At 41.7% G+C, this 60,948-nt stretch overlaps 2 protein-coding genes across 11 annotated transcripts; one reads left to right on the top strand and one right to left on the bottom strand.

The window, feature by feature from the left end:
- Positions 1 to 3,468: 3,468 nt before the first annotated feature.
- CILK1 (ciliogenesis associated kinase 1) lies at positions 3,469 to 29,216 on the bottom strand. 6 transcript variants are annotated; one of them, XM_030489317.1, is made up of 14 exons: positions 29,075 to 29,216; positions 24,998 to 25,247; positions 23,476 to 23,530; positions 21,833 to 21,954; positions 20,171 to 20,250; positions 18,274 to 18,406; positions 17,644 to 17,815; positions 16,920 to 17,087; positions 14,307 to 14,603; positions 13,021 to 13,211; positions 12,224 to 12,375; positions 10,809 to 10,937; positions 7,850 to 7,951; positions 3,469 to 7,232 (listed from the first exon to the last, which is right to left on the bottom strand). In XM_030489317.1, exons 2-14 carry the CDS (start codon positions 25,096 to 25,098, stop codon positions 7,078 to 7,080), a joined length of 1,857 nt encoding a protein of 618 aa, XP_030345177.1. In that variant the 5' UTR covers positions 25,099 to 25,247; positions 29,075 to 29,216; the 3' UTR covers positions 3,469 to 7,077. The 6 variants fall into 6 exon arrangements, with proteins under 6 accessions (XP_030345177.1, XP_030345176.1, XP_030345180.1 ...); XM_030489316.1 differs by lacking the exon at positions 29,075 to 29,216 and adding an exon at positions 28,560 to 29,013; XM_030489320.1 differs by lacking the exon at positions 29,075 to 29,216 and adding an exon at positions 28,560 to 29,013 and having other exon boundaries at positions 17,644 to 17,817; positions 18,279 to 18,406.
- A 2,065-nt stretch (positions 29,217 to 31,281) lies between these two features.
- On the top strand, positions 31,282 to 51,289 carry FBXO9 (F-box protein 9). Of its 5 annotated transcripts, none has more exons than XM_030489326.1 (13): positions 31,282 to 31,643; positions 35,609 to 35,686; positions 36,665 to 36,823; positions 37,179 to 37,236; positions 40,648 to 40,747; positions 42,432 to 42,562; positions 45,363 to 45,477; positions 46,151 to 46,269; positions 46,564 to 46,654; positions 47,671 to 47,766; positions 48,522 to 48,615; positions 49,387 to 49,515; positions 50,702 to 51,289. In XM_030489326.1, the coding sequence occupies exons 1-13, from the start codon at positions 31,641 to 31,643 to the stop codon at positions 50,711 to 50,713; spliced, it is 1,185 nt and encodes a 394-aa protein (XP_030345186.1). In that variant the 5' UTR covers positions 31,282 to 31,640; the 3' UTR covers positions 50,714 to 51,289. The 5 variants fall into 5 exon arrangements, 4 of the variants coding, with proteins under 4 accessions (XP_030345186.1, XP_030345183.1, XP_030345184.1 ...); XM_030489323.1 differs by having other exon boundaries at positions 49,361 to 49,515; XM_030489324.1 differs by having other exon boundaries at positions 31,319 to 31,643; positions 35,613 to 35,686; positions 49,361 to 49,515.
- Positions 51,290 to 60,948: the final 9,659 nt, after the last annotated feature.

Genomic DNA, 60,948 nt, shown 5'->3' with positions numbered 1-60,948 from the left:
CATGAGACCTGGCCAGATTTAGCTGCCAAGCCATTATCTATCACATTTGTGAAGTTGTGGCAGTCTGGTGAAGTTCCTGCTGACTGGAAAAGGGGAAACATAATCCCCTTTTAAAAAAGGGAAACGAGGAAGGGCTGGTCAGTGTCATCTTGGTGCCTGGCAAGATCACGGAGCACATCCACCTGGGAACTGTGCTAAGGCACATAGACAATAAAAGGGGTGATTGGTGACAGCCAGCATGGCAAATCATGGTGGTGTGAAGAGGTTTTGGAAATCTGAGAGCCGTATGAGAAGCTCCTGCAAGGTGAGTCCACGTGAAACCTCAAGAAATCGACTTGGTCTCAGAGAAGATGTGTGAAGACTGAGGACTGTGTGAGACACAGCAGAGAGGAGAGTCACTAAAATAAAACAAAAAATAAAGTTAAAACTAAAATGCGAACTGAGCCATTGCTTGTGAGTCACACACCACAGCGTGAATGAGGAACAGTCATAGAGGGTGCTCGTGAGAGCTGAGCATGAGCAACCTTCAGCCGCTGCGTGTCCAAAAGAATGGCAGACTGCCCCGTGCAGCGCCTCACTTGGATGTGTCTGCAGTCTTGGAAGCTTGACTACCCTACGTTCTCCTACAACTGGACCTTGAGCTTGTTTGGAGGTTCTAGCAGGGGAGCGCAGCTACCGTATACCCGTGACCGATGAACGGTACCGCCTGTATCGGGGAAGGTCGTCCTCTTCGACCGAGCGCGCAGCTTCGGGAGGGACGCACGTGGAGCGGTGAGGGAGGAAGGGGACACCCGCCTAGCCAGCCAGATCAGCCGAATCAACCCTGGCGATCAATGGGGTGACAGATGTCGCAGCCAGATCGCCCTCACATCCGACACAACCTCCACACCCACTCCCTATTTATCTCCTCTGTTTCTCGTGCTCTCTACCGCACGGCGATGTTGCACAGACGAGAAATACACGGACAAACCCCACGACAACACCTCTGCGCAACCACCAAACCTGCCGGGATACGAGGCTTCAAAACCGAAAACGGCAGTTTTGGGGCGCTGCTTTCCTCACAGAAGCCTTTGAGGAATATGCAGATTATAGAATTCCTATTGGCGGGTGGCCCGATGGGCACCGCCTCTTGCCGGGGAGACTCAGCGAGCGCCGGCCCGCCCCGCCCCGCCCCCTTCGTTCCTTTCCTCCCTTCCCCTCTGGAGGATATTGTTTGCATGCCAACAGCCTCTTTTCCAGGACGGTGGAATCACTGTTCCTGGAGGTGTTCAAAAACCATGCAGATGAGGCCCTCAGTGATATGGCTTAGTCCTGGGGTAATGGTTGGACTTTATGATTTTCAAGGTTCTTTCCAGCCTGGTTGATTCTATGAAAGACTAGACGAGATAAAGCTCTCTCATAAGGAATAAGGAATACTGGAGTACACACTTCTCGTACAAGCGCTCACTAAGTCCAGGCCAAGCATCCCACGGTCAGGGGGTATCTCCTGCTCAGTACCCGACCTGACCCCAGCACAGCCTGTACCGCGGGAGCCGCGCGAGCCAGCGGACGCCAGCGCGGATATGGGAAACGCGGAGCCACAGAACCCCGCGTTATTCACACACACGCGCGCGAAAATACAAAGGAGCGAACCTCCAGGGCTGCTAAAGAGCCGGGCCGGCGCTCGCTGAGTCTCCCCGGCAAGAGGCGGTGCCCATCGGGCCACCCGCCAATAGGAATTCTATAATCTGCATATTCCTCAAAGGCTTCTGTGAGGAAAGCAGCGCCCCAAAACTGCCGTTTTCGGTTTTGAAGCCTCGTATCCCGGCAGGTTTGGTGGTTGCGCAGAGGTGTTGTCGTGGGGTTTGTCCGTGTATTTCTCGTCTGTGCAACATCGCCGTGCGGTAGAGAGCACGAGAAACAGAGGAGATAAATAGGGAGTGGGTGTGCAGGTTGTGTCGGATGTGAGGGCGATCTGGCTGCGACATCTGTCACCCCATTGATCGCCAGGGTTGATTCGGCTGATCTGGCTGGCTAGGCGGGTGTCCCCTTCCTCCCTCACCGCTCCACGTGCGTCCCTCCCGAAGCTGCGCGCTCGGTCGAAGAGGACGACCTTCCCCGATACAGGCGGTACCGTTCATCGGTCACGGGTATACGGTAGCTGCGCTCCCCTGCTAGAACCTCCAAACAAGCTCAAGGTCCAGTTGTAGGAGAACGTAGGGTAGTCAAGCTTCCAAGACTGCAGACACATCCAAGTGAGGCGCTGCACGGGGCAGTCTGCCATTCTTTTGGACACGCAGCGGCTGAAGGTTGCTCATGCTCAGCTCTCACGAGCACCCTCTTGACCGTTCCTCATTCACGCTGTGATGTGTGACTCACAAGCAATGGCTCAGATTCATTTCCATCTCCGGAGGCCGTACTCAGTTCATCCCATCCATCCCTGTCACCTAGCAATCCTCACTTCACACACAGCACCACTTACAGTCCAGCATCAGTGCACTTGGAAATGGAGTTTCCACTTACTTCATCACCTGCACAATTCATTTTAAGCCCACTGGACAGTCAGCAAAAGGGCTGGGTTTCAAAGTGGTGTGGTTTAACCCCAGCCAGCACCTAAGTACCACAAAGCCACTCACCCACTTCCCCAGTGGGATGGGGAGAATTGCAAGAAGGTAAAACCTGTGGATTGAGATAAGCACAGTTTCATAATTTAAATAAGGTACAATATAATGCTAATACTAGTACTAATAATGGTAACATAAAGGGAAATTAATTAATAATAATAAAAAAAGAGATAAAACAAAAAAAAACCCCAACCCAAAACCAAACCCAAGTGATGCACAGTACAATTGTTCACCATCCGCTGACTGATAGCCAGCCCAAACCAAGCAGCAGGGTCCCTTCCAGGTAACTCCCCCCAGTTTATATACTGGGCATGATGCGCTGCAGTATGGAATATCCCATTGGCTAGTTTGGTCAGGTGTCTCTGGTTCCTCCCAGTTTCTTGTGCCCCTCCTCACCGGCAGAGCAAGAGACTGAAAAGTCCTTGATCGGGATAAGCATTACTTAGCAGCAACTAAAACATCGGTGTGTTATCAGCATTGTTCTCAGACTAAACCAGAACACAGCACTGCACCAGCTACTGGGAAGAAAAATAACTCTTTCCCAGCTGAAACCAGGACAGCAACTTATCAACTGCCTTCAGCTTCTTACCACCTTGAAGGCAGGGGGAGAAGGCTCAGGTGACAAATCTTGTTTTAATTCATCACAGTTAGTTTCAGAGAAGCTGACATCCAAGGACTACACTATTAGCTTCACATGAAGCTCACAGCATGCTGCAGAAATTACATGCTTAGACTCAAATCATGTGGCAAATGAACCTGCAGGAAGAGTGCAGCTGCCAGGAGGCTGAACCCTGCTGAGAAGGCACCAAATGTGAGGCTTATTTAAAAAAAGAAACCAAACACACAACTAAACAAACAAACAAAAGCCAAACTACAGAGTTTTTATTAAAAACTGAATAAAAGATCAAGACCCTTGTCAGTCAGTTGATATTTCTTCAAGAGTAACTTTATTCCGCGCAGGAGACTTGACACAGAAGGAACAAAACAAGCATGTGTAATATTTTGAACAAAACCACAGAATAAACAAGAACTGTTATTTCTTTACTCACTCTTGACAATTCCACCTTCTCCTTCCACATAAGTTCAAACATGTTCTCTCAATTGGTATCTTCCTCCTCACATTACGCAACAGCCTACTCACACCAACAGCCTTATTAGACACAGAGATACTGTGGAAGTGGGTTTTCCAGCTTTGTTTCTTTCTTTCTTTTTTTGCTAACATCATGGCACTGACACAATACTTTTAGGAAAAAAATGTGGATTACAGAGGTGAATGAGCCCACTGCCAGGCTCCTTGACTTCCAGCGGTCATTATTACATGTTATGCAGAAGTCTGACAAAATGTAAACAGCAGAATTCTAAAAACGTTTTACATAAAGGTGCTGCTAAATACGAAAGCACAAAGTAGTAAGTTACATGTCATAAATCCTCAGATACGCTGCTGCTCCAGACTGCAATATAATGAAGCCCTACATCTTTTCCATACGTGCTCTGCACACTGAGACAGCACACTAACACACTCACCCCACTCAGTCCTGGTGCAAAACTTTCCAGCTTCACTTGGAATTTGCTGGAGTCTCGAGTAAAGACTACTGGTGCTGCCATTATACTCAGCTCATTTTCTGTCCGCTAAGTTAAAACTAGCAGAAGGGATTCTGAATATCAAGATTATTAGGGTTTTTTTCCTACATAAAGGCTTTAAATTGCAAAAGGAGGAGATACGCAAAAAAGAGTACTACTACCTTTCTACTTTTGCTGATCTTTTCACTCGACTGACCAAAACCTGAATGCTATAGTCAAAGAAAATCACCAAATCACCACAGGGCTGATACAGGCTCAGACATCACAGGGCATGTTCGAATTCATCCTGTGTTACTTTCAACACGTGGAGTAGCCCCCCTCCTCAGTGGGGAGACCCAGGTGTCTCCAGAGGGCTATTAAGTTCTCAAGTGAGCCAAATTTCTCTTAGATGATTCTCACTCACCATTAGTTCAGAGTCACCTCACAATAAAGGAGCTCATGTTTAGATAGGATGAACCCAAGCCCAAGCAGCCCATTCTTGTGACTTTTTCATCTCCCACTTCCTGTAGTAGGAATTAAGTGCATGGAACAGACTAATTACATTGTCTACTCGGGTCTAGGGATACTTAGAATAGTATTCCCTTTTGAGAGAGTGATAAAATAAATTGAATATCTAGATATAAATACAGATATTTATTTCTGCCACAAGAAACAACTCTTTCCAGTTCTAACACAAATATACATATTTCCTTTTCCACTTACCAAAAAACACCATCAGTGTGTGTTTTAGAAATCGAAAGGCTGCTTTGTTTTACTGCCATGCATTGGCACCACTGCTTTCGAAGCAGCTAGGTATGGTCTAGAGATAGCACTTGCAATGAGCAAATAATGGAGTAGCTGGACACATAACACGTCCTTGGCATGTATAAGTCTTACACACACACTTTATTTAATTCATAGACCCCTTCTGTCTAGTGCTGTCTCACTGTGGACCAAGTCCACAAAAGCAAGTGGTGACCAGTGTTCCTCACAGTTCCTCCCCCCTGCAGCACTGAGCCAGCAGCCTACTCTAAGGTACAGTTTCCTCGGAGTCCCACACGTTCTCCACGGAAAGTACTGAAAAAGCCAGTATGGGTTTCCAGTCTCCAGTCCACAGTGAAGAGAGTTTAGACTGTTAGTTACACATTCCTTTGATGCCAGTACAAAGCAAATGAGTATAGGACAACAGGAGCATGGCATCAAGCGTGGCACATAGGATCTCATTAACACAGTAGCCACTCAGCTCCTTCAGAATGGTTGGATGCTGAGAAGCATACCTGCTCTGATCCCTTCAGACTGGATTTAAGTCTTGTAAATATACAATTTGCCTGATCTGTTCATAAAATGAGCTCAGAAAGGTGAGCATTCCTGTACACTTCTGCAGGAAGATCCATTTTTAGAGCACACATCAGCTTTGGTGCTGCTGTTCCAAAACGCAGCTATGGAAGATGTTCTTCCACAGCACTGTACTGTTTTATCTTCCTTCTGTGAAGGAAGTGCTGGAACTGCCAAATGCTGACTATGATCTAAATGAATCTTTTGCTCATGGCTGGACTCTGGCACTCCTTCCCATTACAGAATTAAACCAGACTATGGGGCTATTCTCTTTTCTCTATAACCTGATAACTTATTTGCTCTTACAAACTAACTTAAACTGCTCTTCAAAGGGCTGTATCAGTTTCTGTGAAATCAACCACGAATTTAGAACAGTTTTTGGCAGGACCAGGTAAGGTCTCATTTTTTTCAGTAGAGCCTTGGGTCTGATTTATCGAAGCTGACATATTCTTGACATTGTAAGTGAAGATGTATTGAAGTGAGGAAAAACTGAAGTAAGCTTAAACTCACTCATTTCCTCTGGATTATTTTTTCCCCAAAGTGATTTAAAACAGTTGTGAAAAGTAAGTCAGCTGCATAGATACTGTTTGCTTAAACTCTGCTACTGCTGTATCACTAATACTTCATTATTCTGAAACCAGCATTATAATTGTTAATACTGTCCTAAGTAAGTCTTCAAATCTTATATTAACAACAACAACAAAAAAGAAGAAATAAAATCTGATTTTTCTGCTTAGAAATCATTAGAACATTTAAATGAATCTAAGAGAGGTAGGTCCACCTTCTATTTCCTAGTGAACGATGCCAAGAAGCAACTTTGAAAGCAGGACAAAAGCGTGCCGTGTCAGAAAACAGATCTACGGAAGGGCAGCCACCCTTCATCAAACGACGAGATTCCCCAAATTTGGTAAAAGCAAAAGAATGGAGCTGGACAGCAGTCCAACAAAACCTTTTAAAGGCAAAAATAAATTAAAAAAGAAGCCTCCCACTGGCTTTTGGCAGTCTCTGAGTGACTGCAAAGGAGTTTAGACTGTTAGTTACTCATTCCTTCGATGTCAGCACAAACCAAATGAGTATAGGACCACAGAAGAGTGGCATCAAGACATGACATCACTGAAATTATACAGCCTCATTTAGCACAAAAACTTCAGAAAATGTCTAATTAATGCCCCTTCCTCAGTACTTCTCTTCCACTGCAATATTGCACCACTTTGCTTTTTTTAATCCACTTTTATAAAAAAGTTGAATCTAATAAAGGAAAAGTGAAATTTTAAAAAAGTTTGTTATAAAAATTTATCGTATAAAAATGCCACAACCCCTAAGCGATATATACAAAATGTACCAGATTTATGAAAATAACTGGACCCAATTATATAACAAAACAATTTTATACAAAAAGTTACAAGATTGCATTCAAATGAATACAAATAAAAGTAAAAAAAAAAAACCCAACCCTTCAAAATGTCTTGTTCATAGAGGATCTGTCTCTTTTACAGGTACATAAAACAGTATCAAATTGTCTCATGTTAGCCACCATTTCATGGAAAACACCCACTAGTTCAGAGAGTATTTCCACGCGTCACTGGTGAGCACCGTACTTTGCAGACCAGTCAATGCGCCCATGGATTGGCTGAGCTGGTGGTGGGAAAGGCATTAACCTTGGTGTGCTTTTAGTAGGTGAACTGAATGATGGCTGTCCAAGATGGGGTCTTACTGACTTCACGGAAGCATAATCTAAGGGACAAGAGAAAATTCCATGAGATAAAGGTTCAATTAGTAGCTGCCCACATTGAACAGCAACTGGATGCAGGTCCAGGTCCTTATTTCAGGTTGGGCAGAGCCTTGGGCAACATGGTCTAGTGTGAGGCGTCCCTGCCCACGGCAGTGGGGTTGGAACTAGATGATCATAAGGTCCTTTCCAACTCAAACCATTCTATGATTCTATGACTCTATGAAAGAAGCCTCCTTTTAAAATACAGTTTGCTGATGTGAAACAATAGCGGATCCAATCCCTAAAGTCTTATCAGACAAGGAGCATTTATATCACTGATTTGACAAGTGTGAATTCTGTACCAGCTCTCACACCAACCTCCAGGTTCCACTATATGCTGTGGCTATGCTGTGACTATGCTGTGGATAAAACCACATATTTCACAAAGTAAATATAAACCAAATCCTTCTCCATATGAAGTTCTGAAAAGTTACAAACTGTAATTCCAGTCAATCAAATATTTACAAATGCAGTAAAGCAAAGATATGTAGTTCAGCACTACATACATACATCATACAGTACAAACAGCACTACGAGAGTAACGAGCAAGAGACCTAAGCAACTTTGGTATTATACTTACTAGAAGATGGATCCACAGCTGGCGCTAACTGTACCCTCTGCCCAGCAGAGCCTACTTCCTTCTTCAGAAGTGCAGGGATATAACCACTTGATCCTATGGACCCTGAAAGAAATGACAAGGAACACCTGAGCCCTACACAATAGATCTCCCATACTATCAACAGCTGACAAAGGTGTGCACTGATGGGTCATATTCAAGATCAAGCCTGATTATGGACTGATGAAAACAAGAACTTCCTTGAAGACACTGGGAATCCACAGAACTTAAATATACCTGCATTCAGGAGACTGTCAGCATCAGACTGCATTGAAGATGAATGGAAAATGGGTATAATTGTACTCTTAAAAGGGCAATTTCTGCTTCTCCCTCACAACTCAGCTTTTTTCAAGGTTTCTTAAAGCTTTCAAAACTTAGCATTTCAGTTGGAATTATTTTGTTTAATTTTCAGCAACTGGGTCCTATAAATATACTCACTCTTGATTTCTATACAGTTATTTTGGGGCTCTGGTGCTACACAAAGCTCTTACTGAAGCCAGTAAGAGTGCAACTTAATAAATTGGGTCAGATTTGCGTTCCAGATTTGTAAAGCCAGCTACAAAACTTGGTCCCTAAGATGAGCAGGAACAGATCTAACTGACCTGTAGGATAAGCCACAGAAAATGGAACAAAAATACTTACAAATAAAGCAGCCCAGAGACATAGCGCAGATGAACACTAAACAAAGTTAGCATGCACAGGACAGATCCATTGCACATATGCCTATAATGTACTAGAGCAGTAGAGCAGTGGCAAAGCATATTGTGGGAAATGATGGTAGTAAGTGAAAAAGGGGAAAATCCAATGATACCCTATGCAGCTACAAAAGAAGCAAAAACTTATAGAAGAGCCAGGAAGGAGACATGTGCTACGTATATGAAGGTTCTCATGTAGTTTAGACATTTACGACATCCTCCCATCTTAAATCTTTAAAGAACAATTTTCTGATTAAATTACATCTAAAATGTAAAGTTTTTTATTTTTTAAACCAGAGTTTCTGAAGGCCCAAAATGTTTATTTGGACCAAGATTCAACACAAATTTTCTCAATCAAACATGTTTATAACAACATATGCAAAATAAGTACTGTACTGCAGAACTGTAACATCACATGAAAACCTGAAGCCAAGAAAGATTTAGAGAGGAAATACATAGATACAATCTACGAACATCAAAATATTGGAGAGACATCAATTTGATAGATGGACCACTCGGTGGATAAAAAACTGGCTCGATGGCCGCACGCAAAGAGTTGTGGTAAATGGCTCGATGTCCAGTTGGAAACCTGTAACGAGTGGTGTCCCTCAGGGATCGGTGTTGGGACTGGTCCTGTTCAACATCTTTGTCGGTGACATGGACAGTGGGATTGAGTGCGCCCTCAGCAAGTTTGCCGATGACACCAAGCTGTGTGGTTCGGTTGATACGCTGGAGGGAAGGGATGCCATCCAGAGGGACCTTGACACGCTTGTGAGGTGGGCCGATGCCAACCTTATGAAGTTTAACCAAGGCAAGTGCAAGGTCCTACATCTGGGTCGGGGCAACTCCAGGCACTGCTACAGGCTGGGCAGAGAAGAGATTCAGAGCAGCCCTGCAGAAAAGGACTTGGGGGTGTTGGTTGACGAGAAGCTTAACATGAGCCGGCAGTGTGCGCTTGCAGCCCAGAAAGCCAACCGTATCCTGGGCTGCATCAAAAGAAGCGTGACCAGCAGGTCGAAGGAGGTGATCCTGCCCCTCTACTCTGCTCTTGTGAGACCTCACTTGGAGTACTGCGTACAGTTCTGGTGTCCTCAACATAAAAAGGACATGGAGCTGTTGGAGCAAGTCCAGAGGAGGGCCACGAGGATGGTAAGAGGGCTGGAGCACCTCCCATATGAAGACAGGCTGAGAAAGTTGGGGCTGTTCAGCCTGGAGAAGAGAAGGCTGCGTGGTGACCTCATAGCAGCCTTCCAGTATCTGAAGGGGGTCTACAAGGATGCTGGGGAGGGACTCTTCCTTAGGGACTGTAGTGGTAGGACAAGGGGTAATGGGTTCAAACTTAAACAGAGGAAGTTTAGATTAGATATAAGGAAGAAGTTCTTTACAGTGAGGGTGGTGAAGCACTGGAATGGGTTGCCCAGGGAGGTTGTGGATGCTCCATCCCTGGCGGTGTTCAAGGCCAGGTTGGACAGAGCCTTGAGCCACATGGTTTAGGGCAAGGTGTCCCTGCCCATGGCAGGGGGGTTGGAACTAGATGATCTTAAGGTCCTTTCCAACCCTTACGATTCTATGATTCTATGATTCTATGATATCTGGCAAAATCTACAAATTAATGACTTCAAATCAAACAATAGGGATTAAATACCTGAAATACCAAATGCCCCAAAAACCTGAAGAAGAAAAATCAGAGTTTTGCTTTTTGTCTGAATTTTTTTAAAGCTACAATTATTTCACTATTTAAAACAGCATCAATTAAAAGACATGATGATAGATTTTATTTGCTTTATTCACAGAGCAAGAGTGGTGTGCATGGCTAGCTCAGTTTAGACCACGTTCCTCCTCTATGACAGTCATTCAAGCACCAGATGGGCTAAAATAATTTGGAAACCTGAAAAATATGACTTACAAAACCTGACGATGGAAACTGAAGGCAAGAGGAAGTATTTCAGATTGAACAGACCTAAGCTGTCCAACCTTCTATGCATGTGGTACTTCAAACCAGACTTTTGGTGATTCATTAGAAGAAATTATTATGTTTCAGTTTAAGGTAGTCTCCAAATCCAAGGAACAGTGCTCATAACTGGTTTTGAACAGAAGAACAGACACAGCAGCAAGTATCTTTGGAGCTGACAATATATTAGACATGGGTGACCCTAAAATACAGCTGTCTGGAATTGCAGAGATGTCACCTATTATCTTCTCTCAGAGTGTTAAGCACAGCTTCTTACCTGAATTCATCCTGTTAATACTTCCTCCCAGACCAGAAGCTTTCCCAGGCAAACCAGAACTGGGCCAGGGATTAGGCGGAACGGACTCTTTGTTTGAAGTGGAGACTATGCTATTCCTTGTGCTTATTCCTATTGCAAAAACGCAAAAAATTACCACGCTGAAATCTCTGTTGCTACACAGGCTCACATTCATTCCATCTGATGCACAATCTTCAAGCATTGGTCCAGTTCAGTGAACTTAGCCAAAACCTTTTTACTCTTAACATGCCTCTGGGTTACTTCCCATCCTCTCATATGGGAATGCTATGACCAGCCATGGGCCTGTGAAGATAACAGTTAAGTAGTTCCACCAGCATCAATGTCTGCTTTATGTCAAGGGACAGGATCCTTACATCAAGGTCACAACTATTTTCAAGTCACATAAGGCAAACTTTCCTACATAAATGAAATCTATGCTTCATATCAAACACAACATTTTACAGCTTTTAGCCTAACAGTGACAACATAACCTGAGTGCAAATAATGGTAGACTGCATTTCTCATAGTACTGTACTCCTGTGGTGTACCTACTGAAACCACAGATTGTTTGCAGTAGAGTTCATGTCACATATTATTTGTATTTACTATACATCCCTGTCCTGGGTTCAGCTGTAGCAGTCATTTTTTCTCCTTCTTAGTAGCTGGTGCAGTGCTGTGTTTCTGACTTTCAGCCTGGGAACAACGCTGATAACACCGATGTTTTTAGTTGTTGCTAAGTAATGTTTACTCCGACCAAGGACTTTCTCAGTCTCATGCTTTGCCAGGGAGGAGGGGAGGCCGGGAGGAAGTAGAGACAGGACACCTGACCCAAACTAGCCAAAGGGGTATTCCATATCATGGCACGTCATGCCCAGTATATAAACTGAGGGAGTTACCCAGAAGGCACAGACTGCTGCTTGGGTCGGCGGGTGGTGAGCAATTGTATTCTCTCCCCTTGTTATTTCCCTTATCATTATTAATGGTAGCAGTAGTGGTTTTGTATTATATCTTAGTTACTGGACTGTTCTTATTTCAACCCGTGGGAGTTACATTCTTTCCATTCTCTTCCCCGTCCCTCCGGGAGCGGGGGGAGGAAGAAGTGGGGGAGTGAGCGAGCAGTTGCGTGGTTCCAAGTTACCAGCTGGCCTTAAACCACAACAATCCCATATTTAAGGAGGATACCTAACATGCAAGGATGTGCTCACAATTTATGGTAAAGCAAAAGCAGGCTTGTATTTTGTATCATGGCCATACACATTAGCAAAGCTCCTGCTCTCAGGTTCTTTAAGCAGTAGCTCACCTCCACATGTCAAAGGATAAAGCCTGATGTAACAATGACTACTTCATACTGCTGTTGGAATTAGAGGAAGAAAAGAAAATAAGTATCTTTTACTAACCAGGTAGATACCTAGAATGTCTCAAGTAGTGTTGCTTTGCTGCAGAAACTCGCAATGTAGGAGTGTCCTGCCGTGAAAAGGTCACATGGGAAGGTGCACTGCTGCCAGAGCCTACAGCATCCGAAGGCTTCAAGTCCAAAATGCTTTCAAATCTATAAACCAAAATTTGTTATACTTAGTCCAATCCTTACAGCTTATGTTTATCCACAGAAGGCCATAAGTCGGCCTTCTCATCTCCATCCCATCTTCATTAATCACTTCTGCATACTGTGTTTGCTACAGCATAAACACACAGACAACAGGGAATATATTCAGGCTGAAGCCATACAAGCACCCCTGAAAACCTTACTTGTGCTTCTAGTTCCCTTTTATATTGCTTTTGAAGTTTTTATCAATTATTCAGTAAGTTTCTCTCTACTGTGTATGATCCATGGAAACTGCAGCTTAGAGTCACCTAACAGTTTATACGTGTGGAATATGTCAGAATGGTTCATATGTGAAATAGAAAGTATACATTCAGAGAATAACTTGGGAAGATTTAAGCTAAGCATCATTTTCAGTGGGGAAAAATGAACAAGGAATTGTATAGAAGAGTGCACTATCCATAAAAAATGTCCTGCAATTCAAAGGTCAGTATTCAACAAGCAGCCAAGGCAACACAAGAGAGAGACAAGCTGCATGTCTTTTACCTGCTTGGATATGTTTCTACATCCATAGAAAGCAACATTATGAAAAAAGAGGCGAAGCCTAAGGAAGTAAGACCAAATAGCACACAGACGTAAAAAAATCCAATTTACCTACAAATAGTATCATCACTCTGCCTCTTCTTGTTTTTCAAGTCAATTCTTGTGACAGAAGAACTGAAATCAAGGTCTTCCAAGTCATCCCAGTCTTCAGAATTCTTCACTGTTGTGGCAAGATGTCCCCATCGCCGCCTAGGTTTTGGTTTAAGTTCACCATTTATATTCTCAGTCCCAGCACATGTTTTCTGTTACAAAGATCAAAAAGAAACAAACCCACACACTTACAGCATAAACCAGGTGACAAGAACAAAGAGGATTTTTTTTTTCCTGTCTCAAAGAGTAACAGTGGCAGTAGAGCTGTAACAACAGAATGCCAGTATTCAACTAAACATGCAAAGAAAACAATCTGTAGCCTGTAGACATGATTGCGTATCTCCTGCATTTCATCATGTAATAAAGTATCTTGCACTGACAGAAGGAAAAATTTCTTAGGTCTCAATTCCAATTCTACTTATATTTCACTATACACCCCCCAAACAATTAGCTCACGCTCAGTTTTCACTTTTTGACCCATCCTGGGAGGACTAAACTCCCTGCACATTCATGTTTCCACAAGCCTGTTCCTAGGCATTTATAAAATGTCTTTTTCTTGCAGAGCAGCATAGGTACAAATTTGTGTCTCTTCAGCCATTTAAGATCATCAGCACATTTCAACCTTGTGCAACTCTGTACATGGTTAGTACAGACCTTAGCTAACACTGATCTCTTAGCAGCAGTATTCACATTGTCTGCTGTTGTCATCTATCTTATGAACCCAGTCTCCTTGTATAACCGACATAAATGGTAGTTCCTTATGCTGGAAGAAGACACTGTTGTTTTCCATGGCAAGGATAGAAGCCCAAAGAGATTATTCTTCCCAGTCACATACACTGGATGTCTTAAATGGATAAAGGCAGTAGATCCCACTCATTTCAATATGTTTTATTCATCTTAATACATTTCTCTGTGGCATCAATCCCATTAATACTCTGGCCACTGTACTTCCTTTTTACTCATATGCAATCACAGTGTCATCCTTTAAGCAGTGCTTTTACAACAAAGGGAAGCATAAAATGGCTTTGAAATGAGAAATCAACGTTCTTGTTTTATAGGAACTAGATTTAGATTGCAACAGAGTAACTTCTAGTTTCTAGCAGAAAGTTATAACTATTCCTTATTCCCATCTCCTGTCCTTTTAGTAACGTATAAGAACCTTGAGACTGAACAAGAGAAAGAAATACAATTAGGGAAAAATCAAGCAGTATATCAGGAAGTGTATCTTTTGCTAGATAAACCTTTACCTGCTGAGGCACCTTATTGTGAATGGCTGGCAGAAGAACCTGGTTAGGCTTGTCCTCCTTTAAGTAGTTACTGTGCTCAGCCCCACTGTTGTCTTTCTTATGCAGGTACGCCAAGTGCTGAGAAGACTGGTTCTGTTGAAAAGGCCTTGATGAAATGCGGGCATGAGGTTTTGGAGGAGGTTGTGCTGGAGGGACAGGCTTAATATGCAGAGACAATTTATTATGCAGTTCCTTTTGTTTCCCCAGTGCCTGAATGCCCAGGGCATGCCCAACCTGGAAGTATGGATATCGAAGTGCCTAAAACATAATGAACATGTTAGGATGCAACTTAGGAAACCAAAGTTTTTAACTTACCCTAGCTCTATGTGATGGTACAAATGTAATCTGCTTTTTTCTGGGGTAGGAAACAGCAGAAGACTCATCTGTCAACACCAGATTCTAGTGAGCACAATCCACTTCAGAATAATGCTGTAATAGTAGAAAAGTTTCAACAGATAACAAGTTATCTGATCCTCTGTGGACTTGCACAAAAGGAAAAGGTTTTGCAGAAGTAAGATACTTAACCAGGTATACAGCCTCTAGAGGCATGTTTCATTATGTGCTGTCTCTTGCATGTGTATGCACATGCATGTGCAAGCACACGTGCACCCGTCATCACAGATTCAGCTGTCAAAACTTGAATGACCCCAGAGACATCCCATCTCTTCCATTCTCCAGTTCCAAGACTGAATCAAGAAATGTAACCCTTATGAGAATTAGCCTCTCTCTTTTCTTCGGAGACAGGTTGGTATAAATATCTTTATCCTGCCTTACAAGTAATTAAGGAATTGTCAGTAAAGACAATCTATCTCTGTCCATCTTGCTGTTTTAGGTATATTCATCTTCCCTTCCCAACGATCTCTCACTCAAAAAGCTTCTCAGATTCCTCACCACATTTGTACCTTACTGTAAAACATTCGTTAATGGCTCTTAATACCAAGTTACAGTCAGTATTTTTTCAATATCTTTGAGAGTTCTTAATCTATTTTAAACTGCTTTAATTAGCTTTAGCTTTTTTTATTACAATTTGTACTGAAGGTCTGATATAAGGACAAATGTTCGGCTATGGTCCTATTGAAGTCAAGTCAGATTTGAACCCAGAATCAGAACTGTTTTTCAAAAGGTGCCCTGCTCATTTCACTAGCTGGGCACTACCACTACAGTACTGACACGTGAAATCAGTGGCTACCGGAGTAACTGTATTACGGACTATGTGCAATATTGATGACCTGGGCTATGTTTATGTGCAGGATGTTGGGACATACCTACAGTGCAGCTGAGCTGAGACTGCCCTGCAAGCTGCCTTGCATAAGCTAACTTTATCTAAGCATCACTGGGCTGGATGAACAAACACTGAGGAGGACTGAAAGATGGCTGAATGGCCAGGGCCAGAGGGTGGTGATCCGTGGAACAAAGCCTGGGTGGAAGCTAGCAGGTATCAGTGCACCCCAGAGGTCAATATTGGGGCAAATACTGTTCAACATCTCCATTAATGATGTCGATGGTGGTGCAGAGTGCACCTTCAGCAAGTTTGCTGGTGACACAAAACTGGAAAGAGTGTTGATAGACCAGAGGGTTGTGCTGCCATCCAGAGGAACCATGACAGGCTGGAGAAATGGGCTGACAGGAACCTCATCAAGTTCAACAAAGGTAAATACCAAGTCCTGCATCTGGGGAGGAACAATTCCATGCACCAGTACATGCTAGGGTCAACCACCTAGAAAGCAGCTTTCCAGAAAAGGACCCGGTAGACACCGAGTTGAACATGAGCTACCAATATACCTTTGATGCAAAGGCGGCTAATGTTATCCTGGGCTGCATGACCATGAGTGTTGCCAGCAGGTCGAGGGCAGTGACCTTTCTCTGCTCAGCGCTGGTGAGGCCACACCTGGAGAGCTGTGTCCAGTTCTGGGCTCCCCAGTGGAGGAGAAGGATGGACATAATGGAGAGAGTCCATCAAAGGGACACAAAGTTGAATAAGGGACTGGAATCTCTCACATACAAGGAAACACTAAAACAGCTGCAAAGGAGATTGAGAGAGGCTCTTTTCAGTGGTGTCTGTTGGCAGGACCAGAGGCAATGGGCACGAACTGAAACACAGAAAGTTCCCTGTGAACATCAGGAAAAACTTTTTCACTGTGAGGGCGACTGAGCACTGGTGCATATTGCCTAGGGCAGGGGTGTTGGACCAGACAAACTCCAGAAGCCCCTTCCAACCTCAACCATTCAGTGAGTCTGTGGCTGGCATCAGTAGCAATGAAAGACAGCTTTCAGCCATACATCCCACCTTTACTCTGCTGCTACTCACAGTGACTAGATTATACTTAATTCAGGTGTACTTATACACACTGCAGTAACACATTTGATCATTGAGCACACACCCTAGGCAGTTTATGTTGCATGCAAAAGACTGATTACTCTCCTTTAATTACTCCCTTTTGTGTTGCAAATTGTTCTTGGCGTCTGCTCTTCTAAGAATCCCTGAGCGACTGTTAAATGAAGGCCTATAAAAGGTGCCTTGAGGTGAAAGGAAGCATCATATGCAGATGTGAGAAAAAGAAAACACCACCAAACCTGACTAGCTGTTGGCCGCTTTTTGGGGTCCCACTGCAGCATGTCTCTCATGAGCTGCACCGCTTCACTGCTAGCATTAGGTATGAGGGTTTTCAGGTTGTTAGGTACACACTGAGGCCAGCGAAAATTCATGGAGGCTGAGAGTTGGTAGCCTTCAAGCCAGTCATTCTGGAAGAATGAGATTTCCAATCACAAAGAAAGTTCCACTGTAAAATACTACAGTGCCTAAGTACACTAGCATATGATCATTCTCTTATCAGTAACAGATTGTGCCAATCTTGCTCCAGACTTTATTAAAGATTTCACTAGGTTTCAAACCTCTGGTGAGAAATAAGTCTTGTTTCACATCTGACAAAGTCAAAGGCACAAATGGAATGAGGAGATAGGTGTCTTGCCGTGGTTCCAGTATCTAGCCTCTTAAACCATACATTTATACACAACAATATGCAAGAGAAAAATCAAATTTTCACCTAACGAAAACACAGGCTAAGGACTCTGTTTGCTGTTCAGGGGTCTACTTCTTCTTTAAATGTCAGGTTTTATAGCATAATTGCATCATTCTTATTTCACAGAAAGTAAGTTTTAATTTAGTTTACTATGTCTGAGATCAATACCATACAATGGCAGCGAACGTGAAAATAGATTATTTTTATGCTTACTATGCCATTCTGTACTGCAGAACACCTATACTACTATTGCAGTGTGGAATGTCACTTTAGCTAACCTTCTTTGGTGTTCCCAAGACTTGGCAAATTTTGAATATAGTATCAATTTCACTGGCGCCTGGGAAGAGAGGCCTCAGTGTGTAAACTTCTGCCATTATACAACCAACAGCCCAAATATCTATTGGAGAACTATAGCTGGTGGATCTGAGAAGGACTTCAGGAGCCCTGTACCTGTAAGAGAGAAAAAATAAAAAAAAGAAACAAATCTGAACAAGCAACACAATTCAAACAGAGATATATCATACATGAAATCATTCAGCTCTTCATTCTTTGCTGTTAAGAGCAAACAGCCCTTAAAAAGCTCCTATCCTCTCCTACCCCATACATCAGACTTCATTTTTTCCCTTAAAATGAAGAATTAAAACCCACATAAGATCTTGTAAGCTCTCTCATGCCTTCTTGACATGCAGCAATCCCAGCATGCCTATCAGGCTCTCTCTTTGTTCCTGTGCTGCTCCCATGTGTAAACTGTCTTGTGCTACCTGCAGCTTTTCAAATCATGCCAAGCTTAAATAAAAGTTTCATAAAGAGGAGGCATCAAAAGTGGTATTATATTCAGCACAAATGTAATACTTCTTTAAACGCTTGATTGTAAGTTTCACAGGATGTAGGTGAATCCTAGCACTTACCATCGTGTGGACACATAATCAGTGTAAGGAGGTCTGGATCGGATTTCTCGGGCTAAGCCAAAGTCTGCTATTTTCACAAGTTCTGGTCCCATGCAAAGGAGGTTTTCAGGCTTCAAGTCTCTGTGAAAGAACCCTAAAATTCAAATGAAATATTGATGTCCACACCAATGCCACCCCCAGCTGTATACGACCTCTTTTTCGGAGACCTTCCAGCATGCTTAGTTTTCTCCATAGCCCTGAATATGCTCCCACACAGAAGAGAATAAACATTCACATAGGATTTATCTATATTTTCCAGTATAACTGTATTAACTTTTGTTTGCTAGATTAATGTATGACAGCATTGAAGACGTAGTGCTAAACAACCAGCAGACTACATCCTTCCTAGGGATATTAAGTAGATGCTCTGATGCCAGCTTGAACTGCTGCCTCTTTATGGAAAGTACCAGACAGAGCAATCAAGGTTGTTTTTAGCATTTAGTACAATAACTTCTGTATTTTGCTGTGCAGACATGCAATGCACTGGCAGAATGCTTCGGAGGCAATCTATTTCATGGCAAATTTGTAAAAAGAACAATCAATTGTGTATTTAAATATGAAAAGATGTTTGGAGTTTGTTAGAGTTCGGATGGACAATGAACATAGAAAGTTTACTTGACAAGCGTTTTTATGCCATACAGATGCAGAACAGAGAAACAGAGAGAGGGAAAAAAGTTCATGTGATTTTTCCAAAACTGTTGCAGAGAGAATCTCAGGACACAGAGTCTTACACTGTGAGCCACAAGACCATCAAGATCACCCTGTCAGGCTTTCCATGAATTTCCAGATCCTTGTAACTACAGATGCACAATATCTTGGCAGAAATGTCAGTCTACTGTGTAGTAGGTCAGTGAACAAGACAGTTCATTTTGACACAAAACTGTTCTTTCTTTAAAGCTGTGGTAAGTTAAATGGCAGTAAAAGGTATCCTAAAAGATTGAGATCTGTTTGAAAATTTATTAGAAAACGTGACTTAAGGTTTTTACAAATAAATCGTGTGACCTTTGTGTTTTAAAATATTTTGCATCTCACTGGAACAGACTGGAATTTGTAGTTTGGTTTCAGAATAGTCCCCAGTCCAAGCCCCATTAGAACAGGGAACAAAATCATTAGCTTGAAAATGTTTTCCGAAGTACAGCTAAATATCTTCTTCAAGTGAACTGAAATGCTGGTCCTACAAGCCTTTCACTTTCAGGATTTTGGCCACTGATGTTAGCTGTCTTTTGATGACTCTGAGAGCTGACAAGCAGTGTACACTACAGTATATTTAGCAGGCAGAATTTTAAATAAAAGAGTGCAGGAAAACAAGATGAGGAAGTTATCATTAAAATCAGTAAGTTTTTTAATTAGTTAAGTGGGTCTTGCTACTACTGGCTGGTATATACCAGCTTTAGCTTTTAGCATTATTGTAAAAACAAGTTGGAAGACCATGCAATGAAAGCTCTTTGTCACTCAGACTTCATTACTTTAAGTGTACCTTATGGAGAATGTGCATTTTATTCAGGTATCTGTGTGTACCTTGAGAAAAGAGTAATTTTTCCTCTGTTCGCAGTTTCAAGGGACCTCTAAATTTATCAGGAAATGTGCCCATTAAATCACAGTTTTAGAAAATGGAGAGTTGCCAGTTTGAGAAAGTAGAAACCTACAGAAAAGGAACTGAGCAAACCTCCAGACTAAAATACAAGGCAATTATAAAATATGGATATTTTCAGTAATCTGAATCTCTCGTATAGCATCATTCCTTTGATCACTCCCTTCACTAAAGTTAGTAATGTAATTGTTAGTGTTCACATTAAAAAACTTACACAGACACTATCTTGCTTTAATTCAAAATTTTTACAGCTAAAACATAACTTACCATGCTTATGGATAAACGCAAGCCCTTGCAGGATCTGATACATAATATTCCTAACTGTAGACTCAGGAAACAGTTTGTTTCTGTGAAGTAAAAGGGAAGACAAAGATATTAATTACTAATTATTATTACAATGAACCATAATATCATGCTATCTAATGAACTAAAGAGAAAAGGTAACAGAGTAAAACTGACAGATGTATTTTAAGCACTCTTATGTAGTTTGTTTCTCCAATAAAATTTACACAGTATTTGCAGAACTGCCATATTACATTATATCAAAACTATATGACATCATGTCAAGACTATGCAGGACAATGACTTAAAAAGGGAAAAAAATGAAATGAAAAAAGGGGGGGGGGGGGGGGGGGGGGGAATTCGACCAAACTGAACAAACCTTAACATAGTATCATAGAACAATATGGTTTGGTTTGGAAGGGACCTTAAAGATCGTCTACTTCCAACCCCCCTGCCATGGGGGGTTTAACAGAAATGGTTTAACTTTCCATTAGACCAGGTTGCTCAAATCTCTGTCCAACCTGGCCTTGAACACTGCCAGGGTTGGGGCAGTCACAGCTTCTCTGGGCAACCTGTGCTAGTGTCTCACCACTCTCACAGTGAAGAGTTTCTGCCTAATATCTAATCTAAATCTCCCCTCTGTCAGCTCAAAGCCTAGTTAAACCATAGAGAACATGATGTATAGCACACTTTTACAGACAGCAGCTCTATTTGTTTTCATAAGGAGGTAGGACATATCAAGCATTTCTAAGAAATCTAATAATAATTGGTTTGTATGTTATGCACTTGAACCATTTTCATGACTTCATATAATTAAAAATCAGCATCCATATATGTGCTATACCTGTGCATGCATAGTATTTTTATGCTTAAAAATGTATTTTATGTAGTATTCACAAAGATATGTTATAGCAATAACCTTACTTTGTTCAATCAAGTAAAATTACTGTCATCTCCCAAGCTGCTTCTATGGTCCATAGAGAGAAAACGGTGTCCTCAGAGAATAATTCAAAGCAGGGAGCTATTTTGTCCCTAAATATCCTCTGGAGGATGCTATCATGGCCCAAAGGCTAAAATTAAGACTTTATCAAAAGGATAGATTTTATTGAGAATGCTAACAAATAAAATAGGCAGTCTTTGGACGTGTCAGTTCAAACTGCAAGGAAACAAAAATTCCTAAAAGCAATCCAGAATTTGATTGCTCATGATTGCTGTTCCAACCACTTCTTATTTATTCATTTATTCAAGGAAGCAATAACAGAAGAGGTGGTGATACCATCCTCCAATACAAAAAGTATTGCTGATTAGAGCACTTACCTATCAGAACTTCTATGTTCAATGCCTCCTCAGGGTGAGGGCTGTTAGAAGACCACAGTTCCCAACTCTCAAAAGAGTGTCTACTCTAGACACTTTTAACACTACTTATCTGCCAGGCTAATCTGGGAAGAGACACTGGAAACTGTCATTGAACTGTTTGAGAGATGCTCAAAGGCGACAGCCACAGCTCCTACTGCAGCACACAGCTTTAAGTTATAGTGATCTAAGCCTACACAAATGATCCAAGTCCTTTGGAAAGTAACAGTGGTGTTAAACACACATTCTGCAAGTAATTAATTTTTATGAGGAATGGGTGATGCTGTTACATACCTTTCTTTCATTAACTGATAAAGATTTTCCTTCATGTATTCAAACACAAAATACAGATGATCATTTTCCCTAATAACTTCTTTCAGCTTTACTACATTGGCATGGTTTAATTTCTTCAGAGACTAGAAACAGAAAATATAAACAGGATTTTAGAACGGCCTTACTCTAATGAAAAAGAAGAAACATATTTCATTGATGCAGAGGATGACTTCAGAAACTCTACAATATTTTAAATAATCATACAGCTCTGAGAAGAAATCTCCAAGTATTAGCAGATACATATAAAGTATATATACCAATTTAACGTGTTGGTCATTCAAAAGCCAGCAATATGGCATCATAGTAGGCACCAGAACAATTGCATTTTCTCTGCAAGTAACTTCCTACTGGCAGAATTCACACTCTTCTTGTACTTGCGCTGGCAACAGTCAGGTTAGATTCCAGACTAAATACAACCCTGGAAATTCTGCCCTGGTATTGTGGATTGATCCTAGTGATCAGCTGAGCTCACTCATCCCCTGCCATAGGATGGGAGAATCAGAAGGGCAGAAAGTGAGAAAGCTTGTGGGTGGAAATGAAGACAGTTTAACAGGTCAAGCAAAAGCCTTGCACACAAGCAAAGCAAAACAAGGAATTCACTCACTGCTTCCCACCAGCAGGCAGGTGTTCAGCCATCTCCAGGAAAGCAGGCTCCATCATGCATAACGGTTACTTGGGAATACAAATGCCATTATTCCAAATGTTCCTCCCTCTTTCACCCTTTTCCCCAGCTTTTATTGCTGAGCACAATGGTGTATGGGATTTCCCTTCGGTCAGTTGGGGTCAGCTGTCCTGGCTGTGTCCCCTCGCAGCTTCTTGCTCACCCCAGCCTGCTTGCTGGCGCGGAAGCATGAAAAACAGAGGCAGCTTGAGATTATTTGTTCAGCAATAACTAAAACATCCCTATGTTATCAACACTGTTTTGGTCACAAATCCAAAACACAGACCCATACAAACTGCTGTGAAGAAAATTAACTCTATCCCAGCCAAAACCAACACACCTGGGTCTGTCTGCATTCTCCTTTCTGTTTAGATTTTCAGTGTATTCTACATTCATTCTTGCTGTAGCAGCACAGTACCAATGTGTGGTACTGCAGGAAAAGTCACCTAGGTTTTCTGCACGATTGCAACAGTGTTAGCAAGGACTAGAAATCAAAGGCGGTCTTTAGAACATACCCCTGAAGCTTTGCTGGTGTCAGAATGTCATGCTAAATGCCTGCCCCTGAACCAACTATCCAGAAACAACTGCATGTTCAAAGGTTATTGCTGCACAAAAGGCATGTGTTCTCAAGCTCTGAAAATCAAACACCAATCAACTCCAGGTTTTGTGACAGGAGACCTTGCTCACTCACACACCACTCACTGCACGTAGGAAGCAGCTCTCTACAACCAAATGATTTTTTTGTAAGAATTTTAATAAGAATTTTCATAAGACTACAGACACCCTGTTCAAATGCAGGGCCAGGAAACAGAACCGTACTGCCATATGCCACAGCTCATGTTGGGGGGAGTTTTTGATAAAAGGGGTGGAAAGAATTTGATGTCACCCCAAAATGTGACAGAGATCATCTAAGCTAAAGTCAACCATTGAATGAAACAAGTACCTTAACTTCTCGAAGGTTCATGCATTCCTCCCAGGAATAAAACTTCCTCTTCATTCTACAACAGTAGAGAGAAAAAGCCCCAATTAATAGATGGTAACGTCAGCTGGCCTTGGACCCACAAGTCTCTTTTGTCAAAATAACTTTACATCTCTGGACAACGTACACTTTAATAGAATTCAAAAGCATTACTATTACACAGGATTGCCTTTTTTTCATACATATATCTTGCTACAAAAATTTCAGAGCCTTCAACAAGTCAAGGCATGCTATTTTTCTTTCCAGTACACAACGTGGTGGAGTAGAGTCTAACTGTAAAAAGAACAAGGGTTATGACAGTTATGAACAGCTCAGACTGTTTTGAAACAAATCTAATGAAAAGAAAATTAGATTATTTCACTGGGTCTCCAATTTTACCATATTCTTCTTGCTCTTCTCCGTATTTTGATTTCTTGGTAATTTCAATACCTTGTTTCTTATGTGTTTTCTCCTAACCTAGAATATAACTCTGAACACAATATCTGTGTGTAACATACAGTCCTATTTGTTCATATGCATTTTGATTATGACTCAGTGTTGTGGTTTAACCCCCGACAGTAAAATCTGTGGGTTAAGAACAGTTTAATAATTGAAATAAACTAAAATATAATAACAATAAACTGTTTTTGCAGTTACTGTCTTGTGCATTCAGCTACCACACCATTTCTGTTCCTAATGGATTGGCAGTAATATGCAAGCTAAGAGGGTACCATCTTCTGTTTTGTTCTGAAACATTTGAGTTTCTACCATGTTCCAAAACAAAAATCAAAGTTGCCTCTGGCAAGGTTTGATACAGGAAAAATACCCTCAGCACAGAAGATTTCGAAAGTTGCTGAAGCCAGCTATTGACTGTTCATACAAAACAGCATTGTACTGAAAGCTTTTTTGATGAGTATGTCCCTGGGTCATGGCTGGTATTTCAGGAAGGTGCCTGCAATGTTTTACAGCTGCCTCTTACCACAACTAGGACAAATAAGCCATTTACAAACTGAGGTCACTGCTGAAGCAGCACAGAAAATCAAGTGAACTTCTCAAGGAATTTTAAGAAAATCTTGAGCTGAAAAGAGCAATACGTCTTATTATGCATATAAAGATACACACAATGGACAATGAGATCCATTGTGTTAATTATCACTGCAGTATTAACCCTACACTGGAAACTGGACCGTGAAATGTACATCCCATATAAGCAGCGGGGATATAAGATTCCAAAGCAGCATTGCAGACTACTCTAAGTCATACACATAGTACATGTCTGACATAGTAGCAGAGCACTGTTACAATAAGCCTGTATATCACCCTCTTTATCTCCTGCTGGGACTGCAGGATGAAAGGAATTTAGGTTTTGCATGCTACCCCAATACAACTCCAAATATAAATGTTGCATGGAACGTGAAGTGCTCAAACCAGCACAACCAAGTGATGTGGACCACAGAATGGAAAAACCTGGATCATCCACTATTAAGTAACAAACAAAATTACTTACTTTTTAATGGCTATTAGCTCTCCAGATTCAATGCTTCTCCCTAGGAGGACAGAGCCGTAGGTCCCATCACCAAGCTGTCTGATAGTAGTGTACCTATTCATGATGAGGATACTTTAGCTGCAAGCGCATTTCAGTCCTTAGTGTTTCTCCTCCGAGTGTAACCAGTTCTTTCTGTGGCAGCATAAATATAGAGCACTCAGGACAGTGTGAACAGTTGCAGGAATCATGTTTTCAAGACTTAGCCTTTGGTCTGAAAGCACAGAACATAATCCGTTTGATTTCTGTACCCTTCGAGATTGCTCGTTTGCAGACTCCATTCTCCAAGAGATACTCCTCATAAGCTAGACACAAACACTTGTCTTGGTCTCTCACCAGAAAGGGCCAGCCTGTATCTGGCTGTAACTAGGTATATTCCCCAAATGTACTCTCTTACACTAAAGTTAGAGGTACTTTACAGCCAGCTTGCAGGCAGCCCTAATGAGAGAAACTATTACTAAAAGCAGAGGATAAATTCTCACAGCTTGGAGAAAACAGTTTGCTATCAGAAAAATGAAGCATTACAGTAAGATAGGAGGGAACCTGTTCTAGCCAAATTATCAGACAGGTAAGCTACCATCTCACAAGTCGTACTGCCATCAGTTAAACCAATTTCCCGACTTTCCGTAAGGTCCTAGGCTATAGATACAACCATATGTATTTCCTTAAACAAAGTCTTCAGAGGAAGAATATTAATGTCAAATAAAACCACATGTGATTCACTACAGTAGCCCTAAGTGTGAATCAATCTCTAGCAGTGGCTACATCACATTACCTAACCGACCTTCTGCCCTGACACTGTGTGAACAACAGAATGCCAGATAATAAAGCAAAAAAGTTCTTATTCCCTCATTTAATCTACTTGTTGCTAGTACTTCCTACATTTTACTTTAGAACCAATGTGATCTAGTCTATGCAAACTAACATAATATTCCAAACCAAACATTCTTAGTATTCCAAACATGTTTAATATTCCAAACTAAACACTTAGAATAAAACAGAAATCCCCTGCAGTAAGGGTTTGGTCCCTGCAGTCTCTTTTTCTCCAACTCTAAGAGGACAGCAATATTCATGGCTGGTGACTTTTCCCTCTTGTAACCTGCACTTAAACTACATTTCCACAATTTCTTTTTGTGTTGGTATCAGCCTTAAATCTTTCCTCCATCTGACCTTATTTCACAAAGCCAATTTATGATTTTAAAAGTAATGGGATTATATTGCTTGAACTCTGAACTGACATCAGTGAAGAGCCACAATCCTGTGGATGCAAGATCTTGTGAAGATCCTTTGTTTTCAGTCTTCTAAGCCTAGTAGCCCCTCTAATACTGATACAGAATTAATAAAAATTAGGAAATAACGATGTTAATATCCCTTTTGTCAATTTTACACGTTGTGTGTGAAAAAGAAACAGCATGTCTCTAACGCTATCCTAGACACCGAGCAGTGTCTCAGGCAGAACAAATTGCCCTCCAGCAGTACCCATTTCTCTCCACACACGACTACAGAGAACCACAACCGAGAACCTTAAATTAGAGACCTAATCCCACATTTTGTACTACCTGCCAAGGAACACCGCGCCTGTCCATCAGAACGGCACTCTGGAGTACCGGTTTCTTTCTGGCTGGTTTTCAGGCTATGCACCTGCTCAGCATAAAGCTACATTTAGGCATTGTGGTGCATCCAGGTTAAAAAGCTTTAGTTATTCCAGCTGGTCAACAACCTGATGGTAACTCAACGCTTTGGCTCCCAGGCCTTTATTCAGATCCCTGGCGAAAATTTCAGACAATGACAAAGCCTTGCGTGGTCTCCTAGTCTGAAAAGGTAATATTTACTTGTAGCCAAACAAACAATTTTATACAGCAACTTCAAATTGAAACAGATGGGACTTGTGGATTTTTCAGCACGTACTCTCCCCTAATGACAGAGTTCTGAAATTGTAACCATAACCAATGCGATGGCTCACAATTAAGCTGCCCCTGGCTTACCATTTACATATCCCTTTCTAGGGGACTGTGACTGCGGAGTGGATGAGTATCTATGCCTCATGTTCAATAACCACAGCAAACCAAAAGATGCATAACACTGCTAGCACATGACATCACTAGTAATAATCACCAATGGTTACCCTGGATAAACCATTTGCTGATGTGGCGATGAACTGGTGAACATAACTGCCTATTCCTTATGAGGGATACTAATTTAAGTCTCTCTCCTTTCTATACACACCTATTTTTACAAAACTTGTAAAAAATTATCTTTGTGATTCTAGCTCTGCTGTCAAACATGACCAAAGCAGACAAAATGAATTGAAATATTTTGGGGCATAAAAGGGAAGCAAAGAACCTAGAGAGGAAAGAACAGTCAGACAATATAGATTTCAGTGATGAATGCACATTAAAAAAAATGTGCACTCCAGGATGCACAGAAGTTAACACAGCTCCTATGGAAGCACGAATCCACCTGTATGAAAATCCATTAAGCAAAGCCTAAAGTCTTCTTTGGTTAATTAAATCAGTGCCATTTCTTGTTGAGCTTAATAGTGAAGTTGTTTTAAAATACCTACTTCACTTTCTAAGATTTATGTTCTGACCTTAGCACCTTTTGCTATCTCTCACCTTCAACTACGGCAACAAACTAAACCTTAGCCCACAGACTGTTTCACCTAAGTAGAGTTCCACTGAAAAGAGCCCATGAGTGTCTGACAAGCAGTTTGCAGAGCTACAACATAAATAATCTAGTCTAGATTCTAGTCTGGAACTACAGTTTAAGCAAATTCACATCATTAGAGGATGTGCACACAAACAGCAAGACTGTCTTGAAGTAGAAGTCTATTTTGATACTTAATGGAAAAAGTAAAAGCCTTATTTTCGCCATATTCTAACACTGTGTTCAGACTCTGCCTCACCTATCACCATTTTGTTCCACACGAATCCACGATCAAAGACCCTTTAAGAGCAAGCCTAATTTAATATATCAAGACTACTTTCTGACTCTAACTCAAACTATTTTGCTTATGTATGCTTTAAATAAGTATTTGCTCCTGGTTCAAGCGCTGCAACGCTGAGAACTGAAAGCGAAACCGTCTCACTGCCAAAACTGGGAAACGCAACAGTAAACAATCAGCAAGTGCCTTTTAAAGTCTGTTCTGTGCTTTAGCAACAACCTGAAGGTGTTACTAGCAGGGTGCACGGAGACAGGCGTAGTTTAACGTCCGGGTTCCAATCGATGTTGTCCCAGCAGCCGCTGTTTACGTTTGTCAGTGAAGGCTTTGGGGGTGCCTCAGGACCTGACACCCAAGGAGGGCCCCGGCCATTCGTGAGATGGCGGGAGGTGGACCACGGGGCCCTGCGCTCGTCCGACACAACGGGCCAGGTCGCGGCTCCCGCCCGGCCTTCGCGCTGAGGCGGCAACCATTTCCAGCCTCGGCCCCGATAACCCCGCTCCGTTACTAAGATACCGCTCTCCCCTCTCCCGGTCGCGTCCCCGGGCGGGCGCGGGTCCCCCCGCCGCGCTCAGCGCTACTCACGGCGGCCGCGCCTTCTTCCTTCCTGCCTTCCCTCGTCCGGCCAAGCCCCGGCCCGCGGAAGCCGCGCAAGAGGCCCCTACTGGCGCCGCTGCGGCCCCGGCGGCCGCCACCGCGGCCCTCCCGCCCAGCCCGCGCCTCCACGGCCCAGCTGCGGCCCACGGCGGCCGCGGGCCTCGCTCAGGGCGCCGCCGGCCGCCGAGCCCATGGTGCGACCCGCCGCTCCCCCCGCCCCGGCCCTCCCCGCCCGCCAGCAGCGGCGGGGCTCCCCGCGGGAGGATAACGCTCCACGACAGCGGCGACGGTCGGTCCCCCCGCAGGAGGGTGGGCAGCGGCGGGCAGCGGGCCCTGCTAGCGCGGCCTCAGCCGCGGGGACGGGTTTAGGGGTCCCCCGAAAGCAGGCGGCTGTAGGGGCATCAGGCGAGAGGCAGCGGTGCGGTGCGAAGCGGCACCACCGCGGCCGGGGAGGAGATTGCGGCTGAGCCGGGCTTTAGCGTAATTAGAAAATAAAACCGTACCGTGGCGACTGGCTTCTAGCACATCCCCGAACGGAGCTTAAGTCACAAAACAGGAACGCCGAAATACCGAATCGTGAGCACATGGCAAGAATACCGGCATGTTGGCCGCAGCTGCAGGGCCCTGGCCTGAGCAACAGCAGCTCTCCCTGGCTCTGGCAGGGTCAGGGTACGGCGCAGTGGGAGGGGGGCAGAAAGACAGAAACCAGGAAGAAAAAAATTGATCAGATCTGGCTGTGGTAATGATTCAGTAAGTCTTAGCTTCTTTTTACGGTTCTTCATTTAGGTTTTAAAAGTAAAGCATAGAGTTATTTCGTGGGGTTTGCAAGTCAGGGCGAGCTAGTGTTGTAATCCAGCTGCTCCCTGCGGGGAGGATTTTACATCAGCAAGTCCTACAGTGAAATACACTTACTTGAACAAGACATTGATTCGTTAATAAAAGGTGTGAAGGAACTCCAGAAAGCTCTGGATGCCCAGCCTTCCTCCTCCCCAACAGAGGCTAGGCATTACATTTATATTTCTTAGACTGAAAAAAAAATAATAAACATAAAAAGAGTTAAATTCCCCCCATGGACGTGCATGACTTTCAGGAAAGCCAGCAGGAGCAGTGCACACTTACTCAAAAGAGACTTCTGCTTTAAGCCACCCTTTGCATAAAGACGTGTTAGCACCCAGCCCTGTGACAGCCACAGTACTTTGGATTTCTGTTGTTAAGAGGCAGCGATTCAGCATCTGTGTATGTGTTGGAGCAAGTCCAGAGGAGGCCACAAAGATGCTCAGAGGGCTGGAGCACCTCTCCTTTGGAGACAGGCTGAGAGAGTTGTTCAGCCTGGAGAAGAGAAGGTTCAGGGGAGACCATACAGTAGCCTTCCAGTATCTAAAGGGGCTGCCAAGAAATCGGGAGAGGGACTTTTTACAAGGACGTGTAGGGATAGGACAAGGGGAAATGGCCTTAAAATGAAAAAGGTTTGATTTGGATTTCTATTAGGAAGAAATTCTTTACAATGAGGGTGGTGAGGCCCTGGGAGGCCCTGGCACAGGTTGCCCAGAGAAGCTGTAGCTGCCCTGTCCCTGGCAGTGCTCAAGGCCAGGTTGGACAGGGCTTTGAGCAACCTGGTCTAGTGGAAGGTGTCCCTACCTATGGCAGGGGCTGGAACTAGGTGATGTTTAAAGTCCATTCCAACCCAAACCATATGTTTCTATGATTCCCAAAAGACAAGACATGCCCAAGCAGGAGAAAAGCCCGGCAGTTTTGACTTTTAACACCCAATGAGAAGCAGCATTAAAGATAACCACTTGTATGCATGATGACCTCATCTCAAAACCTTAGCTGCCCCTCCTGTCACCTCAGCTATTGATACAGGGGTGCACTCAGTGGCTTTCCCGGTCCCCCCTTCTCCAGGCACCCAGCCAGGGATCGCACCCGGTCTGTCAGACAGCCCCTCACCTCTCCCACTCTCTTCTCCACAGGGCAGCTCTACAGCCACCTGGATTTGGAATCCACTGCCTTTGCTGGCTCCCACATCCCGCACATCCCCTCTGGCCACAGCCACCTTCCCCATTGCCACTCCTGCGCCTCACACATGAGCTCTCACCTGTTACCAGAGCAGACACATGCGTCCCGCTCCTAAAAACATTCAGGGCTGTGTGTACACGAGGGTACACAGGTCCTACATAAAGACCCATACACATGGTCTTCCTGTAGAACAGAATTGTAATAGGGGTTAAAAAAACAGGTTTAGTCCTATTTTAGAGAACCTGATGAGGAGTACTGACAGCACGTAGTAACTCTGTGCAGGGTGGGCTGAGCACGGGGGCCTGTGAGCCCCACTGTACCTCAGCAACTCTGCTGCCACACAGGCGCGGCACTAACCGCTCCCCTGCCACCGGGTTTACCTGGTCTGTAACGAGGCCCCGGCCTGACCGCAGCCACCGCGGAAATGGCGGCTCCCACAGTAAGCCCTGCTCCTGCTGACACCGGCCTGAACGGCCACACCGAGCGGGCAGGAAGCCGCGCGGGGGGCACGGGCATCGCCGCCTTCCCGCATGGGAGCGGCGGTGGCAGAGTGCTAGGCCGGGCGGAGCAGCGACCCCCAGTGCGCCGGGCTCGCCTCCCGGAGCACTACACTTCCCGGCAGCCTCTGCCCCGCCGCCGGGCGCGGTCGGCTGGGGACGCGCCACTTCCCACGGCAGTGCCGCCGCAGGACTACGTTTCCCGATAGGCCCCGCGCGGAGGCCGCTGCAGACGGGAGAGCCGCCGCGGGCTGCGGTGCGCACCGGGACGGGTAGTCCGCGGGGCAGGCGGCCGCGCCTCGGAGCGGCCCGCGCGTCAGGCGGCGCTCTGACCTTGCGGGTTTGTCTGGTTATGTGTCTCCGCTGCTCCCGGCCCGCCTGCCCATCAGTCGCCGGGAAGATGGCTGCCGTACGCAGGGCCCGCAGTTACTCCCGCTGCGTGGTGCGCTTCTCCGACCGAGAACTCTGCTAATTTCCCCCCGCGGGGAGGACACACGGACCGAGCGTGGGGGGGAGAGACCCCCGGACGGGACAGCGCCGCCCGAGCGTTGACAGCATGGTGAGCGGGCCCGGGCCGGGCAGTGCGGCTTGCGGCGGGCCGTGCGGGGCTGCGGCTCGGCTGTGGCTCGGCTGTGGCGGTGGGGCTCGGCCGCCGTGGCAGGTGCGGGCGGAGGGCGGCCCGGCCCCGCCGCCGGAGAGCTGGGGGGGTCGGTGACAGCGGCAAGGGGCGTGTGCCCGCGGGCGGGAGGAGCGGCGCGCCGAGCCGAGCCTGGCAGCGCTGCCCCGTCCGCCCGCCCGCCCGGGCACCGGGAGGTGCCTGCGGCTAGCGTGCCGTGCTCCTGGCCATGTTCCCACCCCGGGTAACTGCGCCGCAAGGAGACACGGCCGCCTTCCGCAGAGGATGGTGGGTTGGGCTGATGAGTGGGGCTCCTTGGTTCAGGACCGACCTAGCTATCCGTAGAAACTCCCGGACGAATCACTGTGTCATTTCCGACGAGCGTGCCCTGTCTTTCTCTCGCTTCCATCAGAAAACAGATGGCATAAAGTCTCTTCATAATTTTAACAGCTCCATGGGCCAGGCACTCTGCTTGCTCGAGTTTGTGCGTTACTGTTGGGTTCAGTATTGCTTTTCTGACTGGACCTCAATGGGGACTCAAGTATCCACGATGAAAACTTGATCATTCAAAGTTAAACCATTTCTATGATTCAGGAGATCTTAAAATGCCTTACCACCATAATTAAAACAGGTATTTTTTAAGCACAGTGTTGCTTGTACCACATTGAGAGGAAAATTGAGCAATTTCCTCATTTTCTTATAAAACCCCCAGTAGGACATTTGCTGTTCATCACTGTTCAGCTATGCCGTGCTTGCTTCTCCCTTAGTTTTGTACAGCTCACATGTCGTCCTGTTCAGCTGGTGACAGTCAGCTTGGAACTCTTTCTGATCTTGGCTTTATTTTGCTGAAACAGAAGATCTGAACTATTAAAGGACTTGGCATTACAGATAGTTTAGTAAGTGATTGTTGTGCTCTGAGGAAATCAGCATGCATTATTGGTTACAAAACAGTTAAACCTAAGCTGTGCAAGTATCATTTGCATTTGGCAAATGATTTCGAAAACTTTGCAGACAAATCAGAATCAAATCTACTAAGTTGACTTACAGGTCACAGTCTAATTCAGATGTTTACTTCTGGCATGTCAATCTCTTGGTGGCTTGACCACCACTTTTCTCATGGAAAATTACTTGAGCTGGTCAGTGCACACTAAGGATGTCTCGCTATCAATCAGGATAAAGTCCATGTTTCATGTGACAGCTGACTTGTAGCAGGGGGAAGGCCAGCAGCATAAAGATGAGCAGGCCAGATTGATCCGCCAAGTAGCGGTTACAGTGCCATGTTCTGTGAACTTCAGAAACTATAACTAGAATTTAAGTATCATCAGAGCTGGGGCGAGGAGCCAATTTTTACAAGTTACAACCTGCTTTGTAGGTGTGGTCTCATGAGCTGCCTGCTGGTGAAAGCCCTTGCTTCAGTGAGACCTGTGATTCTAGCAAAACTATAGGGTTTCAGCAGATCAAATACATAACGGAAAGGTTGTTAATAGAGATCAGTTTTCCAGTCCAGTCAGCCATGGAGTAGCAATGTGAATGAATTGCTTACTGGTAAATTTAGAGCGATGGTCACTTACACTGCCTCCGCTGCCAGAAGACAAACCTTTGATATGAGAGACTTCAGGTCACAGGAGCACTCACTATAGAAGAGGTAATGATGAAAGTCAAAACTTTGGCTGTAATCAACTTCATGATATCTTTTTTTTTTTGACCGCTTTTAGGCTGTGGACTAGGTCTTCATAGTATGGTGTATTTTTTGTTTGTATTGAGAGCACATTTAAGTTTTAAAGAGCATTAAATGACATTTTGGAAGCAGTTGGTCCAGAACCATGACTGTCTGTGACTCAGAAATGAAGGAGAAGGAGGGCAGTTGAACAGAGACAAAGGGAGGAAAATCAAGACTCTTGAACAGATTACTGAAACAGTTTTGAACATGAGGTAAACATCAGCCAACTTCATAACCTTCTAAATAATTTTAACTCATACTCATGAATTAGTTATTTACAGACTTCATGAGTTAAAGATTTTAATGGGCATGCCCTTGTGCACAAGATTGTGTGTTGATTTGGTTTAGGAATTGCTAGTTTCTGCATTTTGCAGATAAACCCAGGCTTGTTTTGCCCAGAGGGCTGACTGGACAAAATTCAGCTGCAAACCAGAAACCTTAATCTCTGTACAGACTTTATTTGTGTCAGCCCAGTGCCATAATAATGCACTTACCGATACCCATTTCAGTGCTAGCTCATTCCTAGGCTATCTCCTTTTGGCCAGCGCAGATATAATCCCTGGGTGCTGAAATAATGTGGTAGGACTGCTGCAACTCATAGGGCATTAACTGCTTGCAACCAAATTCTGGAATCAAAACCCATGAAATTTCTAAATTATTTACTCCCTGCTCAGATGTAGCGCTGCTTCAAGCTTCAGAGCTTTGGTTTCCTTGTTTTCTCCACTGAGAAATTAAAAATATACAGCCTTCAAATCAGAATGTAGAAACAGATGCAACATATGTTTACTTCAACCAACCAACACTGGCCTCCTTATCAATTGTAAAAGGTAAATTGACTGGAGCATCAGTAAAAATATGTTTACAGATGACAAGCCAGTAAGTTTGTGGTTGGTTGGGGAATCAGAGACAAGTACTACAGGTGAATTCTGGGGAGGTGCTTGTCACCAAGACAGAGAGAAGAAACATTGCCTTCCCACCAGATTTTCCAGTATTCTGTACTTTGAGCATGAACTTCCAGGTGCTATGAAAGTTTTATGCATTTTCTGAATACAAGAATGCTTTGATTTCTGCACTTTGTGCAGGAAATAGAGACTTCTTTATGAGAGCTTGGAAGAATCTCACTGACAGAATGTCACTTGAAGTCTTTGAGCACTATCTACAATAGGAAGGAGTGGGAACCAAAACTTCTGTAAGTGGTTGTGGTAATCTTAATGCCAGGCTTACCTTCTTATAACCTCACTTTGCATTATGTACTTGCACAACTATAGATGTGAAACAGTATAGTTCTGCAGTGGACAGAAAGGTAGAAAGACAGGAGTGCTTCAGCTGCAGGAAGAACTTTAAACAAATGTCTTAGTAGTGGCATCTTGCTGCTGTTGTCATTGCAGTGACTTGTCACTGATGCTCAGAATTCGTTTTCCTTTGGTTTAGTATAGATTCCACAAATCTCAGTGTATTTCACGGTGAGAATTTATTGTGTCTTTTTGAATTTTGCTCTTAAACTAGCTGTAATTCCTCTGTAGAGCCCTGTCAGGTTTTCTTAAAGGTCTTATTTAAGGTCTTATTTGTTTAACCTGTCTCACAGCAGTACTGTAAATAAAACCAGCTGTCAAGCTCTCATGCTAGCTTTTTATTTTCTTTTACAATACATTTCTTGCTTAGTTTCACATGTAGTTTTTGAGATTCCTGTATTGACCTGTAATTCTCATAAACTATTTATTGTTACTCAAAGCACTGGTCTTTTGTGCTTTTGTAAATATTAAGCAAATCAGAACTACTGGTTATCTTTACAATGGGAAGACAGTTATTAAATTTTAATCTCTTGTGTTAAGCACACTGCTGTTCAATACTGAAGCTTTAGTTCTGTGTTTTGATTTAGACACTGACCTTTATTCGGGTATTGTGGCAGTGTACTGATGTGTGTAAGCCTTCAAGTGATACATAACTACTCTGTGTTAGATTGATGCGGCTGAAATGCAAAACACAACTTCATTGGGTTAATGCTGGACAGCAATTTAAGATGAGTTTTTATCATCAATTAAGTGATCTGTGTGGTAGGTGGGAAGGATAGGAAAAAGAGGAGTATGCTTAGGGTTTTTTTAGTGTGTGTCAGTGACAGTTTTGCTTTCTGAATGTGCTGTAGGGACTTACTCAGGCTCTATAATCATGTCTGACTGCTCTCTACTAGGCAGAAGGTGAAGAAGATTGTCGCTCTGATTTGGTAAGAACCGATGACAATGAAAGACCCGGTGAAGCAAATCTTCAGGTATGTCTCCCATGCTAGTGTTTTTTTGCAAACATAGTACTGCTGTGATTTAAACTGCATTACTTATGCTCATTTAGTTACCACACATTTGTTGATCTGACAAATGTTTAATCCGTCTGCCCCTTCAAAACTGAAATATAAATTTTGCGTTGTTTTCCAAGTGTCAGATTAGATCTTCAGTTATCTGTATAGATGAAAAGAAAGCTTGTGGCAGATCTGGAATTTCTTTGAAGAAGCGTAGAAATTGGACAGCAGTTTCTGTATGGATCAAATTCCAGTTTAAGTTGTCATTCGCTTCTGGAGCAGAAAGTTTATAAAAGCAGTCTAGTAGAAAAGTCTGTTCTCACTAGATTTCTGTGTAGTCACTCCCCAGAAGTTGTGATGATTGTAAGAGATGTGTAAAGTGTAACTTCAGAGATGCTGAAAAAAATGCATGGCAAGAATTATAACTTACCTTGTTTCGCAGAGCATAGTCCTTATTTTTTGAAAGAGAAAGGAGTATAAGGTATTATTTGTATATTATGTAAATGACAGCCTTGATTGTTATAAAGCTCAATATGCCCATGGCCAAAAAATTAGGTTTTCTAAATTTTAATTTGACTAGTTAATTGACTTATTGCTTAAGATAACTGCATAAACAAGAGAAAACATCATGTCTAGAAAGTATACTTTTCTATGGGGTCTTAGGTCACAACTGTAGTACTAACAATCACTTCTTGAAACGTCAGTTTTTCTTCTGAGGTGAACAGTCCAGGTAAAAGCACTGATGTTACTGAATGAGATTGAACAAGTATTTGTGCACTTTTTTTAAATTTACTATAACACAGTTGCGAATTGTGTCTGAACTCACAAAAAATATTTAAGACTTGGAAGTGTGAAGCATAATTTTGAGATTCTTTTTTGTGTTTATAATTTCTCCTTAGAAAAGGTATTGTTTGAAAAAGTGATACTAAGTCAGAATTAATCATATTTTTTTAGGCAGAGCTCCAGATGTTCAGAGCTCAGTGGATGTTTGAGCTTGCCCCAGGTATGAGTTCTAGTGGGTTGGAACCTCTGCCATGCAGAGCATCTTCAAAAGGACCTGGAGTAAAGTCTGTAGATGCCAGAAGGAAACAGGAAATAGCAAAAGAGGAAAAGGTACAAACCCATAAATGTATAATTTGGGGATTTTTTTGTGTGTGTTAGTATTGCAGTATAACTATCCTAAAAGCTAATGCTGTATTAAATATAGAGAAACAACAGAGGTGATTAACCTGTTGTCTCCGTACAAATGTCTTTCCATAATCCTACACTGATTTTTTTAGTTTTTATTGTTGGCTTTATGTCACCTTCCCAGTCTACTTTCTAAAAGGCTATAGGTACGGGGTGATCAGCAGAAACTTAGATAGTATGTTGATTGGGAATTTCAGTTATGGCTTGTAGCATATTCTAAGTCAAGTGACATTGCACTTGTAAGGAGTTTAAGAACTGTTCTGTGTAATTTGTTGTACAGGCAAAAGAACTTTTCCTGAAGGCAGTGGAAGAAGAACGAAATGGGGCCCTTTACGAAGGTAATGTGAAAGTCTACAATGAACATCTTTATTGCAGCAGAATCTAACTCTTTCATTTATGTGCAGGACGGCATGATGCCAGTGAAGTTAAACTGCAGGCTAATAGTAGTTTGAGACCTCAATTACTCAGATAAGCAAGCACACTTGCTATAAAAGGAACACAGTTCTAAGGTTGAGGTGAAGCTAAAGTCAGATCAAGAAAATAATCTCTAGCTTTCAGACAAAACAACATTTTGAAATCTGGCAATTTAATGAAGCACTGGATTGCTTCTTCATATAACATGCTGCTTCTTATGACTTTTGTAACATGAAATAAGCATAGTAATTAATCAAGGCAATATATTTTCTGTGCTCACAGTTTTCTTTATTTCACTTTGAACGGAACTACTTAACCCATGGAATGTTTTGTTGTTTCAGTGTTTGGTTTTTTGTTTGTTTGTTTAATTTCCACAGCATGCTAAGATAGCTTCTTTAAGAATTCCTGAAGTGAATGTTTAAATCTGGTAGTCTTATGAGGTTTGCCATAAATATTTAAGACGCTTAGCTTGCTTGCCCTCTTGCTGTCAGCATTAGTAAAACTGCAAATTCAAAGTTTTCTTCTTCATATTTAGTTTTCAGAATATATAGAGTAAGAAGCCCATTCTGACTTCAAGTGCTGTAGGTCTGTAGTGGAAATACCAGTTTTCTATTTCTTCTGTGGCAAAAAAAAGAAACACAGAACATATGTGCCATCCTGCTCATCCACTAGAGGTTTTGGCCGCCTTGGTTAAAGTGCAGGTGCAAAATATGTCAAGATACACAGAACTGTGGGAGCTCCTGAACTCAGCCACCTGTTGAATACAGAATTTCCTCTCTGCCATAGGAGTTTTCCTTCCCTTCAAGGGATTTCTGGTTGTTGTTCCAGATCTCAAATGAACTGAGTGAGATAAGAGTCCCTAGTAGGTAATAAAATTAGTTGGTTCAGTTTCTAATTTATTACATGTTTTTACAGGGCAAAATTACTTTAGGCTAAGGTATTTTGTGTGTTTGGTGTAGAATTAAATGCACAGTAAAAAAAGACATCAGAACTATGTCCGGTATATAACCTACCATATAGGAAATCATGCAGTAAGTACACTGTAAAGGTGTTCATACCAACAATTTCCAAGTAAATTAAAATAAAATATGTGAGGAAAGCACTCTGTTTAAGCGTTGTGTGTATAAAATGAACACTACAGCTTCATCTGCTTGAGTGTACTCCTTGTATGTTAAACAGCATGTCCTGGGTTCAGCTATAGCAGTCATTTTTCTCCTTCTTAGTAGCTGGTGCAGTGCTGTGTTTTTTAACTTTCAGCCTGGGAACAACGCTGATAACACCAATGTTTTTAGTTGTTGCTAAGTAATGTTTATTCCGACCAAGGACTTTCTCAGTCTCATGCTTTGCCAGGGAGGAGGGGAAGCTGGGAGAAAGCAGAGACAGGACACCTGACCCAAACTAGCCAAAGGGGTATTCCATACCACAGCACGTCATGCCTGGTATATAAACCGGGGGGAGTTACCCAGAAGGCCCAGATCACTGCTCCGGTCGGGCTGGGTGTCGGTCAGCGGGTGGTGAGCAATTGTATCCTCTCCCCTTGTTATTTCACTAATCATCATTGGTGGTAGCAGTAGTGGTTTTGTATTATACCTTAGTTGCGGGACTGCTCTTATCTCAACCCGTGGGAGTTACATTCTTCCGATTCTCCTCCCCATCCCTCCGGGAGCGGGGGGAGGAAGAAGGGGGGGGCGGGGAGTGAGCAAGCGGCTGCATGGTTCCGAGTTACCGGCTGGGCTCAGACCACGACACGGCAGCAGAGAAGTAGTAACATCGAGCAGTTGCTTTCACAATTGTTTTAGGCATCTGGATTGTGTGAATATGAATCCTTTCTCATTTGAATTTGATTTGAGACTTAAAGAAACAAAGCTAAACTGTTGCTACACATACATCTGTATGAGACCTTAGAGACAAGGTCCTATGCCAGACACAGGTATATTATTGAGCACATGTCAGGACATCTGTTCTCAGTCCACACCTTTTAATCTGCTGACCTGGCTCAGGTCACCAGAATCCAAGTGGCATTTCAGCCTGCTTCTGAAATCTGCTGATAGCTGATGTATGTGAGACAGCTATGTGCAGCCGCTTGTTCATGTTTAAGTACAGTACAGTGTTGCTGCAAGATTAAATGCTAAAGTTGACACTGATCTCAGTTTAGCTGGCTCCTGGTATTCCTCATCCTCACCAGCCAAAGGATACTGCTTGTCAGTCACCAGCCCTGAAATGAACTTGAAGAAATAGGAACACTTACTTGCCCCAAAGTCAGGCTTCTCAGACTCACTAGTGTGTTAAATTCTGAGCTCCACACTCATTGATATTTTACTTTGGGTTTTGTTTTTAAGGGTCCAAACTGAGGGAAAGTTGCCCTCTGATTACCACGTGGGAATACAGAGACACGAATATGTATACAATGTTAACAGTGGTATTAAAATGACGATGTACATAAAATGAATCCACTTAAACTAAGGATTCACAGAGTTAACTCAGAAGAAAGACACTCTGCAGCTTAAATAATGGTTCATTCGCATAGGGTGATTTTCCTGGGCCTGTTTCTATACTTAGTGTTTGTAGCATCTTTGGAGTGTTAAAGGCAGAAGTACTTCTCTGTGTGCTAGAAAAAATCCAGTCTGTCAGTTTTACCTTCACATCCCATAGGCTTGTGCTTGCTATATAGCTTTTTGAGAAAGCTGCTTTCCTCCAGTCAGGTTCGTCACCCTCAGTGAGGTGGCTTGCTTCAGTGCTTTCTGTAGCTTCCAGGGTTTTTGCTACAGTCAAATTTACTTGTGTCTGTTGTTAAGTTTCAAAATTATGACACTGTTTTGTTGATCTTTCGCACCTTTATAATGTTGTATATGTCTGAGTGACTGCACTGTACAGGGATTTAAGGTACCTGCATCATCTTTCAAATTTGCTTTCGTGTTCCTCATGGTTACTTATTAATATAATGCCTAAAATCTTTATGGCTTATTGAGAAAGCTTTGTAAGTGCTGGGCCACAAACAAAATCAGGACTTTGTAATGTTTTAGTGTAAAATTTTGTACTGCATAATTGAATTAGTAGCAGTTAAGGTAAATCTGTAAAAGATGAAGCGTATCTGAGAGAGCTCTTTTGTTCTGGAAAAGTACATTAAATTTTTAGTTTTGAAAATAGGTGCTTAATATACCTCTCTTCTGTATCGAATTTAAACCTAATCAGTTTAGACTAAATAAGATTTACTGGCAAAGGCATTTTCCACCTTTTTAATGCTTTTAGCTGAAGCCATCTCTGAAAAAACCCCTTTGCTTTGATAAGCTAGTATAGGTATCAGACCTGTTTAAACATTAAGCCTTTATTTTCAGCCATCAAGTTTTATCGTCTAGCAATGCAGCTTGTACCTGACATAGAGTTTAAGATCACTTATACACGGTCCCCAGATGGTGATGGAGTTGGAAACAGGTGGTAAGTATGAAAATTTACTAATTAAGTGCATAGGATTACTGAAACCTGAAATTTTGTTTCTGAAGCACATGAATGCTCTGCTGTGCTACACAGTTGTAAGTTTCTCAACATTTGGAAAACTTGTCCTCTTTCGTTTGAATAGACTACACAGAAAGTTTACAGATGCATTAGTCAAAGGAGGACTTTTCTATACTGTAGTTCAAAGAAGGTAACAGGCTTTTTTTTTGCAGCTAGTTAAATTCAATGAAAGATTTACAAATAGTTATGTTGTCACTTAAAAAAAAAAGAAAAAAACATCTTTCACTTTATTACTTTTGATTTCTGAGTTGTGTTTTTTTACACATTTGGGTTCATGTACAAAATTGTAGATGGCAAAAATATCAATTAGTAAAAGCTTTGTACCATGGAATAAGCATAGTAATTAAGCAAGGGAATATACTACCATTCTTGTGCTAACACAGCCAATTGGGAGCGTTTTCAGTAAGTAGAGCAATATATTTCGAAGCTCATAGATTGAGTAGTCTAGTCTTTCCTTGTTACAAGCATCAGTGTACCTCTGGCCTCAGCACACCATGTGCGTAGCAGCTTAAGGCTGGCCTGACTTGAGCCCAAGACTTAGATTTTAGGACAGGGTTTGGGTTAGGGCCAAAACTTCTGTTATAGCTCAGATAGCATAGCGAAGACAAGCTTATGAAACAGAACTTTCCAATTCACTGCTTACTGGTAGCAGTCATAGGTGCTGCTGCTAACTACAAGAAATCAAGAGTTTTAAAACTGAGGATATAAGAGGAAAGTACAATCATATTCATGCGGTATTACTCTCTCAGTCTTGTTGCCCTGGAGCATGACAGCTTCAGTGCAGTAGTTGACTCAATATAAAAGAGAGTAATATGAGCTAAGTGCTTTCTTTAGTTTCAGAACTAGCATGAAATCTTTGCTGTGCATTTGTGCACTAGAGAAAATCCTGGATGATAAACTACGGTCATATAAAAATCTTGCTTTCCTTGAGATTATTTTCTTCTTTCAGCATCATTTTCCTACTCTTTTAATTAAGCTGCTGTGACTGGGGGTGTTGATCTTCTTGAGGATAGGAAGGCTTTACAGAAGGATCTGGACAGGTTGGATAAATGGGCTGAGGCCAGTGATATAACATTCAAAAAGGAGAAGTGCCGGCTCCTGCACTTGTGTCACAACAACCCCATGCAACGCTGCAGGCTTGGGGTCACTCTTCAGTGAATAATGCAGGAGTAAAAAAAAAGTAAAAATCCTTAACTGTTTTCAGTATCTTACGTTGTGACAAAATACAACTTCCCATCAATTATAATTTATTCCTGCATATGGCTTATCTTAGAGAAAGCAAAAGAGGAAGCTTGTCTTTTCATGGAATCAAGCAATTCTTCAGTGACTTCACTAAAAACAGTGAACTCTTAAATACAAAAAGAAACTGGAATTGGAATTAAATGAAAAAGAAAGTTTTTACTGGCAGATGGATTCCAGCAAAATCTAAACAAACTTGGTAAGATTGCAGTAGTTGTTTTATTATATGATGAAATGAGATCGCTTTAAAAACATACAGGAAACAACTATATTAAATAAGGGTAAGACAGTGGGTTGATGTGAAAAGAAGGATATCTGTTGGCATGTTTTGACCAGTATCACAGTGTTGGCATTCCCCCTTTTCTAGTGTGGAGGATAACAAAGAGGATGACAAGATGGCTGATCTCCTGTCGGATTTCCAGCAGCAGTTGACTCTTCAGGAATCTTCAGTCAAACTTTGTCAGCCTGAGGTTAATGTCAGCCAGACCCATATCTCAGGTATGAGTTAAGATACACTCAGTGTAAGAGTTTCATGTTTCCCTCTATTAAAACATGTCTCCTTCATTCTAAAGCCACCTTTAAGGAAATGTACACAGTATCTATTTACTTTTATAGTTAGATGTAAAGGAAAAAAGATCATCAACTAGTTAAGCAGATCTTGTTCTCATGCATGATTTTGCCTTTATTGCACAAGCTTTTCTATGTAGTACTACTACTAAGTAGAATTTTTCGGGATCAAAGTCATGCTTAAAAGTAGCAACTTCTAGGAACACACTTGCTGAAGTAAGCGTATTCCAGTTTTCCTTCCAGTTAATGTTTGAAAAAGTGAAATGTAGGTTTGTTGGTTTTTTTCGTTCGCAAATACTTGTTAGAATTCTGAAGTGCAAATAAGAGACAATTGTTCTGTGAAGAATATGCATCTTTGCATTTCCTGTTTTATCTGATTCTATATCAGATCTTTACAACAGATACGTTTTCAGGTTCATCAAGACTATATAACATAGCTGGAAAGGCTTTTGCAGGTTAAAGCTTTTCAGTACTTCAATTCTAGGACGGTCGTCCTGAGACTTCCTTGCAAGATCTAAACGTACAGAGTACAAAATCGTACAAAAAAGTTAGACTCTCTTAAAATCAGACGCCGATTCGCATCCCAAATTACCAGCTGCTCTGGGAAATCTTATTCTGATCTCCTCTGTTCTGCTCAAGGAAGAAAAATAAAACAAACGTAGCAAGCTGTTAAAGCGTATATTTTAACAACTGTGGCATTGTACACATGGGAAAGCATCTTTTCTTTTTTTTTGCCAGTAAAGTCAATATGTTGTAGCCATTACTGTAAAATGATCTCAAGAGATGTCTCTTTTGAGCAGCAGTCTTGGTCTCTTTCTAGTTATATTTTCTGCCTTTGTGCCAGTCCTGTGTTACAGTATGTTGTTTACTGACTGTTTTTAAGAGAATGAAAACTGTTAAAATTATGAGGTCTGCTTCAGAAGTTAGTAGGCTACAAAGAATTCCTCTTGGTCATCATGGTAGTACAATAGTCACAGAGTTCAGCAGCCCAGGGAAAATTGAAACAGTGTGAAGTAACAGATTTGGTTGAATTGATTTTCTGTGTTCCATTTTACATTTTATTGACATTCATAATCTTGGAATGCTGGTTAACCCTTAGTACAGAACAGGATCAGACCTCTGCCATGTAACTGACATACTGAATATATTTACTTTCCTTCCCTAGTATAGGAGCAATTTTTCATAGTAGTTTTTTTGTTGTTGTTTTACACAAGTAAAGCTTAGGACCAAGATACCATTCTTCACCAGAAATACTATAATATTTTCTCTACAGTGTGTGCCCGGTATCTGAAGCAAAGTGTCTTAATGATCCCTAGTTTACTAGAAACTTAGAAACATGGATGATAAGATAGATAATCAAAGGCTTTGGCTGATAGTGACTATCAGAATGGAAGATATATACCTGTTAGCACTAGTAAGAGATTTTTAATCCTTTGCATCTCCCATTCTCCAAGGCACTAAGAGTTCACATACCACAGAGCTCATAAGTTGCCAGAGACTGTTTTGTACCTTGTAGCAATAATCTGCGTGACTTTTTTTTTTATACTGTAACATTATTTTAATAGTTACAAATACAGGCAATATAGCAAATTTATGATTTCTCAATAACAAAACATAGAATTAAGTCAGATTCATGAAACAAGATGTGTGTTAAGTGAATACAGAAACTGGTGTCCAGTGGGGTTATGTACTTTTTATCATGTTAGTATTCTGAAATGTGAAACTTAAGTTTCATCAAATTTTATAGCAAAACCAGTCTCATTGGATCTGTGGGAATGCAACAGTGCAGTTTTTTTAGAAGCATTTTTTTTCACTAAAAATCAGAATTCTATTAAATTGCAGTCTCTACCGTGGTATTTACAGCTAGTTACTGTTTAATGTACCTTTGTGTCACTCAGCTGCTTTCTCCATTTGAACTCAAAGCAGTTACACTGAGTAAAATCATCAAGTCTTAAGTGCACGTGCTGGTACAGTTGGAGTCATAGGCTCTGGAAAGCAGCAGTACTTAGAAATAAATGAAGTGTAATTCCTGATGGTATAAGAGAGGCAGAAAGTTATGAGAAAGAATTTTGCCTTAATTTTCCAGGACTTTTTCACTGAAATTAATGCTAGGAAAATTATAATATGATCTTGTGGTGCTTTGATGAAGATTCTGTCATTATCTTGTATTACGTTAGAAGAAGTCTTAAAACAGTGCTGTGTGATAGCATTTTCAATCACTGGACCTGTACCACAAAATATAGAGTAATATCATATCAATTTCGTAGTGGATAGGTTGGGCTTAGGACCTCCTATCCAGTACTGACCCTGACCTGAGCTTATTTAGCTTGGCATGCAAAAGCAGTATGCTTTGAGGTAATGTTACACACTACGACAGTTTGAAGAAAATACTGCTTCACAGTCACTGTGGATGTGCAATGTACATGTGGAATTTTTGGTATAACACCTACAGTTGTGGATATATGTAGTCTAAAGCTATGTTTTACCCTATTATTTTGCCATAATGCACTTCCAGCTCTTTATTTTTGTTCTTTCATTATGTGACTTTTTTCTAAGTGTAGTGACTTTTTTAATTAAAGGGTGGGGTTTTTCTTTGTTCCCTGGCTGCCATGTGAAAAAGTTGGAATTTGTTAATGGAAAGTCAGAACTTCAGTAATGGTCAAACGTGGATTGTAGATAACCTGTTGATTTACAGGCTACCATCTCGCAAGAATTTCTTTTCTCTTTGCAGTGTTGCCTATGGAAGTACTAATGTACATTTTCCGATGGGTGGTTTCGAGTGACTTGGACTTAAGATCATTAGAGCAATTATCTCTTGTTTGTCGAGGATTTTACATTTGCGCCAGGTATTGTAGAAAAGTTGTCTAGAGTGAAGCTTCTCTCTGCTCTAAGGAAGAAAAAAGCCCTTTTTTACGCTCAGACATATGTAAGCTCTGTAGAGGTGGATAATAAATCCATAGAGCGAAATTGCGTGTGTTGGAAAGGTGGTTTTATGGATTTTTTTGCTTTCAGGGTACTAAATCGTACATGTCGGAGTATGCCCTGCTTTTTCTTCCTGTGGCAATTTTCATGTTATGCTCCTCACAGTGCTAATCAGCTTTTGAATACACCACTAATGGTATGTTAGATAGATGAATTCATTGTAATAAAAGATGTTGTGGGAAGTCTTACTTGCTCTACCTTGTTTGAGATTTAGAGTTGCAAGATCTCCAAAATAATGTTTGTTGTGTTGCCACTCCACACAGAGAAGTGACAGGCTGCTGCAACGTTGTTGTTCTGTACTTGGCTGAAAATGGCATTGTGTTCTTGAATTTCAGTGGGACAAGGCAGTAGCTTTCAGATGCTCCAGGACTAAGTAAATTAGTCAATGTTTTTAAATTATAAGGTATTGTTGTTCAAGAAAATTTCTTTCCGTTGCATCCAAACAAAATAATGGAGTATATATATACTTTGATATATAAAAGGTAAACAAGGTTTGCAGAAAAATAATGGGGTTTGCTTTTTTCTCATTTTCACTAGAGATCCTGAAATCTGGCATCAAGTCTGTTTGAAAATATGGGGTAGGAGCTGCAATAAGCTTGTTCCATATGCCTCTTGGAGGGAAATGTTTTTGGAGAGGCCTCGTGTTCGCTTTGATGGTAAGGTGTACTTTTGGATATAGTTTTTTTTGTTTCTTTACTGCATGAAACAGTGATAGAAGCAATCAGGGTTTCATGTTTCTGATGTTGTTAGACCTAATCTGAATTTTTTTTGGCTTTTGAATCTGTAGAACGTCTAAACAGAAGGGAAGGGTGCAAGGGAAGAAAATAAAAAACTTCCATGTATCTAAGTAACCGAAGTAAACTCAAAAGGTTTAGATTGTTGATTTTTTCATCTTAAATATTCTATGTACTTAATTTTTGTTTGTATAATTATATCTTCCTTTCCTGTAGGTGTCTATATCAGCAAGACAAAATATATACGTCAAGGAGAACAATCTCTTGATGGTTTCTATAGAGCGTGGCACCAAGTGGAATATTACAGGTAGAACTGTAGTACAATGAGTGAGTGAAATGTTTCTCTCTCTTAAGTTCTTTAAATCCAGCCCTCAATATCACAAACAGTAATCATTCTGTAAACCTCAATGGAACTACCACAATGTGTAAAGCTATGTGTATTTTCTGAGAATAGGTCTTAAGAAACAGAATTTATTATTATAATTAGAGATCGGCTTAGAAACACATTTCATCCTCAGTTAATCATTCCATGTGGATAAAATTTAATCAGTAACAACAGCAGTACTTGTCCACAGATTTTTTTACCCAAATTACTGTGTTTTACATTTCTGATGTAATAGTTGTTTTCAGCAAAAGGAAAACAAGCAATTATACAAGAATTGTCTTTTAACTTACTTCTAACCACTTGTAAATAACCAAGAGGCTGGGCTGTCTCAACTTGCTGTAAATATCTTGCTGTTTGTTTTCTCAGCCTGTTCTTATGCTGTTCTCCTCTTGCTGTTGCCAGCATTTGTTGTTCCATTCTGCTGTCCCTTCTGAGGCTGGAAGCTGTTAATAGAAACCATTGAATCTTGGGGCTATTTCTGTAGTCTCACAAACAGCAGCATAGTATCTGAGTACCGTAGAAATTGATCAGATCCCAGAACCTGAAAAAGTCCACATGACATGTACTGTTAACTGTAATTAAGATTTTGATGCGTTTGTCTCAATGGATGTTCTGAGTAGAGAAACTTACTTGAGGTCGGTTTTGATTCCAGGGTAACCTTCTTTTGATAGAGGTGAAAAAAATCCTGAACTTCTGCCTTCTTTCATAACTCTTCATAACTTGATCTTTTAATCTTCAAAGCTCTCTTTGATTTTTTATCTCTTTTTTCTGTTGTATCATGTGTGAAGAAATGTATTTTCAAATCCTGTTACCTAGTAAGTTTTATGTCCTTCTGGGAAACATCCTGTGATTTATTAAAAAAAACCCCCAACAACCCACAGCACAACAGGAAAAGAATATGTTTTCTAGGTTTATGTTGTGTAATTATATTTTTGCAGGTATTTGAGATTCTTTCCAGATGGCCAAGTTATGATGCTAACAACTCCTGAAGATCCTCAATCTATAGTTCCTCGCTTACGGACTAAAAATACAAGGTTATTGAAATAAAATTCATCTTGCTTTTACGTGGCAATTTCTGTTTATTTTTGTCTCAGATTCTGTATACTGGCTTAGCAAAACAGGAGTAAAAATACGATGTTATTTATGTTGTATTACAGATATTTATAGTTCTCTTCTGAGAATTACAAAAAAATTTTGACTTGTATGCAAAAATACCTTTGAATTTAAGGTGCTGATATTGTAGTTACATTTCCTTTGCAGGTTATGTGATTTTAGACTTTGAAAGAAGGTAGATGGAAGAATACATGCTATTAGCTTGGTGGTTTTAGAATCCTTTTGAAGATACTATTTTGTTGTTGACTGCCTTCTCATAATTCCTTGACTGTTTGAAGGAAATTGAAGATTTTAGTGGGATAAGACTGAATTATTGATTGATTTCTTTATGATGTTTGCACAAACTTGCTAAAAGCAGAGAAAATTGTTACTTCAGAACAGATTTGAGCTGTTCACTAGAAATCTGAAAGTATTTAGCAGTAGGCTAGATAGAACTGACTAAATTACCTTTACTGTCCTCTCTGGGAAAATGAAAAGCAACCTTCCAAAATGTTTTCATCATTTCATATCATCAGTGAGCCTGGTACTTTACTAAATGGAAATAAAAGAATAGTTTTTTTAATTATGTTATGCAATCAGTTGTTTCATTGTTGATATTTGTATCATAAGTACATCACTCTTCTGAGACAGAGAGTGTTTTTATGTCCTTGACCCTATCCTCCTCTTAACCTTCCAGAACGGATGCAGTCTTGCTTGGCCATTACCGCCTTTCCCAGGAAACAGACAATCAAACCAAAGTATTTGCTGTAATAATGAAGAGAAAGGAGGAGGTAGGTAGCAAAATAGAATAGAGGAAAAATAGTGTAAGGATGGGGCTTTTTAGTATTTTTTTTTTCCTCAGACTGAATATTTTAATGCACCTGAAGATTTGCATTACGCCAGTGGATTAGAAAAAGAATTTTTTAAATGGTTAAAAAATAAAATAAATCACCATGTTTATTTATGTCTTACATTTCTCTCTCCCCCTTCTTTCCCCAGTTAAGACAGATAAATATCTGGTTCACATTTGGACAACAGTTGTCCCCCTAAAGTCTTAATTGCCATGTGTGGTGCTATTAGGTAGTTTGTGAACATTGTTAACAAGCAGAAGGGCAGGATGAAGAGGTCATGTTCTGAGATCAGTTTTGGCTGTATGCAGTTGTGTTCCACAGCATTAAGTGAAACTAAATAAGCAGTATTCATTAGTTGAACTCTGAATGATTTGGTCAACTTTTTATCACAGTTATATCAACTTTATATTTTCTGATTAACGATGTGTCTGTCAAGAGAAACTTGTGAAAAGTTAGAAGTGTTACATTACTTTACAGTGAGTTTACATAGTTTGAGTGCTGTCCTCCACACTTATCTTACTTTCTGTGAAAACTTCTATAATTAATGTCTAAATTGATGTATTTTCAAAGAATACCAGTACTTGCTTTCAAGTATGAGAGTCCTCAGAGTTACTTAAGCCTCAGGATAAATAGTTGCACAATGTGTTTCTTTATATGTCATGATACTTCTTTTCTCTTTGTACAGAAACCAGTTGACTGCCCCAAATGCAGGTATTTCCGACGTGTTCCTGCACAAGAAACAGATTACAGCTTTCATGTAGGACTACAGTTGTGCTCCAGTGGGCGCCAGAGGTTCAACAAACTTGTCTGGATACATCATTCTTGTCACATAACCTACAAGTAAGTAAATGGAGAATATAAGGTCAAAGAAGGATATTTGCCTACAGAAGCACAGGTCACATTAATTTGTCCGTATTAAGTACAGAAGATGTAAAGACTGTAATACTTAGGAGACTTTAATGAGATGTCCTGAAAACAGTAACTGGTCCTGATTTGACAGGTTGTAATGAACTTTAAGACATCCCAAGATTTACTAACTTTTTGTAATGGTATGGGAAGTTTCTGAAGTAGTAGAACTGCAGTATTTTAGCCATTATGCACAGTGTTTGGATGATTTCAGAACTGAACTGAATTACTTAGTGTGGTGGTAGTAAAAGGGTTTGGAAAACATGCTCATTGAGATATATTTATTTTCCTTTGTGAATGTGCAAGCTAGAAATGTCTGCACCCATCATACAGTGAGAACTGTAACGTATACAAACTATGTAATCCAGCAGTGCAAAATATGGGCATGTGTCCAGCTGTTCTTATCACTAACCAAGCAAGAGCCATGGCCACTGTTGCCCCTGATGCTCTAAATACTGGCAAGTTGGCTGTCCAGATGTTAGATGTTGGCATTTAAGGTGGATTTAGGCCTTGGCTTCCAGTCTTCTTAATCTCTGTATTCAGTGTTTTTATACGGGCATAGCTCAGCTATTGAGCTGTAAGTATATAAAATCTAGGAAATGAACTACTGGTAGTTAGGAGTATAGGTAACTTCCATAAACAGAAAAATTACTTTTATAAAACCTAGTATTTTCATACCATATTTATGGAAAGTGGCAGTATGACAGTCATTCTTTTCAGCGCAAAGTTTCTGTACTGCTCAGGGTCTGCTCTGCCTCTGGTGGTGACCTTTTGAAACCAGAATAAAGATGAGTATAAAACACAGCCAGGAGGGCATATGCTTTTTGTCACTGATGTTCAGAAATACTTGGTTTTCTTCTTTTTAAACTTTCGCAAACATACAAGTTTTTACTGTCACTCTGTATTCTTTCTTGCTGTCACTCTGTGTTTTGAATTCAAGGATCTAAGTGAAACAAATGAAAGGGTTTTTTTACTTCAATATTAATATGGTGACTTGAGTGACATCCTGCACTGTTTAAAGTCTAAGAGCTAGTAAGAATGAAAGGGGAACGCGATTGTATTATAGAGGGCTTCAAACAGCAACTGGTGTCTAATTTAGCTTCTACAATACTCCTTGCAGATCGACTGGTGAGACAGCTGTTACTACTTTCGACATTGACAAAGTGTACACCCCTTTGTTCTTTGCACGAGTGAAGAGTTTTACTGCATTTTCAGAAAAGCCGCTCTAAGAAACACCTTTTCCCCTCACAACTCTTGCATGAATAAAAGGTTGTAGCTAATGAGCACTTAAGTTATAAATGTGTATATATTTGGAACATTTTAAAATTCTGGGGAATTTTTTGAAGACAGTATGTTCTATTTGATTATGAATGGCTGGGGTTTTATTTTGAGATCAAGCTTATAAGTATTAAACACCTTTACTTTGTGACAAGAATTTGATAACAAAATTTTGTTGTTTTGTGGTTTTCTTTTTTTTTTTTTTTTTAACAGATTTTATAAATCAGTCTGCTTAAAATTTGGGTTTTCATCTGCCTGGACACTGGTTTGTCCAAAAGAAATTCTTACAGGAAAATCTCACTGTCCATGGGACAGTGTGCGTGGTCTCTGGTGAAGGCTTGAAATGTGAAGAGGAGAAAGTTGTCTTATATCTGTTAAACTGTGTGATTTAAAAGAACTTCAAATAAATGTTTTCTTTAAATTAAACTTATTTTGTTTGCCTTTAAGATCTGGCATTTTGTCAACATCAACCTTAAGGAAAAAAATAAATCAAGGGCAAGCAAGCTTGAAGTGTAAAATTTAACTGTGAAGGTACATCCCCACCAATGCAGTGGTGTCAGTTGATGATAAATGCAATTTGATTTTGATAGAAGTTCAGTGGGGCCTGCCTTCTTGACAGGACAGGCACGCAGGGGAGAGGGATATGGGCAATGGGTTGTTCTCTTATACTGTAGGATGACTTTGCAGGGTGCGTGGCTCTGCTTGGGAAGTGTTGCAGTGCAATGGTGAAATGCTGGTGTGTACTCTTTGTGCATTGGCCAGGTCTGAATGCACAGCTAAGCAGGGCTCACTTGGACCTGGATGTAATGTGTTCTAACCCTTCACCTAACCTTGCTACAGATACTGTAAACCCTTTGAGCATTTGTTGTACTAAGATAAATTTTGAGGCTGCTGTAGATGTTCAGGTGCCATGTACTGCTAATGATGAAGTGTACCTTGAGGTTTGGTGCAGGTACTGTATGCTGCTTCTCCTGCATATGTCGCTTGGGGGTGTAGTGCAGACACTGTAATGCTGCTTATTATATATGTATCTTGGATTCTGAAAGAACTGAAGCTTTTTAGTGTAGTTTTTAAAAGCCATTTTGCATAACTTACCTTTGAACATCTCATTTCAAAATACTGACCTGGACTTGAGGACTAAAATGTGAAAGTTGTTGAAAGAACTATACTTGCTCCATAATTTATAAAGTGTATCTTTGCAAGGAGCTACATGATTAAAAATTCATCAATAAATCATGATTTTGAACATGCAATCCCTTGCAATTCCTTATTTTGCCAAGAAATCATCATTTTCCTACAGTTAAAGATGATTACTTAGGAATTACCATGCATAAACTACATGCTAGGCAAGATTGACAGGTAGAATTAATATCTTAATCTCTCACACTACTTACAGGTTATCTGGGAAAAGTAGAGAAGATTTCAGGTACATGAGTTCTGAATAGGATGTGTGTATCTGAAACTTTGTGCTTTTCCTAACTCATCTAACAAGGCTCTGCCTACAACCCTTCTTTGGCCTATGTCCTTAGACTGCAGTTGCACTGTTACTTCATACAACAGCGTTTAATAAGGAGTGTATCATGTTCTCACTGCTGAAGGGAGAAACGATTACTTAGACTATCAACTTCATGTTTTGAAATATTGCCAAGTTTGTAAACAGGGGAGCATGTTAGTTATCTACACTTTTGTTGAGGGTGAAAGACAAAGATCTGATTCTGCCTGCTGAGGAATATCAGAAGTTTTTGTCACAAGAATCACAAGATGATTATTTAGATATAGTTTTGTCCAGTAACCAAGTTGGATATAATAGAAGAAAAAAAAAAGCTTTTGATTCAAAGCTTTTTCCATACCAAAGCTTACCTGCTGCTTCTAAGCTTTTGTTCTTTCTTGCCTTGGCCATGTGTTTGAAATATATTCTGGGTGCAAAGGAAAAGCTAGCTAATGTCCTGTTATAAATTGAGATGTTGATTAAATGGAAGTCTCAGGCAATGATGATTTTAAGATCATATGAAGTATTCCTTCACCAAGAAAATCATGTGAGCCTTCTATCTGTGAGACAGCCCTGCAAGCTTGATATGCTTGTTCCTCTGCATTTAACAATGAAGAGAAGTCAGTAGGAAAGTCAATTTAGTTTTGTCTTTTGAAATGGTTCATCAGCATATACTATTAGTGGCTGTTCACGTGCAGCTATTAAAATAGTACTTGTTTCAGCAAAGAGAACCAGTTGCTCTTCATTTGTTCTGTCTAGTGTTTTTCAATAGTCCAAGGTTTTAGTTGCTAGACGCTCTGTGTTCTTATAATTTAGTTCTATTGTTGTTCGAATTGCCATATAAAGACATTAGTTGGTAGAACTAGTTTACTCCTGGGAAATTGTCCTTTACTATTATGTTAGTAACTTGAATAAAAGAATAAGGTATACACCTATGCAGTCCTTTTTCCCAAGAGTTTATTGTATGAGTTGAGACAAGTTCACTTCTCAAAATGGAAGGAGGGCTACAAGAGGTGACAGAAATATGGTTCTCAGAGCTGTAGTTCTCTTTTATGCATTGGATAAACGACAGAATGGACAGTTGCGGAGAGAAGATGCTCAGAGGATCAAACAGAGATTGGCAGCAGTTAAGCCTTTGTGTGTATTGTTAGGCTGTAGGTGGGGGGAGGAAGTGGAGATGGTGTGATTCAGCGTTGGGAGCAAAGGACCAGCAGTGGACACTTTCCAACTGCTTCTGATTCACTTGGTAACCGTGAGCCAAGCTGGTCAGAATTGAAAAACACATCGTGTTTACACAAGGTTTTTTGATTAAAGAAAGAAAACAATAGAGTCTGCTTTTATTTTTTTAATCCAAGAAAATTCCTCTGGAATGTGTGCCAGGGTATTTGGAAACTTTTGTCGGTGATAGAATGGCTGAACTATTGAGGTGCTTTTCTGTTTTGTCTTTTCTACTGTCCAAGATGAGAAAAATAAAAAAGCTTATATACATTTGCAGAACAGTTTGGGTTTCAGAAATCAATGTTACATATGTTATTTAGTATTAATAGCAGCTGTAAAGAAATAGAAGACTTCCATTTGGTAGCTACTCAGTCTGGATTCAAGCTTTGTCTTTTATGCTAAGACTTAGCAGCTTTCTTAGTAAAATGACTTGCATATTTTTTTAGCTTATGTTGTGGTTTAACCTGGCCGAAACCAGGACAGCTTAAAAGGAAGTTAGTGCTTTGCCATATTCTCTGTCTTGTCCAAAGTATAGTTCCTGAGTCCATAAAATAATTCTTAAACCCACAAGTCCTAGATACTGTTGGCTAAAGCAAAGGATTTGGAAGAGAAACTAGATTCTGTTATTGAATGGAACTTTTTGGGATGTGAAATGGCACTCTCTTAGGTAAAAGTACTTTCAGCTCTGGTAGCACAGCCCATGTGAAAGGGTCCAGGCACACCATGCTGACATGTACCTGTCATTCAAGGCAGTAAGAGACAGATGTTAAAATCACAGTACAATGTTATTTTGTGGAACACATATTCAGAGTATGAATAGAAAAATACGAAACATGCCTGCTGCTGCAAACAATGCATCTTTTAGGATTGACAGCCTTCCTACCTTGGCCACTGCAGGTATTCACACATCTTTTGAAGATGTCTGTAACACATTCATTAATTTAGCCTCAGAATGCTCCATGAGAAATAGCTGGATATGATGCAGAGCTAAGGAAAGTAAGTCTAGTAAATCCTGCCAAATTAAATTATTCTTTAATGTGGAAAGCCAGGATGAGTAGACATTTTTTCCACACATTGTATTTCTGAATGAATTTTTCCTGGAGAAGAGACGTACAAGCACTGTGGCCCCTACATGTTGCCATGCTCAATTTACAGGCGAAGTAAATTTCATTAATTCTACTTCCATGACGGTAAGAGATTGCTGAAGTTGCTAAACCAGAAGTTCTGGCTGTTTGGCTTGCAAGCTTTTGGGCTTTTTTGCAAAGGAATTTCCTTGCTTGATATTTATTTATTTATTTATTTTCCCCCAAAGTAGCACTACCCCTGCAGGTTGTTGCAGTTTAGTAATAAGAGCTTTGGGATGGGGCTTCCTGATGTGCGTTTACTGGTACCAATGTTGCTGTTCTGCCATTAGGTGGCGTGCCACAGCTTGAAGTCTTTCGTAGTTAATAAACTAAGTATATTTAATTCTCCCTACAGTTTATTTAAAATTTGACAACATTCCAGGAAAAATAGAGCAAATGCAATAAGCGGTAGTTTAGCATCACGTTTAGCCTGCAAAGCCTTCAGCTCCTTAGGTTTCTGCACTAGTCAGACATCCACAATATCACAACTGAATGGGAATACACAGGCCAGTTTTTCTAAGGGATTTTAAGTATCTGAATCTCAGAGTGGAGCCTTCAGTCCTGAGTTTGCTTCCCAGGCTCCAGAAGGACAGCCTCCAAATGGGATCTGAAGCAACCAATATGCGAAGCAGGAACATCCTTATACGATGAAGGGTGATGAACTGCAAAGAAGTATGTTTTAACCACTGGCACTTGGAGAGCGTATGTTCTCAAAGCAGTGGTCATCATTTCAGTCCCTGCCCTGCTCTGAATGTTTCTGTTCAGAGTCCAGGTTTGCAGGGACAAGGTTGTTGGCCCTAGCCAGGGCCAGGATGACATGCTGTTGAGGGGCTTTGGTCATCCTGTCCTGCGGTAGGGGCAATGAATCAATCTGTTCTAGAACAGCTTTAATAAGGAAGATGGAATGCCCCCCCAGAAACCCTATAAAACTGGTAACTGTAGATTTGAGTGGAGTACTTCTGCTAGAGGAGAGAGGTGAACCCATGAGCTGAAAGTATGTTTACTTTCTGCATGGATCTCCCCCAGACTTCAGTGTTGCATCTCCTGCTGTCTTTGGGAAGGAAGAAGGAGCAATCCTTTCTCATATGTTTAAGAAGATACTGCAGGGGTGTCTCACTGCAAGGGGAGTTCAGGAAGCTCCTTCCTACACTAATAAGAAATTAGGTTTAGGTCTAGTACTTCACACTTCAGGAAGCTCCTTCCTACACTAATAAGAAATTAGGTTTAGGTCTAGTACTTCACACTCCAGTGTTTATTAACCTGGTTAGCCAATAAGGATACGTGAGTGTTAACTCATAACTCGTTTCAGCTGAATCCTTCTTCCCACATCTCACTGATTTTGTTGGGGGGGATGTGGGATACCCAGGGAAAAGATTGTTCTTATTACACAGCCTCGAAGAAGACCTTTGAAATTCAGGATACATTCTACAACTTCTATACTTTGGTTTCAGAAAAATCAATGTAAAGGTCTTTAATTTGTTTGGGATAATGTGACATCTGCCTTAAATGACAAATGCGAATATAGTGCTGCCTGGAAAATTAATCACATGGAGAACAAAATATTGAGTACCATTAAACTCACCTTGAGTACACATATTAGTAATTGACAGTGTCTAGACAGATGGTGATCTGGAAAGTAAAGTCTGGGAAAAATAAACTTACAGATATTAAAGTCAGCTGCATTTCCCAGAGGTAATAAAGTGGGAAGATTGAGTGGGGGAGAGTTAACTTTCATAGCAGCCAACAAAACAGTGCCATCATTTTTGTTTGGAACCTGCTCCCTCTTTGAGAAGTGTGGCTTTTTAAACATTTCACATAAAACCCCATCAAAGTCTACAGAACCTGAAAAACTACCACAAAAACTAATCTGATGATAAGATGAATATTTGTCTGGGTATGTGCAACATGGTGAATCAGGTTTTTCTTCTTTCCTCTTGAAGGACTCTAGAGTCTTTTATAAGACCAGAGTCATACAGTGTATTGTCAGCATGTGGTTACTGCTGTTCACAGGAATTAAATAAAAATGATGGGGCGCATTGTGATCACTGAGCTTCAGCACAGGAACATTCCTCGCCGTCTTATGCTGGAGTTGCATTTCTGCTTCTCATCAGGCCTGGAAGATGTTTTGCTATAGAACAATTGCAACCTAAACAAAGTTTAAGCTTGTGGTATATGAGCAGAGAAAAGATTATTGTTACCCTAATTTTACAGTCAAGTCTCAGTTAAGGTTTTCCAAAAGATCTAAGAGCACTAGGTGCTGTGCTCTCCTTCAATTCAGTGCTTTTTGCCCTGCTGTAGTACTTCAGAACTACTAAAATACAGAGGTATTAGAGTGATAAAAGGTTGAAAATGTGGGTGAAAGTAAGAGTCTGCAAGTTTTTCAGAAGGCCTTGTGTTTCAGAAATGGGCAGAGTATGACCACTGGTTTGGGCAGCATCTGTATGGCTAAATGCAGGGTGGGCTGAAGAAAACCATGTCTTTCTACGCTACGTGCCTGGGGACAGAGCAGCCATGTGGTTGTGGGGACAGCCCAAATGCTGGGGCTCACTCTTGTGCTGGGTGGTTCACGGGAGGGTGCTGGCTGACCCATCTCCTGGCCTGGCTATATGCCTTCAGCATGAGGCGTTTGGGGTTAACGATGAAGAACCAGACCAGGCAGTCCTAGCTGCAGCTATGCCCAAACCACTCACATTTCGTGTAGTAGTGATCTTGGCCTGCATGAAGATGTGTGTGAGCTTAAGCTTTCTCCCATTTGCTCTGAAGCTGTCCTGAAACCCAGGCCTGGGAGCAGGCTTAATTCCTTGAATGGGCAAGAGCCAGACAGAAAGACTTTTCTGAATCAGAGGAAGAGTTATCTTGTGGTTACACAGGTAGAGCCAGTCACATGCAGGAACTGAGCTCCATGGAGGTAGTTCCAAGTTCCCACAGTGCAGTTAGGATGAGGTAAAACTGGACCTTTAATCCCTTGCTATAAATCTGCATTTATCAACAGGTCTGGGATGAGGTAACAGCTGGTAAGTTATAGTCATCAGAGAGACAAAGAGACTATTTTGATGAAAAAACCAGCACATTATGTAGCTTACCTGGATAATAACAACTACCTGCCTCAGCAGATGTACCTGTGCTGCCCTCACCCTCCAGTAAACTGGCATCAAAGCCTGCCTGGATTCCAAGTCCTATGGCTGCTGCAGGTCAATGTTTAGACAGTTCCCTAAAGAAAAGAAGTATTAAGCAGGCATCTTGCCAGCCTGACAGTTTCCACCAGTAACTTTTGAACTCACTCACCAGTTTCCAAATAAATTTGACAAAGGGACCAAAGATTCAAATATAACCAAGTAGTAGGGGGTTTGATGAAAGTAGGCAATGGGTGGAAAGAGATGCTGCTAGTATCTCCATGGAGAGAAAGCCTGCCTTATGATGTCTATTTTCAGGTTTTATATCATCACAAATGATCTTTTTAGTACTTTAATAGCTTTTTATACTGTTCCATTATTAGACCCAAAAAATCCACGAAGGTGAGTGGCACAGGAAGCCAAGCCCCAGCTTCACAATTTCTGCCATGTAAGACCATGGCTTTAATCAAGTAGGCAGAAGTTCCGAACAAGGTTTTTTAGGTTAAATTAACCTTCAAGAGTAAGTGTGGAAAAACGTAAATTCACTCTGTGCAATGACAGGAGTGAGGAAGGGAGGAGGCTGTGTGGAGTTCAGGACACCATATTCCCAGGATGAAGGAGTGATCAGGCTTGGAGGAGAGTAGCTACATGCTGCCTGCGGTGGTGTGGATGGCCAAGAAAAACCCACTGACAGCATTAAAAGGATCTACTTAGAAAAAACTTTAAGCTTCTTCCTGCATAATGAGGTTTTCTTCTCTTACTGGAATAGGGCTTCTGAGAGACCAACCGTTTAAAAATACTGAAGCACTCCCTTGACGCCTGGGAGGCATCTTTCCAGAAAGCACCAGTTTTACAGGAAAGAGCAAATCACAACTTTATCATGGGGTCAGGCGGGATCAGGGAATGCAGAATGGCAGCTTGGCAGGAGGCTGAGTGCTATCTATCGACAGCAAGATGCCTCATCTCCACAGTGGTAGCTCTCTGAGTCTGCAGGCTTGCTGAGCGACTGAAGCCGCAGCAGCCTGGCTCTCCCCCTCCTGCAGCCAGGGCAGGGAGCCTGGGCTGTGGGTGCTGGAGCTCACAGCCACACTGCAGGAGGCCACAGACATGTTTTTGAGTCAGCTTCTTGTGCCAACCATGGTTATGGAGAATAGTTTAATCTGGCTGAAGATAAATCTTTCTTCCTTACATTCGGCAGTACTACTGTGTGTAAAGAAGTTAACAGTGAATGTGGTAATTTGACAAAGTCAGGCAAACCTCCTCTGCTCCCAAAAGAAGGGCTCCACAAGGCATTTGGAGGGAGCAGGGCTAAGCTGTACGCAAGTTAGTGTCTTTGAAGGAGCATTTTTTGGAAGTTCACAAAAGGCTGGTATGTGGCAAGAGTTTTAGTATCATTGCAATGAAGTACTCATTGAGGGTCTTATCTGAACGCTTCAGTTCAGTTAGAGCTTGTGAAGTCAGACCAGAACCCTCTGTTAAATTAGCTGTACAACTATTATTAGCTAATGAGCTATAAAATAAAATGAACCAGAACATACCTCACTTGAACTGGAGGGAAAAACTTCCCTCTGCCCATTCCTAGTGGTGGGTTGGCCTGTTGGCCAAGAGGTGGCAACAAGAGCAGGTTACTGGAAGCCCGGTAGCTGGGTAATGCTCTTCAGGTGAGCTTTGTGTTTCACTGCACTGATCTATCTTTCTCTGTAGTTTTGGTGGCACGACTGTGGTCTGTGCAGGTAATCCTGCGCTCTGCCATGAACCCCACATCAGCAGGGAGCAGCCATATGTGTCGCACTGGTTGGGGCTTTCCTCTGGGTCACTGCCTCCCCGCACCAAGTACCCCATGCTGAAGGGACCCTCATGCCCAGGCTGCATGAGTGGGAAATTGAGAAGCAGCTCCCTGATGCAGACAGTGCCTGGATGGGGCTGGTGCTTTCCCTGACCCATCTGTACAAAGAGGAGCAGCTTTGGGTTTTCGTTTCTCCAGGGGTGGCTCTTGGCAGGTAAGTGAGGCTTCTGGGAAGTTCAGTCCTTCTTGGTGGGGTGATTTGGCACATGAAAGTGCGGTAGGGTCAGGGCAGGATTACAGTCTGGCCCGAAGTTTTCTCCTTAGCGCATACAAAGACTGATAAGGATCAATGACTCCAGTGGAGTAAACCATCAAGACAACATCAGATTACTTTTTATTTAACTCACTTTGGCCATGGTCTGTTTGTCCATCCTATATTTCACCTATCCCAAGGCTAGACACTGGTTCTTTTTTCTCCTGCCCTCTTCCTGCCCCCAGACTTTCCTTGGAGTGCAGGGTTCAGTGTGTCTGCAGTCACACCATTTACATGTGTACCACCTTCTCCTACCAACCCTGACCTCTCAGACAGGGAATTCCATTCCTCTCTGCGGTGAACTGGGGAAGTCCAGAGGCAAGGAACATGAACCATCCCTTCCTCTACCCTGAAATGTAGCACTGCTTTTGCTGTCAGCTTGGCGGGCCCTGCCTCCAGGTACCTGCTCTGCCTAGGGCCACTGTTGGCTGGGCTGAAGGTCATGGTTTTCTCCTAGTTTTGCTGTGACTTGAGCAGAGGAAATCTGAATGTTGCGCAAGCAGCTTTTCATGACACCCAATATTTACACTATCATTAGGCTGGTCACAGCTGATCCCATGTCAGCCATTACTTACTGCTGTAGGCACCTGAGTCCAGTGAAAGGTTGGGATGCCACCAATTCACCTTGGTGCCTGCAGGTGCCAAAAGGAGAGGCTGTGGGCATGGGGAGAGCAGTATGTCATCATCCCTCTGCTCCTCACCTGGCATTTGGGCAGGAGAAAGCCCTACCAGTCAGTCCCTGCTGTGTCCTGGTGGGGACATTCTGCTGGGGGCAAAGAGGGGAGGGACCTGATCTTGCTGCAGGCATCTGCTAACTCCTCTAGAAGCAAAAAGGAGCTTGATGCCCAGTTGCCAGACAGCTTTGGCCTTTGCTTAACTGTTTCCACCAGGCACAGAAAGCAGCAAGCAAAGAGGACACTCTCATGCAGTGGTTTGTATTATTTATGACTAATCTGTCTTTAGATGAGCAAATAAATTGGGCAACTCTTAGCAACACAGCTAATTCAAGCAGAAGCATCTGGATATTGCAGCTGTTTAGTATGAGA

Source organism: Strigops habroptila, chromosome 6, assembly GCF_004027225.2.
Source record: "Strigops habroptila isolate Jane chromosome 6, bStrHab1.2.pri, whole genome shotgun sequence".
NCBI lineage: Eukaryota > Metazoa > Chordata > Aves > Psittaciformes > Psittacidae > Strigops > Strigops habroptila.
This window is presented reverse-complemented; position numbering and strand designations above follow the sequence as displayed.

Bases quoted from the DNA above. Each gene is read 5' to 3' on its own strand.
- FBXO9 (XM_030489323.1), top strand. The intron at 36,824-37,178 runs GTACAAACCCAT...TTTGTTGTACAG, and splicing joins AAATAGCAAAAGAGGAAAAG to GCAAAAGAACTTTTCCTGAA. The intron at 40,748-42,431 runs GTAAGTATGAAA...CCCCTTTTCTAG, and splicing joins GATGGAGTTGGAAACAGGTG to TGTGGAGGATAACAAAGAGG.
- CILK1 (XM_030489317.1), bottom strand. From the start codon at position 25,098: ATGAATAGGTACACTACTATCAGACAGCTTGGTGATGGGACCTACGGC. The intron at 20,251-21,832 runs GTATGTAACAGC...TTTACTTCACAG, and splicing joins TATCAGTTAATGAAAGAAAG to AAACAAACTGTTTCCTGAGT. The intron at 7,952-10,808 runs GTAAGAAGCTGT...CATTTCTTTCAG, and splicing joins TATTAACAGGATGAATTCAG to GGTCCATAGGATCAAGTGGT.